This window comes from Brachypodium distachyon, chromosome 1, assembly GCF_000005505.3.
Source record: "Brachypodium distachyon strain Bd21 chromosome 1, Brachypodium_distachyon_v3.0, whole genome shotgun sequence".
NCBI classification, from domain to species: Eukaryota; Viridiplantae; Streptophyta; class Magnoliopsida; order Poales; family Poaceae; genus Brachypodium; species Brachypodium distachyon.
In genome coordinates, this window is record NC_016131.3 from 37,300,510 (window position 1) to 37,372,598 (window position 72,089).

At 49.6% G+C, this 72,089-nt stretch overlaps 1 protein-coding gene across 6 annotated transcripts; it reads right to left on the bottom strand.

Moving 5' to 3' along the window:
* Positions 1-40,486: 40,486 nt before the first annotated feature.
* Positions 40,487-46,046, bottom strand: LOC100844633 (protein POOR HOMOLOGOUS SYNAPSIS 1). 6 transcript variants are annotated; one of them, XR_002962445.1, is made up of 12 exons: positions 45,401-46,044; positions 43,660-43,776; positions 43,438-43,503; positions 42,629-42,732; positions 42,362-42,555; positions 42,226-42,275; positions 42,124-42,151; positions 41,935-42,050; positions 41,812-41,839; positions 41,477-41,609; positions 41,088-41,177; positions 40,487-40,911 (listed from the first exon to the last, which is right to left on the bottom strand). XR_002962445.1 is itself a non-coding variant. In XM_024457830.1 (10 exons), the coding sequence occupies exons 1-10, from the start codon at positions 45,701-45,703 to the stop codon at positions 41,551-41,553; spliced, it is 1,050 nt and encodes a 349-aa protein (XP_024313598.1). In that variant the 5' UTR covers positions 45,704-46,046; the 3' UTR covers positions 41,247-41,550. The 6 variants fall into 6 exon arrangements, 3 of the variants coding, with proteins under 3 accessions (XP_024313598.1, XP_014754909.1, XP_010229839.1); XR_002962446.1 differs by lacking the exon at positions 41,088-41,177; XR_002962447.1 differs by lacking the exons at positions 40,487-40,911; positions 41,088-41,177 and adding an exon at positions 40,918-41,059.
* Between the last annotated feature and the right edge of the window lie 26,043 nt (positions 46,047-72,089).

Consider the following 72,089-nt stretch of genomic DNA (forward strand, 5'->3'; position numbering starts at 1 on the left):
CGGACAATTTTGAGCAACTAGATATTGGGGCTGTAAGGAAAGTCTCACTCATTCCAATTTCTTAAATAAAATGAATGGTTTGAACAAGGTAGGGGCACTTGATGTTTCTACTCAATGTGCTCTAGGTTAATAGGAGCATGGGTGTTTCTAACCCGTGTCCATTAGTTAACGATATTGTAACATTCAATTGTAGTAAGATAAACTATGTTTTGCTACCACGCCATAAAGCCTGAACCCCACTATACCTCAATTGAATATACTTGGTAGGATCTGTTATAACTTCCAGGTGAGCTTGCCAATACATTCAATGTATTGACCACGTAGTGGCTGCAATTAATAATGCAGGTGCATCAGACGAAGAGTGAGGTTCATCGATGTTATTTGGGTAGGATCTGTTATAACTTCCAGGTCATGCAAGTTTGTAAGTACAATTTAAGTTCTGGATGATACGATGTAATAAAGTACTTTTGACCTTTGTATCTTGGTATTACATCTTGAACTGTGTGTGCTAGTGAGTCGATCCAGGGACTAGCACAAGTAAGCACAGAGATCGAACCCTAGTAAGGGGGCGGTCGCTCCAGATGGTATCAGAGCAATGTGTTGCCTGTAGGAACGTGACCCTAGTTTGGATTAGGATAAGACAGACCAAGACCAAACCTTAGGATTATTTCTTATCCCTATCTGATATATAAATATATATACATATAATTTATTCCTTATCCCTATTCATCTAAATCTTTGCATTTATATCTTACATATGCATGACATATTTGTTGTTTTATTCCACATATACACCAAATACTATGCTTTATACCACATATGCATGTTTTATTATCTTATACCACAAATGCATATTTATTTCTATTACACCATACACCACCATAATCATGTTGCCATGTTACCCACATGATATTATGCATCCAATTTTATATTGTCATTTCCACCCTAATATTGATGTTTATTACTTCATTCCCACTTTACTACCTTTACCTTATTTTAGTTTTCCTTCATACATCCGACCATGTGATCATGTCACTGATACTCCCTTATCCACCTTCTTTATTTTCTATAGATGGGAAGCCCAACACCGTTCGGCAATGTACCGTTGTTCACCCGAGTCTACTACCCCTCCACGGATGACGACCAGTTGTTCAGTGCCCCTTTGGCGGCACTGTGTGCGTCTCTTGACCTGCCACCACCCAGGTTCAGAGGCTGCGTCGAGCCCGCCGTGCTAGAAGGATGGCAGCCCCAATGGGAGATTGAGGCGAAGATCCGCGGGCGTGTGATCGTGCCTGCCACACAGGATATCACCTTCATCGCCCACTACCCCACCTTCGAGCAAGGCCTTCAGTTTGCCATGCAGTGCGCTTTCGCACAGGTGTGCCGGGACTATCGGCACGAGTTCCCCGAGGACTCCCCCTTCCTCCTCTTCAGAAGGCAAAACCATGCATGCTCGGCAATGGCTACGACCAATGACGAAGATGCCACCCCAGTGACGACCCACTTCGAGAACATGGAGATTAACACCGTGGACTTGGAGTCTTGCCTCGAGCACGAGATGACCAGGGCCGACCTAACCAAGGAGCAGATTGGAAATCTGTTGGGAGAGAAGACTCAGTGGCAGGAGGACAAGGCATTGTTGCAGAACACTGCCGCCAATATGGAAGGGATCATCAATCAGTTGCTGTATGAGAGGGACCAAGCTCGTTTCTATCGCGAGAAATTCAAGACGTTCCTCGAGGCCACCACCCCGGCCGAACCCATAGATCCAAGAGAGTAGGCCCGCTACTACAGCGAGTGGTTTAAGGCTTTCATGGTAGCCGAAGCCGCAGCCGCCGCAGAGCCAGCCCTCGCTACCGCACCGGCACCAGACCAGGCCCCACCTCCACCACAGGATTAGGAGGAGGTGCCGACTGAGGAGGAGGAGCCTCAGGAGGTCCACGAGATGGACACCCCTGCCACCAACACCCGCTCCAAGAGGAAGAGGGTGAATGGAGCCGCGACATCAGCCCCACCTCCCTAGTCTCGATGCCTGCCAGACTTTGTCATTTCCTTTCGTTATCAGCTCTGCGAGTTAGTCATTGACCATATAACCTATGTGTATGGCAATGTAGATCGATTGCATTTTACGTACTTTATGGGCAGTACCCCATCATGAACAAGTGTGTTTGGCTATAGTTCCCAAAACCTTTTATGATTGATTGAGTATATGTTTGAGATATGCTTGAGTTATGTTTTGTTTGGGGGTTTAGTTATCCTTAGCTCTACTCTGTCTATTATTCCTCATCTATGCTACCCTAAACAGATGCCTCTGAGACGCCAGAACCCCGCCAACAACGCCGAGGCTAACAACGCCGAAGCAGAGGGAAATGCTGCAACCATGCAGCAATTGTTGGCTGCCCAGACCCAGTTCTTCCAGCTGATCACTCAGCAAATGGCCAACAACAACGCCAATCACCAACAGAACCCCAACAACAACCAGCAACACCACCCTCCACAGGTGGATATGCTAACCAGGTTTTTGCGCTTGCGCCCACCCACCTTCTCCAGCTCACCCGAGCCAATCATGGCAGACGACTGGCTCCGCTCTGTTAACAAGAACTTGGTGACAATCAACTGCACCGAGGAAGAGAAGGTGAGATTTGCAGCCCATCTGCTTGAAGAACCAGCAGCATCCTGGTGGGAGAACTACCAGATCACCACCCCCATTGAACATGTCACCTGCGATATGTTCCAAGAAGCCTTCCGCACCGCCCACATCTCAGCGGGGGTGCTTAATTTGAAGAAGAAAGAGTTTCTGCGGCTCAGACAGGGAAGCCGCACAGTGGTCGAGTTCATCGACCAGTTCAACAGCCTTGCCCGCTATGCGTCGGACGAGGTGAACACGGATGTCAAGCGCTGAGAGAGCTTCTTGGATGCGCTGAATGATGAACTCTCTGTGCAACTGGCTGTTGCTTACACTCCCACCTACCAATCGCTCATTGATTAGGCGATTGTACTGAAGAACAAGCTCCACCAGATGGAGAACCGCAAGAGGAGACTCCACCAAGGAGGCTCTCACGCGGGGCCACATCAGAAGCCGCGCATCACTCAGGACGGCAGTGGCAGTTCGTCTGTGCACAGGGCCGGGGCCCACAACGACAGACGTAATGGAGGGTATGGCCATCAGAACCGCCATACCGGAAACAATAACAGTAGCAGCAAGCACCAGCAGCACTAGCACCAGTAGCAGCAACAGCAGCATCGCCCGAGGCACCACAACGGAAATGGTAACCACAATGGAGGTGGAAACCAAAATGGAAATGGAAAGGGCCTCACCAACGGCAATGGAGCCGGACAGAACCGCAACCCTGGTAGGGACATGAGCCAGGTGGTGTGCTTCAAGTGCCACAAGATGGGGCACTACTCCAACGACTGCCCGGAGAGGTTGACAGGGAATGTGGTTAAACCAAACCCCTTCCAGAAGGGCAATGTGAACCACATCGACGTGGAAGAGATCACCAAGGAGCAAGGTATAGTCATCGGTACCTTTAGCATTAATACATTTAAATCTTTAGTATTGTTTGATACCGGTGCATCCCATTCATTCATTTCAAGAGGATTTGTGCATCAAAATGGTTTGCCGGTTAGCACACTAGCCAACCCCATGAAAGTAAACTCACCGGGGGGAGAATTGATAGCCACCTATGAGTGTCGTGGACTAAGTTTGGAAATAGGGAAACACACCTTCCCCACGAACCTAATAATAATAGGGTCCAAGGGTTTGGATGTCATCCTAGGAATGGATTGGCTGGCCAAGTATGAGGGACTCATAGATTGTGTCAGAAGAACCATCATCCTCACCACCCCAGAGAATAAGAGAATCCGCTTCAAGTCTGTTTTTGAACTTAAGAGATCTAAGGTCAATTCTCTTAAGGGGGTTAGCCTGGACGAGGTTCCAGTAGTGAATGAGTATCCGGACGTTTTCCCGGAGGAGTTGCCAGGTATGCCACCAGACCGTGATGTCGAGTTTCTCATCGAGTTGATGCCTGGAAGTGGACCCATAGCCAAGAGACCGTACAAGATGGCTGTGGATGAGTTGAAAGAATTGAAGAAGCAGCTAGCTGAATAGTTAGCGAAAGGTTTCATCCGCCCCAGTTCATCACCATGGGGAGCACCTGTCCTGTTTGTGGAGAAGAAGGACAAGAGCCAATGGATGTGCATCGATTATTGGTCACTAAATGAGGTGACGATAAAGAATAAATAACCCTTGCCTATCATCAACGATCTTTTCGACCAGTTGGAAGGAACCTGTGTGTTCTCAAAGATTGATCTGCGATCAGGGTATTTTCAGCTGAAAATCCGAGAGATGGATATACCCAAGACGACATTCACCACTAGGTATGGACTGTATGAGTGTACCGTGATGCCATTCGGTTTGACCAACGCACCAGCATACTTTATGAACATGATGAACAAGGTGTTCATGGAATTCTTGGACAAGTTTGTCGTGGTGTTCATCGATGACATTTTGATTTACTCTAAGAGCAAGGAAGAGCATGAGCAGCATCTGCGCATGGTTTTGGAGAAGCTGAGAGTGCACAAGTTGTACGCCAAGTTCAGCAAGTGTGACTTTTGGTTGTCAGAAGTCAGTTTCCTCGGACACATCGTGTCAGGAGCAGGAGTAGCTGTCGACCCAGCGAAGGTGACCGCTGTTACTGAATGGGAGTCACCCAAGAATGTGGGAGATATCCGCAGTTTCTTAGGACTCGCTGGATATTATCAGAGATTCATTGAGAACTTCTCCAAGATTGCGAAACCCATGACGGAGCTACTAAAGAAAGAGAAGAAGTTTGCCTGGAACGAGAAATGTGAAGAGAGTTTCCACGAGTTAAAGAAGAGATTGGTGTCCGCACCTATTCTAGTGCTACCAAACCTGCAAGAGGACTTTCAAGTTTATTGCGACGCTTCACGTCAAGGTTTGGGAAGAGTATTGATGCAGAATGGGAAAGTTGTAGCATACGCTTCGCGGCAACTGAAGAGCCACGAAGGGAACTACCCCTAGTGCACGCTTTGAAGACTTGGAGACACTATCCGATGGGAAAACATTGTGAGTTGTTCACGGATCATAAGAGCCTGAAGTATATATTCACCTAGAAGGAGTTGAATCTCAGACAGCGGAGATGGTTAGAACTGATAAAGGATTATGACCTGAGTCTGCAATACAATCCTGGCAAGGCCAATGTCGTAGCCGATGCATTGAGCCCAAATGGACTGACAGCTGGAGAGTTACCGCCAGAGTTGTGCAAACAGTTCAAGGACTTGAGACTTGAGATAGTGCCTGAAGGACATCTGGCCACTTTGGAAGTACAACCCACATTGATGGACAGGATTAGAAAAGCACAGAAGGGCGATTCGGAAATAAATGTGATAAAAGAGAATAAACGTATGGGGAAAGCAGAAGATTTTTGTGAGGATGACCAAGGAACCATATGGTTCGGTAAACGCATTTGTGTACCGCAGGATCCGGAAATCAGAAAGCTGATTTTACAAGAAGCCCATGATTCACCGTACTCAATCCACCCTGGGAACACAAAAATGTACATGGACTTAAAGGAAACATTTTGGTGGTCCGGATTGAAGCGAGACATCGCCGAGTTCATTGCCTTGTGTGATGTGTGCAGCGGAGTCAAGGCAGAACACCAGAAGCCAACAGGATTGCTAAGACCACTGCAAATACCGGAATGGAAATGGGATAAAGTAGGCATGGATTTTATCACCGGTTTACCAAGGACCAGATCAGGATATGATCCATTTGGGTAGTGGTTGATCGTTTGACCAAGGTTGCCCACTTCATACCGGTAAAGCCCCCTTACACCAGCGCACAGTTAGCGAAACGCTACATTTCTAGAATAGTGTGTTTACACGGAGTACCCAAGGAAATAGTTTCAGACAGAGGTACCCAATTTACCTCAAGATTTTGGGGACAACTGCACGAGTCACTAGGAACGAGACTAGAGTTCAGCACAGCTTTTCATTCGCAGACGGATGGACAGACCGAGAGAGTTAATCAGATCCTCGAGGATATGGTGAGAGCATGCGCTCTAGATTATGGATCTAGTTGGGATGATAACCTGCCATATGCAGAATTCTCATACAACAACAGCTTCCAAGCCAGCATAGGAATGTCACCATTTGAAGCTTTGTATGGAAGGAAATGCAGAACACCATTGCTATGGGATGGTGTAGGAGATCGTAGCCTATTCGGCCCGAACATGATAAAGGATGCCGAAGAAAAGGTTAGACTCATCCGACACCGACTGAAGGTAGCTCAGTCAAGATAGAAAAGCTACACGGATACAAAACGTTGGGAAGTTACCTATGAGACTGAAGATAGAGCGTATCTCAGAGTTTCGCCGACACGCGGGGTGAAGAGATTTGGTATAAAAGGAAAGTTAGCACCCCGATTTATTGGACCTTTCAAGATCTTGTCGCGACAAGGAGAGGTAGCCTACAAGTTGGATTTACCGGAAGCACTGTCCAATGTCCACAATGTCCTCCATGTATCACAACTGAAGAAGTGCCACCCCGAGATGACTGACACACCACTGAGGGATACGATACCCCTAGAAGAAGTTCAACTGCAGAGTGACCTCACCTATGAGGAGAAACCGGTCAGGATCTTGGATACAGCTGAGAGACAGACCTGATCCAAGACTATCAAGTTCTGCAAAGTTCAGTGGGACCATCATACAGAAGAAGGAGCCACTTGGGAACGCGAAGATGATCTTCGAGAAGACCACCCACACCTCTTTGCTAGCCACACCGAATCTCGAGGACAAGATTCATCTTAAGGGGTTTAGGTCTGTAACATCCCAAACTTTCAAACTTTTACATGTGCATTGCATCCATGAGCATCATGCCACAATTGCATATTTGAATTCAGTTTTGAATCTCAAAAGGCTTAAAAGACTTTGTTTCAATTTAAACCCTAGGGTTTACACCCATTTGAACTTTGGATCTACAAACCAATAGGGTTTATTTATGAAAGGGGTTTATTATTGCATATATAAGCTATCCCATAATTTTTGGATAATTATTTGGAGTTGAAAAACTATTTTATTTAAATAGTTATATAGCCCTAAAGGCATTTATAGGGCAAACGTATTTTTGTGTATTTTATTTTGAGGGGAAACTCATCCCAAAAGTTGTATCATAATAGAACATGATTCTACAAATTTTCTGGAATTTATTTGGACCAATTTGGAGTTCAAAATCAAAAGATATCAAAGAAATAAGAAAAACAGAAAAAGAAAAGGCCAAAGGAAAAAAAAAGGGGAGATATCAATTTGTATTTGAATAGTTTTCTCGGAGAGCGAACGTTGTGATTGTGACGAGTGTTTGAACTCCAACTGTTACCAAGGCAAGTTCACTTTGATCATATCCTAATATTACTGTTTAATTTTAAAATACTTATGCATTAGAGTTGTGTATAGAAATGCATTGATAGGACTATTACTCGTACTTATGCTAGCTATGATTGACCTATTAGCTATAGGGTTACTTTTGACATGAATCCTCCACCAATTGCCATCGTGATTAGTATTGCTTAGCCATGCTATGTTAGTAAACGTGGGAGGGAATCTCAATCACTGTGAAATGATGATGTGGAGTGATTTTGGAAACTTGGCAAAACAACCCTAATGAACCATCCTGGTTGGACTGCTTTGAGTATTCGAGATGTTATGCGATGTTAGGTCCATTTCTTTGGGTCCCTCTGAGTCGAGTCTCCGTGGATTCGGAGATGGATCATCCATGGATGTCTCTTTCGTGGATTCGGGGAGCGCCTGCGTTGCAAGTGTGGAATGCCACCTGGGGTATCAGAGACTGGACTAGTTTCCTGTTTAGTAGCTTCCAGTACAACCACATGGTAATATGGGCTCTGCCTGGATGGAGTAAGAAATGTTTACCCAGATCCGAGGGATTGTACTGAGGTAGTTGTGTAGGTGGGAGCGCGGGTCCCTCAGATGGTCTGGGTGAACATGTTCTGAAAATTCTTGAAGTCGATGCCGTTGTTACTCCACCCGGAGGACAGCAAGGGATTAACACGTCGAATTCTTGTGGGGAATGTGTACAACCTCTCGAGAGTGTCAAACTAAATACTTAGCCGTGTCCCCGGTTACGGACAATTTTGAGCAACTAGATATTGGGGCTGTAAGGAAAGTCTCACTCATTCCAATTTCTTAAATAAAATGAATGGTTTGAACAGGGTAGGGCACTTGATGTTTCTACTCAATGTGCTCTAGGTTAATAGGAGCATGAGTGTTTCTACCCCATGTCCGTTAGTTAACGATATTGTAACATTCAATTGTAGTAAGATAAACTATGTTTTGCTACCACGCCATAAAACCTGAACCCCACTATACCTCAATTGAATATATTTGGTAGGATCTGTTATAACTTTCAGGTGAGCTTGCCAATACATTCAATGTATTGACCACGTAGTGGCTGCAATTAATAATGCAGGTGCATCAGACGAAGAGTGAGGTTCATCGATGTTATTTGGGTCATGTGCTTACATTCCAACATGCTCTCTCCTGTGGGAGTAGATGAGGCCCATTTACTCTACCTTTCCGCTGCAGCTTTATGATACAATGTTATCATGGTTTTGAAACAATATTTGTTTATGCTGGTCTAAGAGGTCATGCAAGTTTGTAAATACAATTTAAGTTCTGGATGATACGATGTAATAAAGTACTTTTGACCTTTGTATCTTTGTATTACATCTTGAACTGTGTGTGCTAGTGAGTCGATCCAGGGACTAGCACAAGTAAGCACAGAGATCGAACCCTAGTAAGGGGGCGGTCGCTTCAACCGGCAACAATGGGGGAGGCGACGGGTGGAGAAAGACGTCGACGTAGCCGGCTGTATAGAGGTTTTGAGGCCAAACTTTCTACATGCGAATTGGAGAGGAGAGGCAAAGGCTGGAAGTGACGCACGTGAAATCCTTTTATATTGGCCGAGGAGGGAGATCGGGCGTGGATGTCGACGGGCAGCATTCGGGGCGCCTCTTTTGGAAACTGCGATTATGAGAGGAAACTTCAAATTGATTGCCTGAATCGGTTCCTGGGATGGTGAGGATTGATGAGGTGGTTTCCTTTTGAAGAGAGACGCGCGGGAAGGAAAGAAATCGAAGGAAGAAAACATGGAAGGAGGGATTTCCTTACGTGCAGAGGAGGAAGAAGAGCACGAGTTCCTGCTCATTCGGCTGGGGCGTTCGGTGGAGATGGGCCGGCCCAGTTTGGGTCGGTCCATTCTCTTTTTTTTTTCCTTTTTTTCCATTTTCTGTTTTTATTAATAACTTTTAATTCCTAACTCCAAATAAGTTCAAATAAACTCCAGGAAATTTGTAAATTCAAATCCTCCAAAGTGTGAGCTTTTGGGACTTGAATCCTTTCAAAATAAAATAAGTAAAAATACTTTTTCTTATATATGTCATTAGGGCTTTATAGGTAATAAATAAAATAGGTTTTGAAATCTATTATGAAACTTTGTTTCATAATTTTGTTTAAACTCCAATAAAATATCGGGTTGGCATACTTTGCACTAAAACCCTTTCTTAGCTAAATACCCTATTGGGTTGAACTCCAAATAAAATCTTATAATAATTATACGGTTCAATAAATTCCCAAATAGCTTTATAACACCAAATCACTCACTTTGAAATCATAGCATATGTTTCCAACTATATATAATTTGGGAAGTCACGTTATCCCACTCTCAACGACGGAACAAATGTTTGAATAATATTTGCACACGAGGATGTCGCCTTATCCTCTTCTCGAATATTCGATAACTTGTTCTCGAAAATAAAATGAACATGACAAAATAAAAATCGAGAAAACATAGGTGAATAATTAAATATGTTTTCCAACCATATACTTGGGAAAGTCATATTATTCCCTTTCTTTAACATTTGAATAAATGTCGGAAATTATTTCTAATTGATTCAAATATTCCAACGATGCTCTCAAATGGTCATGGCATCCAAATTGGAAACTTAGTGTGCTAATAAATTCTTCAAAAAGAAAATAAGATTTAGTAGATGCGAATAACAGTTCGGATAAAATCATAATATGCAAACGGTTCCAACTGAAATACTTTGAACTTATATAAATGTCCCAACCATGTTGTATAATTTGGATAGTCATATTAATCCACTTTTTTGTTGAATATTCAAACATGGTGTGGAAAAATTTGAATAAGTTCTAAAAATTTCAAATCCTTCAGAAATTCACAAGCAAAATATTTCCAAAGCCAATATTTTATTTAAAATAATTATTTTATTTAACATTCCAAAATGGGAAAATTCTGGGATGCTACAGGTGTGCCTCCCTAAGAATATCTTCTTTTACTTGGCATTTCTGTGGCACACAAAGACGACCGCGAAAACGAACGGCTCCCAAGGATCCAAGGTAAAATTTTCCACCTTACCTTCCTGAATGCGCTTCTTAACCTGTTGCAATAATCGATCATGCTGTTGCGCTTCTAAGACACACACTCAGGAATTGCTGACTACAAAATGAGGCATGACTCTGAGGTTGCAACCCTTGCATAGCAATATGAAATACACATCCTCTCAAAATCTTCTATCAAAGAATTTACTGTTGGAGGAACTGGCTTGCGACTAAGAGCATCCGCAACCATAATCTTTGATCAACTCCAACCATCTCCTTTCTCTCAAATTCAGGTCCTTCTGAGTGAGATATACTTGAGACTCTTATGATCTGTAAATATGTCACATGTGGTGCCATAAAGATAATGCCTCCAATTCTTAAGTGCAGAGACAACTGATGCAAGCTCTAAATCATGTGTGGGGTAAGTTTGCTCATGCTGCCTCAACTGTCTCGAGGCATAGGAAATAATCTTCCCATTCTCCATAAGCACGCAACCCAATCCTATAGTGAAGCATCAGAATATACTGTAAAACGCTCACCAAACTTCGGAAGTGCAAGAATAGGCGCAAAAACCAAGCGCTCCTTCAATATACAAAAACTGTGCTAACAAGCCTCGGTCCACTGAAACTTAATTCCTTTGTGCGTAAGCATCGTCATAGGCTTCGCAATGATAGAGAAATCCTTCACGAAACGCCTGTAATAACCAGCCGTGCCCAAGAAACTTCTCACCCCTTTGATATTAGATGGCCTCTCCGAGTCAACAATGGTGGAAACCTTGCTAGGATCCACATATATACCCTCTCGATTAATCACATGGCCTAGGAAACCAACTTCTGAGAGCTAAAACTCACACTTCTTCAACTTAGCATAGAACCTGTTCTTCCGTAGCGTCTCGAGTATCGTACTCAGATGACGTGCATGCTTTTCATCAGTCTTCGAGAAAACAAGGATATCATCAATGAATACCACCACAAAATCATCATATCGGTGCAGCATGCTATTCATTGCTTCCATAAAATAAGCCGGGGAGTTAGTTAATCCAAAATACATAACCTTGAACTCATAGTGTCCATACTTCGTGGAGAAGGCTGTCATCTCAATATCTTGCTCTCACACCCTAATCTGGTTATAGCCTGACTGCAGATCAATCTTTGAGAAGACCCTTGCTCCCTTCAGTTGATCAAACAAATCCTCGAGGCAATGGGTACTTATCCTTGATAGTTACTGCATTAAGGGCGCAATAATCCACACACATACGCCAGCTCTTGTCCTTCTTCAAAGTGAACAAAACAGGAGCTCCCCATGGCGACACACTACGCCGAATCAAGCCCTTCGATAACAGGTCATCTAACTGCTTCTTCAACTCAGCTTGAAAAGGTAGAGATAAACGATAGGGGGCTATTGAAACTGGGCGAGTACCAGGAACAAGATCAATAAGGAATTCCATGTCACGCTCTGGTGGCATGCCTGGTAGCTCAGCAGGAAAAACGTCTGGATAATTCTTAACCACATGAATATTTTCAATATGCAAGTCCTTACTTGGCTTCTCTATCAATGCCCAAAGGATTTTGGTCTTGACAACTCTTTGACCTGGGAACAAAGTAGCCAAAACCGATAGAGAACGCGGGGGTGCACTTCCCTGAAATATTATCTTTCTACCTGACGGGGCCTCCAAACTGATAGTCTTCCAGAAACAAGATATAACTGCTCGATACAGATATAGCCAATCCATTTCAAGAATAATATCAAAAGTTGGTAAAGGAATTACCATTAAATTTGCCACAAAAATCCTCATCCTCTATGGAGATAACACAACCGGGGCAAACCACTGAACTGGTGATCAACCCACCAGGAGAACTAACTCGAACGGATTGGGATATCTCTTGACTAGACAGGTGATCTCTTTTAACAAAATCAAGCGATACAAAAGAAAAGGTAGCACCAGAATCAAAGAGAATGACAGCATCAAAAATCCACTGGTAGTATACCTGTAACCACATCTGAACGGCTCAGAGAAGAAGCTGTCAGCATGGTATAAATCCCAGCCTGTGCCGAAGAAGAACCCTCCAGATATCTGCTGCGGTGCTGGAGCCATAGGTGGTGCTGGTAGCTGAAGTGGTGCGTGTGGTGTAGGCAGAGGAGCTGCAGGCTAGTAGTAACCTGGCGGCGGAGGAGGATACTGCTGATACTGAGGGTAATGAGGTGGAAACTGCTGATACTGTGACAAGTAATGATGAGGAGGAGCTGTCATCATAGTTTATTGGTGGTTTCATCCCAATGACCTCTCGGTACCTCGAATTCAGCCCTTCGAAGAACGCTTAGCCTTCGCTGGCTCATTCTTATCAACTGATGGAACAAAGCGAACGATCTTACTAAACTATGTCTCATACTCATCCACGGTCAGGTTCTGATATGGGTGGGGGTGGCCTGATCTTTCGATGAGATGGATAACTCTCGATTTGGGTAGGAAGTGACGTTGACGATCTGACTACGGCCTAGAAGGCAGCACCTTAGCAATCGATACACCAACTCCAGAGGGTTATTGATCACGCGGGGGCACGATCAACCTGACCACGAAGGTCTTTGTTCCTGCAAGCAATCGAAGAACAAGCAAGAACAAGATAAATAGCGGATGCAATCTGAAATTGCGAATATACTATATCAAACCAATGTCTCAACGAGACGATAAGTTGGAGTCTTGACGACGGTAAAACAGGTGGTCTAACCGACGCACGTGATTACACGAAAGTAGCAAAGATGGCTAAATTTTATCTAATCAAAACCCAAGGCTCCTTAGGAGGGGCTCATGGGGTATATAAAGAAGGAGGGAGAGATATTTTCGTCCACCTTGAGTAAGGAGGCCGAAATCCAACTCTATCTCTAACTTTCCTAACAAACTACAACTCTTTAGGAAACAGAAAAACAGATCCGTCAACTTGTTTTGTCCGTCACGGTCAGCACGAGTCGAATCTTTTGATGGGGCCAGATCCGTTGGAAAGGTCTTGTAATTACCTTTCCAACAAGTACTTGTTTGCTTGATTTGGACTCCAGATGCGGCCTGGGTGATTAAAACAAATTCGGGCCTCCTGGCAGCTCGGACCCGAATCGGATTCAACTTTAATTCGTGATATCTTTCTCTAGCAAGCTCCGAATCATGTGCCGTTTGATTTGTTGGAAAGTATACTTGAAATCCTTCCCTCTCAGCTGTATGAATGCTTGATTCTTGTTGGCCCTGCCGTTCGCCTCCATCGTATCTCATCTTGACCTTGGACTTGAAAAGCTCGACAAGATGCCTACGTAATAAAACGAGACAAGATAGTAGTAGCTCCGCCTCTTCATAAATATGACAATGAAAACAATTACTACTTGAATTCACCTGATTATAAATCTTGTCAAATATTATAGAATTGAGGGTACCAAAGGTCGTATCCATGGTTAGCATGTCCATATCATCCTCCATTTCTTGAAAGGAAAGCCGTCCTCGGCGTCGTTTGTGCTGTAAAGAGACTGACGAAATAGACAAAGTGTGTGCATGGTATATGTATATGTCATCCATCTTTATACATCTCTTTTCTTGCATAATTAATCTTTTATAACAAAGTCTCATGAGATAATTAGTAAAACAATCATGATGAATAATATTCCAGCAAGAAGATTGACAATATTGTTTGCATTTATAAGCGAAACGATTTCTTGTATTTGGTTTGCACCGCTCACCATTACACCATCCCAACATTGGAGAATAATAATGAATAGTATCCAAATTTGTTACTACAATATGCTGAAATTTAGAGCAAGTCAAAGCACTAATATTGAAACAAGCATGTAAATAACTATTTGGCAAATAATCAACACCTATATTGGAGGTCCTATCAAAATGATTAAGCATGTGCAAAAATTTCTTTTCTCCCAAGAGAGGAAAATTATCACAAGTAATGCAAATCTCATGCACCAAAATGTTATTGTTCACATCATGTTGTCCAATTAAATGAATTGTGTATGCATGAACAGCAAAAGATTTCGAAATTGTTAACTCACACAGTTTATCCATTGCATGCGACAAATACATGGGACTATCAAGTGCAATATAACACAAAGATTTAATAGGTGGATCGTTCTCAATCACTCCATGTGTAATTAAGTCGACACAACCTAAACCAAATTTATCTACATCACATGTTTCTCCCAAAACATTAGTTATTTCCTCACATGATTCATTCTCATCAATATCAAAATTAATATGTGCACTCAAATCATTAGAAGAATTAATTTCAGCAGTAGGTGCACTCAAATCAGCATGTAAATCAACAATTTCACATGGTGCAGAAAATTCAACGGGTATCTCATTTATTTCATCACATGTCATATTTTGTTCAGCAACACAATCATCTTTATCATTACCTTGTAGGCTCAACACGTTTCTTGTACACCTTCTCTCCAATTTCCTCTCCGCTTCACGAGCAAGATTAAGCAAACACAATAGAGAGTTGTATTTTCCGTATTCAATTATGTAAGAAATATCAAAGTTAAGCCCACAATAAAACCTATCCATTTTTCTTTGTTCGGTTTCATCTAACCAGATCGCAAGGTAAAAATTTGGAACTCATGGTAGTAATCATCAACAATTTTATCATCTTGTATCAAACGTCGTAATTTGGAACGCAACTCATAAGCATAACTTGGAGGAACATATTTTTCTCTCATGATTTTCTTCATATCAATCCAAGTGTGAGGTATTTTGTTTTCTCTAACTATCTCACACCACCATGATAATGCATCAAAACGAAATTTACTACTAGCAATTTGGACCTTACGACTATCTAGTACATGGAAGCATGTGAATTGTTCAGTTAAAGCTAGCTCCCAATCTATATACGTTTCAGCATCATTTTCCCCCTCAAAGAAAGGTACACACAATTTAATTGTATTAGAAGGATTGTTTTGTACCGTTGCCGTGGCATTATCAACAAGAGACGTCGAGGATGGCCGTGGTGAAAAGCACTCATCGCGGTCACGGGATAGCATCGGTCTAGTTGCCATGCTTCGTGTAAGTCCTATCATGGTTAGTAGAAAACAAGAAACAAATCACAGTAATATGCCGTAATTACCTTTCCAACAAATACTTGTTTGCTTGTTTTGGACTCCGGATGCGGCCTGGGTGATTAAAACAAATCCGGGTCTCCTGGCAGCTCGGACCCGAATCGGATTCAAATTTAATTCGTGATATCTTTCTCTAGCAAGCTCCGAATCATGTGCCGTTTGATTTGTTGGAAAGTACACTTGAAATCCTTCCCTCTCAGCTGGATGAATGCTTGATTCTTGTTGGCCCTCCCGTTCGCTTCCATCGTATCTCATCTTGACCTTGGACATGAAAAGCTCGACAAGATGCCTACGTAATAAAATGAGACAAGATAGTAGTAGCTCCGCCTCTTCATAAATATGACAATGAAAACAATTACTACTTGAATTCACCTGATTATAAATCTTGTCAAATATTATAGAATTGAGGGTACCAAAGGTCGTATCCATGGTTAGCATGTCCATATCAGGTTCCCTTGTTGGATGTTCCTGAGGGCAACCTCCATCTTCTCAGTGAAAGAACTAGGGTAGTACTTAGCAGTGAATTGCTCAACAAAAACATCCCAAGTCGGTGCTCCATGGGCTGGAGTCCAAGCTGCATGGACCCCTTCCCACCAATCATCCGCCAAACCCTTTAGCTAAAAAGTTACAAAGACAACGCTTTCCTGTGGGGTCATCACTGAGGCACCCATGTACTTCTCCATTGTGCGCAACCAACTTGATGCCTCCATGGGTGTCCCTGTTCCACCCGAAGTGTCCAAGCGCATGGCCAACCACTTGCTGAGTGTCATATTTGGAGCAGGGGCATCATGATCACTAGATTGGCTCACAGATGCTTCTGCATCTCCGTGACTTCTACCAGTAGGCTGATTCGCATGGCTACCGCCGCCCCCATTGTTTCCACGACCTCCACCACGACCACGACGCCTCGGTGGCATCGCTCTGAGCAAAACCACAAAATCAAGAACAAGTTTAATCAAGAAACTGCATAAACATGAAAAATGAGGATGGTAATAAAAATGGAATGCATAATCCAATAACTCATCCTATTGTGCACCGGTGTGTCAAACTTTTAAGTTGTTAAATCCTAGTTCAATTTTTTTTCCAAGTAACCTACTCAAGAATCTAAAGCCTAGGATGTGATACCAACTGTAACACCCTGGACATCGACCCTATCCGGAATATTACTACACTATGCAAATAAAGCTAACTCCTAGGAAAAACTGGAATTTTTGGCAGAGTCTCCTTTGTTTATAAGGACATCCACGACAGGCAATTTATAATATCTCTCAAATATATCCAGCAACTAAAAAGTCATGCACACCGTTCATAATAATTAAGTTAACTCCAAGGAAACTAAATAGGAAGTCTCCAACAACTAACGTCTCCAACCAACAAAGGTATAAGAAAGGGGTTCTCAACATTGACTTTATCTAGCATTAATATTGAAACTATGACTCTGATGGATAACGTGTGTTGTGTGCCATCCAGATTTAGTGATGCTACTCCCGCCCATGCATGCCATTATTCAGAGTACCTGGAAAACCAAATAAAACAACAAGAGAGCAAGAGTGAGTAATCGTTACTCAGCAAAGGACAATATGGAGCCATAATAACAGCATACGTTACATGAAAGCACACTCCAAATAAAAACTATACAACTCTTTTATAATCTTTGGACTTTTTGGTTGGAGCATTCTGGAATATTCACAGTTAACTTTCTCACCGTCCGCACCGAAATAGTTAAACACGTGAATTACTCACCGACCTAGCTCAAGCTCACCGAAATAGTTACATATAACTTAACTCACCGACCGCACCGGAATAGTTACCTGTAACTTACTCACCGCCCTGGCTTAAAACAAAACCTTCCGATAGCACAAATCCCAAAGAAATCAAATGGCAATTCAGTTAACCAATCAACGTTGGCACACAATTTCACAAGAGGCTCGTCATGTAGATTAATTCGGTGGCAAGGAACCAGCACAGCTCGTACCTGGCAGCAGTTCCCGATGTAGACGATGGCAAGCAGTGAGGACTGCGACCACGGCGACTCCAGCAGCAGGGCAGTCACAAGACAGCAGCAGAGGTGAGCTCATGGCGGTGGCGGCGGCAAACTAACCCTAGGCGCTGGCGGCTGGGTTGGGGAAAAGAAATGCTCGGCCTTGGGCAGTAAAATAGGGGATTAAATCAAGGGTCCCCAATCCTTCTCTAACTCAGGTTCCACACCGCACGCTGGTTTTCTTTTTTTTTTTGTATTTTTTCTTTAATTCCAAAATTCACTTAAAGGTTGAAAATCAAGGTTGCTCCAGCTAAATGCACTGCGTCCGTTGTCTCGTCCTTTCTTCACTGTTCAGCGGGCCCCGCCTGCATGCCTGAGCGCGGGCCGCTAGGGAGCCCCTTCCCGGCTAGCACACCCGGCCAGTTGTCGGGGAGGCGTTCCTTCCACTTCCCGCGACCAGAGTCCCCGGGTACCCGCCGAAGCGGGCGCTTCTCCTGCTCCGGTCCTTGGCTTTGTCCTCACCAACGACCGTCTCCTTGGGGGGGAGCTTCCTGGGCCTATCATTCCCGGGAGGCCAACCTGGCGGGGCTTTGTCACTAGCGACCCACGCGTCCCGTATCAGTGGGACCCCGCGGGCCCCTGGTACGACAGTAGCCCCCGGGCGTGGGCCGGCAGCCTTAAGGCCCCGGTGAGTGCTATCCTTGGTCTGTTGTTGGGCTACGCCCTATCCAACGTGTGGGTCCCGAGGGGAGTACCCCGACACCCGGCCTTGTGGGCCGTATTCATAGTTCCACTCTTCCGAACGAAACTGTCAGGCGCACGATTTCGTGCCTTATCCCCCATAATCATGTCACGCACCCCCATCTTAATTCGCGATTCTTTAGGGCACTTTATTGTCGATCGTGGGGGTGTCCGTTGCAGCCCGCCAACCTCGATAAATACCCGAGGCTAGCGGTGGGCCCTCCCCATTGCTTCCTACTTTTGCCGCCCCCCAAGCTCCTCGCGCCCCAACCCCAGCCAAATCACTCCCCCACTCCCGCCGTTGTCTTCCAAGGGCCAGAACCAACCCAAGGGGAGCACCAGCAAAGGAGAGAAGTGCGAGAAGGCTAGCAAGAAGGAGCTATCGGACCGAGCTCGGAAGGATGAAGAAATGCGGGCCAAGTTCGCCTTCTGCCCCCCCCCCCCCCGGGTACAACGGCGAGGGGGTGGACAAGGTGGTCTTGGCGCTTGCCACCAAGCACAACGAGTACGGGCCAACGCGGGTTCTCCTCGTCGGCGCGGAGCGCGACCCACAGTACTTCCGGATCTTCGGGAGATTCATCCTAGCCGGGCTCGTGCAGCCGCACTCTTTTTTCCCCTCTGCCATCATGGAGACCTACGGCCTCATCATGGCTCAAATTCACCCTACGTCGTTCTTCACATTGGCAGTCTTCCAACATCTTTGTGAAGCATTCGTGGGCGTGATGCCATCGGTGGCTCTGTTTCGCCACTACTACTACCCGAGGACGGAGGCAAAGACTCCCCTGTCCTCGGGCGTAGTGTTCCGGTTCCGCGACAGGCTCAAGTCGGAGTTCATCCGGCTGGGGAAGAAGAAGATCGAGCACAAGTGGAGCCACGACTGGAGCTGGGTGCGCACCGACAAGCTCCAGGAGTTCCACGAGGAGCCCCTTGGGCCCCCAAAGGGCTCTGACGACTGGTCGCTCCGCGACCACAAGGACGAGGAGCTGGCCCCAATCTGCACCAAGATCAGGGCGCTCTGCGAGGCTGGGCTGACGGACATGGATGTGGCGCGCCACTTCATCGGGAGGCGTTTGGCTCCCCTGCAGTAGTGCTCACATCCGGCATGGATGTACACAGGTCCGGGCGACCGAACCCGGCTGCAGTGCATAGAGCTCTTGCCGGAAGAGGTGCAGTTCTGGGTGAAGGGCATCACCGGCGAGGACGAAGCCTTCCGGTTGCCGCCGCTCGGAGCGCACCCGCTCCACGCCGGGATCTTGAACCCGGGATCTCCCACTCTGCGATGAGTGGGGGATCGTGGAGGACCCCTCGTCGCAGCCCTCCCCCCACCCCACCCACCCCCCCCCCCCCCGCAGCCCAGGCCCCCCAAGGGCAAGGAGCTGGCTGCCGATTCGGGGAAGGGGGACCAAGACCTGGGCTCCGCCAGGCCAGAGGACTCGGATGCCGACGACTCCTCGCTGGGCATCAGAGGAGACTCCGATGACGACGACGACGGGCGCTCCCCCGGAAGTTAGCGGGGTCGTGCCGGAGGAGGACGACGAGAAAGACGACATCCCCCTGGTGAGGCGATCTGCGGCGGAGCGGGCGAGCAGGTAGGAGGCCAGCCCGTAGCCTCAGGAGCCTCACGCCGGTGCGGGGACTAGGGCCTCCGGTGGCAGCCTCAAGAGCCTCACGCCAGTCCCCCCCGCACGTAGCGGCCCCCCGGCGAGGAGCATCCTGGAGTTTGGCGTTGTTCTAAACACTGGGTTTTACGAATTTTACATATTTTGTTAGATTACTTTTACACTTCCCAGGTCTTCGAGGAAGAGGGGGCAGGCTAGCACTTCGCCGGCAGCCCCGACCAAGAAGCCCCGCCCGGCGTCGGGCGGCGGTGACCAGGACGCCGCTGATGCGGCAGTAACTGCGGCGACAGCTGCAACTGGGGACACAAAGGTCCTCGATTCGAGCTCGCAGGGCACCGGCCCGGCGGTAGGTATGTGCAAACTCCAAGATTTCTTTCACTTACCCGCGCCATCTCCTAGACTGACGCAGGTGCTCTTCGTGCCGTTGCCGGGATGCTCCGACTGCGCCTGCGCCCTCTGAGGTGCGGGTAATCGACCTCACCGGCGAGGTCGAGGACGATGCTCCGATGGACGTTGCCTCCGCCGGAGCCCTTCAACAATCTGCCCCGGCGCCTGCCGGAGCCATGACTGCTGTCGCAGGCGACGCCACGCAGACGTCACCACCTACGTCAACTGACATGCGGCAGCCTCCGCCAGCCGAAGCAAGTAGCGGCACCCTAGAGAAGCCCCTGAGCCCCCAGCCCGCTCCTCTGGACGGGCAAGGAGCGACGGGGCTCGGCCCAGCTGGAGGCACGTCGTCGTCGAATCCTGACGCACCCTCGGGATCACAGACAGTTGCGGCAGGGTCCTCCTCCTCTGCGGGAGCCACCTTCAGCCTAGGAGAAGGAGAGCTCGCCGGGCGGTCATGGGGTCGGATTACTTTCTACCCCAGCATGTTCTAGCAAGGGCACCAAGTGATCGACAACATCCAACAGCAGCAGCGGATGTTCGTCGATTTCTTCAACGAGGCGCAGCTGCACCATGCCCGCGTGGTGGCGGAACGGGGCGCAGCGCGACGGGAGGCGGAGGAGCAGCGCACTGAGCAGCAACGGATCCGGGGGGAGCTCAAGCAGGCGCAGCAGGCTAGGGCGGTGACCGCCGTGCATGGGGTGCCGGAGGCTAAAGTCCTCTGGCAACTATGGGACCTCCAGCAAGAGCAACAGCGGGAGCTCGAGCTGGTGAAGGCCACGCACGCCAAGAGTGAGGAGGAGCACCAGGCGGCTCTGGACTCGTTCCAGGGGAGTCTCCAAGAGAAGACGGACTTACTGTCCAACTACTCCCTAGAGATCCAGCACCTCCGCCGTGAGGTAGGGAGCTGGAGACGGCGGCTGCAACAGCAGCTGAAGCCTCGGCGCGCCGGGAGAAGGAGCTGCAGGACCAGGCTCGTCGACGAGGACAACACCAAGAAGGCGTCCGAGATCGGCAGGCTGAAGTCCGAGTGCCGCGAGCACAAGCGGCAGGCCCAGGAGGCTCGGGGCACGTGCACCTAGCTACGGGCCTGCAGGACGAGGGAGGTAGCCAGGCTTAAAAAGCTAGCGGACTCGGCGGTGGACGCGCTACAAGGGTTCGACGTCCCGGTGACCTCCTTCGACGGGACGAACATGGGCAGCTTCACCTCCTTCTTCACAGACTTCGTTGGCCAGTGGAACGGCCTGCAGAACTGCGTCACGGCTTTCGGGGACCGGCAGGTCGGCCTCGCAGTTGAGCAGGTCGCCGGGAGGAACCTTACCCGGGTCCACTCCGCACATCCCGACTTCCCGTTCGAGTTGGTCTTCGACGCCTGGTCAGACGAGGAAGAGGCAAAGACCCACCGGGAAGCGGTGCAGGGCGTGGTGAACAAGATGGTGGCGCGGATGCCTGGCAAGGTTGACGAAGCCGAAGCTGTTGACGAGGAGACCGCCAGAGAAGCCCCCGGCGTCGAGGATGCACCTGACGCCGACGCAGCCACCCGGGAGCACCTCCTGCATAATTATCTGCTCGTTTTTTGTTTTTATTTTCCTGCAAGTGGCACAAGGCGCCTTAGAACTTCTTTGTGTTAGCCTTTTCTTGTCATTCTGAATGCTATTTGTGAACTCGTTTGCTGAAGCTTTACTATATCCAATGCTATTTTACTTGCTTTTACATCTAAGACTAGCTTGCCAAGAGGGGCTCTGTCCTTCCCGTGTTTTAACCTTGCGTATCCGGGGACTCACCAACTATGTGCTTGGCCAGACTAGGGACCCGGGACGGACCCGCCGTGCCAACCTAGGGCCAAACGGCAGTGGCAACTCACTCCGCCTGCGGGTTAACTACCAAAGCGCGCACGCCTCCGGGACGGACCCACGAGCCACTGAAGCGACCGCCCCCGTACACGGGTTCGCTCTCTGTGCTTTAGTGCTAGTCCCTTGATCGACTCACTAGCACACACAGTTTCAAGATGTAATATCATAGAACAAAGGTCTCAATAATACAAGAAATCATCCAGAATTTAGAAGGTACTTACAACTCGCATAACCTCACGGGTTAGCTAGAAATAAAACAACTGTTTAGCAGCGGAAAACGAAAGATACAAGGGCACATCAACACCACGGTGAGAGCGTGTTGGAATGTAGGCCCGTAACCCAAACAAGCAGAACGTACATCTTACTCGTCGTCGGAGCTTCCTGCATCATTAAACGATGCAGCCACTAGGGTCAATACATTGAATGTATTGGCAAGATTCACTAGGAGTTATATCAGAGCCTACCAAGTATATGAATAATGTGGCAAAGTGGGGTTCAAGGCTATTTGCATAAAAGCTTAGTTATTGAATCCTATCTTTTAATCACATAGAATTTTATCACTATTGGACACGAGGTAGACACACCCATGCTCCTATTATCCTAGAACACATTGAAGTGGATTCATCAAGTGCTCCTACCCTGTTCAACCATTCATTTTATTTAAGAAATTGGAATGAGTGAGACTTTCCTTACAGCTCCACATCTAGTTGCTCAAATTGTCCATTGCCGGGGACACGGCTAAGTACTTAGTTTTGACGCTCTCGAGAGTTTGTACACATTCCCCACAAGAAACCGACGTGTTAATCCCTTGATGTCCTCAGGGTAGAGTAGCAACGGCATCGATTACGAGATTTTCAGAGGTAATTCTCTAAACCATGAGAGAATCATGCTCCCCCTACACGGCTACCTCAGTACAATTCCTCTTGTCTCGCCAGAGCCCATATAGCATTGTGGTTGTACTGGAAGCTTCTAAATAGGAAACTAGTCCAGTCTCGGTTACCGCAGGTGGCATTCCACATTTGCAACATAGGCGCTCTCCGAATCCACAGGAGAGACGTCCATGGACGATCCATTCCTGAATCCACAGGAACTCGACTCAGAGGGACCCATAGAAATGGACCTGACGCCGCTAATTCTCAAAATCTTCAAAGCAGCCCACCCGGTACAGTTCATTGGATTAATTGTTTTGCCTTACATCTAACAAAACATTTCATATCGCCAAAGGCATAACAATATCATAATGTAGTTATTTCCCCCACGATACTACCATAGCCTAGCATTCAACTACAATCGATGGCAATTTTGGTAGCAAGGTAATGGCGAGGGTAAACTATACTACCTGGGATTTATAGCTAGCATAGAGGTACAAGTAATATTCCTAATGCATCTAATAAAACATCTAGTGCATAATAAAAATATTTAGGAGAATGATCAAAGTGAACTTGCCTTCTCCAAGGTTGTGGTAGTTCTCGCACTCTTCGCAACAACAAGGATTACACTCCACACAATCTAAAATAAAAGAAACACGCACACAATAAACATAACATTCAATGCAAAAATCATGCCATGATGCATATGCTATGTTAATGCACACTTGGTTACTTTTAATGCAACAAGTTTTGTTTATGTTTTGAAAAGTTTTTCAAAAGGTTTGGGCAACTTACACATTAACAAAGAGGTAATTAATATGCATGAAACAAGGATAGGGTTTAAATTAAAATTTTGTGTGGTTTTTGCAACATAGAGCAAGATTTAAACTTGCATGCCATTATTATTCACAAAATAATTTCTTTTGTGGTCCTAATGGACAGAGAACAAGTTTTAATAATTTTATAGCATCCTAACTTGCTCAAAACTATTTTGAAACAATTCATTTGAAATTTAAACCATAAACCACTATTCTGTAAATTGCTTCTGACTAAGTTGTTCAAAACTGAAATTAGACAGTACCAAAATATTCTACAAGTTGTGACGATTCCAGAAAGGTGCGGAACACAATTTTTGGACAAACGGTTTGAAAGATATGATGTTTTGAATTTGTAGGGTCTTTTCTGCAAAAGTGCATTATCTATTTTGGCCGAAAATAAATCTAAAATTTCTCTGGCACGTGGCAGAACCTGGTTGGCCGGTTTCTAGGGTTTCTTGGCCGGCGCGCGGGTGGCCAGACGGCGGCGCGGGGCGGCGGGCGACAGACGGCCCACGGGCGCGACGGCGCGGCGGCGCGCGGGTGCGGCGCAGGGGGGTCGCGCAGGCGGGGGCGGAGGGCACGGGCGTGGGCTCGCGGGGGCGGCGTGGGCGGCAGCGTCTCCGGACGGCATACGAGCGGCGGCCGGCGCTGGGGAAGACGGGCGGCGCGGCGACCGGCGACGCGGAACGGCGTCCAAACTTGAAACTGAACGCGTCACCGTGTGCGCGCGGGAGAGAGGAGAAAGGGGAGGGGTTCGGCGCGGGCGGAGGCTCACCGGAACGACGGCGAAACGCGAAGAACGGCGACGTCCGTGAAGAACTTCGGCAAGAAATTAACTCCTAACCGGTGCGAAATTGGACGTGGGGTTTGGGGGAAGTGGAAGAGGAGTTCGGGGGCTTCGATATGACGCGTGGGGTTTCGGATTCGGAGGCTCGTGCGCGGAGGAATCGGGATGGAAACGTGGGCGACTCGGACAGTGCATGGCCGGTTTTCTCGGGAGGCAGTTGGAGGAAGAAGATAACGCGCGGGTCCCACCGGTCAGTGGCCGCGGGCGGCTTGGGCTGGCTGAGCCGGTCGGTCCGGTTCGGCCTGTTCGGTCCGGTTTTTCCTTTTCTTTTATCTATTTTCTGTTGTTGAACCTCAAAGATGATTCGAAGCCGCAAATTACTCCAAACAAAATGCAACAAAATTTGTAAAATCATATTTTCATATGATCTAACTTTTGGAACAAGAATTTTCTCAAAATAAAATATTTAAAAATACATTAGCCGATAAAATGGCTTTCAGGGCCCTTAGGCTATCAAAATAAATTATTTTTCAAAATAGTTTCAAAAGCCAACTTATGGGATAGCTTTATATATGCATTAAATCCCTTTTTAAACCAATCTCCTCATGGGTTAAAATGCAAATACTCAAAAGCCAGATCAAAGCCCAAATTCAAATAAAAACATTTTTGCAAAAGGGTTTTCTGGGCAAATTTTAGGGTTTTCAAATGTGGTTAAATGCAAGGGTGACATGATGCTCATGATATGCAATGCATATGAAGGGTTTTGAAAATTGGGATGTTACAGACCTAACCCCCTTAAGATGAATCTCGTCCTCGAGATTCCTGTTGGTTAGCAAAAAGGTGTGGGTGGTCTTCTCAAAGATCATATTCGCGTTCCCACGTAGCTTCTTCTTATGTGTGGTGATTCCATTGGATCTTGCAGAATTTGATGGTCTTCGAACGGGTATGTCTTTCGGCTATTTCCAAGATCCTGGTTGGTTTCTCTTCATACGTGAGGTCGCTTTGAATTTCGACTTCGTCAAGTGAAACTGTATCCCTTAGTGGCGTATCGGCCATTTCCGGGTGACATTTCTTCAACTGCGACACGTGGAACACATCGTGGACGCTTGTCAACACTTCTGGTAACTCCAACTTGTAAGCTACCTCTCCTTGGCACGCTAAAACCTTGTAGGGTTTCTTGGCCGGCGCGCGGGTGGCGGGACGGCGGCGGCGCGGGCAGCAGACGGCGGCGCGGGCGACGCGGCGGCGGGCGGCAGACGGCCCGCGGGCGCGGCGGCGCGCAGTGGGGCTGAGGCGGCTCGCGGGCGGGGCAGTGCGCGGGCGCGGCGGAGCGGTGCGGAGGCGGCTCACGGGGGCGGCGCAAGGGGGTCGCGCGGGCGGGGGCAGAGTGCACGGGCGCGCGCTCGCGGGGGCGGCGCAGGCGGGGGCGGCGGCAGCTCCAGACGGCGCGCGCGGTGGGAGAGAGGAGAAAGGGGAGGGGTTCGGCGCGGGCGGAGGCTCACCGGAACGACGGCGAAACGTGAAGAACGGCGACGTCCGTGAAGAACTTCGGTGAGAAATTAACTCCTAACCGGTGCAAAATTGGACGTGCGGTTTGGGGGAAGTGGAAGAGGAGTTTGGGGGCTTCGATATGACGCGTGGGGTTTCGGATTTGGGGGCTCGTGCGCGGAGGAATCGGGATGGAAGCGTGGGCGACTCGGACTGTGCGTGGCCGGTTTTCTCGGGAGGCAGTGGGAGGAAGAAGATGACGCGTGGGTCCCACCGGTCAGTGGCCGTGGGCGGCTCGGGCGGGCCGAGCCGGTCGGTCCGGTCCGGTTCGGTCCGGTTCGGCCTGTTTGGTCCGGTTTTTCCTTTTCTTTTATCTATTTTCTGTTTTCAGCCTCAAAAACGATTCAAAGCTCCAAATCACTCCAAACAAAATGCAACAAAATTTGTAAAATCATATTTTCATATGATCTAACTTTTGGAACAATAATTTTCTCAAAATAAAATATTTAAAAATACATTTACCTATAAAATGGCTTTTAGGGCCCTTAGGCTATCAAAATAAATTATTTTTCAAAATAGTTTCGAAAGCCAACTTATGGGATAGCTTTATATATGCATTAAATCCCTTTTTAAACCAATACCCTCATGGGTTAAAATGCAAATACTCAAAAGCCAGATCAAAGCCCAAATTCAAATAAAAGCATTTTTGCAATAGGGTTTTCTGGTCAAATTTTAGGGTTTTCAAGTGTGGTTAAATGCAAGGGTGACATGATGCTCATAATATGCAATGCATATTAAGGGTTTTGAAAATTGGGATGTTACAGACACGTGTGGGGGGCGTTCTCCCCCCGCAAGCGTCCTTCCTAGGCTCCGACTACACGGGGACTGAGCTTGCCTCGGCAAACTAGTGTTACTAAAGGAAGAAACAAGGACTCAAAACAAAGTAATTAGCTTTCCATTCTCTTTGCTCTTGGGGCATCTTGTTGAGAGCCGTGGCAAGGACGTGCTGGCAGTGCACCCTCAAGCGGCACACGCGGAGGCATGCGCCCCCATCGCGTCTTCGCGACGCCTCTCGCTTCTTGCATCGCCATTTCTAGTGTCCTTCCACAAGAGATGTGGCAGGGCCACGATGATGGGAACACACTCAGCGACAAGCACAGAGGGATGCACCACCATCGCCTCTCTGCGACATCTCTTGCTTTCTTGCCCGTTGCTGGTGTTGCGCTTGCTCCGGTCTTTAAATAGCCAAAGCGCTGCCCTTGCCTCCACACGCACGAGACCACCGGTTGACGTGTGGAGGCACTGGCCCTGTCTTAGTTTGCTGCATCAAGCCTCGAAGTAATTGTCATATACGTACAACTTACTCGCAAGACGACGACACCCGTGACCTCCCCACGAGCATCACAGTGTGCCTTCGTCCCCATCTTTATCTTGCATGTCAGATTCTTACAGTGCCCAAGGTGCATAGCAAAAAAAATTCGAAATGCACGAAAAACAGCACAAACTAGATAACCTCCTGCCTCCCAGCCCCCGGGCACAGAAGAGTCGACCTCAGACTTGGGAGTGAGCATTCTCATACTTCCACGGTGCCTTGCTGGCACGTAGCATGTTGCGGACGGGTCCGACAACTGCTAGGCCTCGTTCCGGGGCGTCCCGGCAACGAGCTTGGTTTTCGGGGTTCCGGGAGCCCCCTGCTCACAGCCAAGGATGAGGAGGCAATTCTATACACCTAGAGCAGGAGACAGAAGCACACATTAATAGTAAAGCACAATAATCACTGAAACAACACTTATCTTTATTCAACTTCGTGCTAGCGGATTACAATCGGGCCTTGCCTGGCTACACTAGCTTAAAGAGGCACGCTGCCACAGCGTCACCCATGGGTAAGGCACCATCATTTCACGGGTAGAACTTGCGTAGGTGCTCAATGTAGAACTATTTGGCACCGGCAAACCTTCTTCGGTTTCCAGCCGGACGCCCCCGGTCTGGTCACCTGCATTACCAGGAAAGGGCCTTCCTAGATTGGAGTCAACTTGTTCCCGGCCTTCGTTCCTTGTATCAGGCGCAAGATGAGGTCTCCAACCTCGAGACCCCGGGACCGGACTCTCCTATTGTGATAACGACGGAGTCCCTGCTGGTAGCCTGCAGCTCGCACAGCAGCCCGACATCGAATCTCCTCGATGCAGGTAAGGTCATCAATCCTCTCCACGTGTTGGCTCTTCTCGCCGTACGCGCGTACCCGAGGTGACCCATGCTTGAGCTCGAGGAGCGGCACAACTTCTGTCCCGTAGACGAGGACAAACGGAGTTTGACCCGTCGCCCGACTTGGTGTGGTCCGTAACGACCATAGCACAGGTTAGAGTTCTTCAACTCAGTGTTTTCCGTGGCCCTTGAGCTTGTCAAAGGTTTTCGTCTTGAGCCCCCGCGGCACCTCTGCATTGGCTCGCTCCACTTGCCCGTTGCTCCTCGGATGAGCAATGGAGGCAAAGTGAATCTTAGTGCCCATGTCCTCGTAGTAAGCTTGGAACACCGCACTAGTGAATTGTGTGCCATTATCGGTGATGATGCCCTTAGGCACACCAAACCAGCACACAATGCCCTTGAAGAACTTGATGGCCGCCTGCGCCGTGACGGCTCGGACAGGCTCCACCTCGATCCACTTCGAGAACTTGTCGATGGCCACAAGCAAGTACTCGTAGCCGCCAACTGCTCTTGGCAACTTCCCGACCATGTCCAGCCCCCAGACCGAGAACGGCCACGAGGACGGGATCGAGGACGGGATGACTTGCAGGGCTTGCGCTGGCTGGTTGCTCTTCTTGGCGTGAAACGGGCACGCTTCATAGGTCTTGACTAATTGTTCGGCGTCGGCTAATGTTGTTGGCAGTTAGAAGCCGTGCCGGAATGCTTTCCTAGCTAACGCCCTGGAGGCCACATGGTCACATGGTGCGAGCATATGCCTCGATGTATATCCTCCAGCAACGTGCGCCCTTCTTCCTTGGGCACGCAAAGGAGCATAACTCCGTTAGGACGCGTCCGGTAGAGTTCCCCGTCCACCAGAACGTACATTTTGGCTTGCCAGGCTACTCGCTCCGCGGCAACGTCTTCTTTCGGGAGGGTCCCGTTCCTGAGGTAGCGAATGATATCCGCCCCCAGGGTGGCGGTTCCCGGCTCGCGCATGCCACAAGCTTGGTGGCATGGTGCCCTGCAGCGGCGGGGTCTCCTTGAGTTGTCGGAGGGGCTTCCCCGGCAACCGTCTTGGGATCGACAGAGGGCTTTGACTGCCTCCGTACGAACACCCAAGGATGCACCTTGCTGCGTTCCGCTGCCCACTTGGACAATTCATCTGCAACAAAGTTGTCCTTGCGCTTCACGTGCTCAAACCGAAGTCCCTTGAACTCAGACTCCAGTTTTTGCACTTACTCCATGTACGCGGCCATTTGGGGGCAGTCGTAGTCCTTGTTGGTTGATCACGAGTTGGGAGTCCCCGCGAACAACCAGGCGCTTGATGTCGAGTGTGATCGCCGCGCATAGCCCGGCCAGCAGCCCCTCGTACTCTGCTGTGTTGTTGGTGGAGTTGGCGAAGTCGGGCTATATCACGAACTTGAGCTGATCTCTAGTGGCCGACTCGATCACCAATCCGGCTCCGGCGCCCTGCAGGCAGAAGGCACCGTCGAAGTACATGACCCTGTACCCTTCGTCCAATATGCCAGAAAGGCTTGCTTCCGGCTCTTCTTCCCCTATGCTTGTCGATGTCCACTCCGTGACGAAGTCGGCGAGAGCGGTGCTCTTGATGCTTTTGGTATTTGCGAAACGTAGCCCAAACTCCACCAGCTTCATTCTCCACTCGGCCACCCTCCCGGTGGCTTCACTGTTGACGAGGGACCGCTCTAGGCAGAACCCTGACACCACCGTGATGCTGTGCGCCTGAAAGTAATGGCGCAGCTTCCGCGAAGCGAGCAGGATCCCAAGCAGAAGCTTCTGGACCTGCGGGTACCGTACCCGGGCATCGCGCAGCACCGTGCTGACGAAGTGCACGGGATGCTGCACTAGTCGCTTACGGGGGGTAGCCTGCGTAGGCTGTCCCTCGGGTCCAGGGGCAGAGGTGGTAGCGTGGGGTTCCTCCGGTTCATCGGGAGCCCCCGGCCCTCCTGTCTCAGCCCCTGGGACTTGTTCTTCCCTCTCGGCAACGAGCATAGAGCTCACTACCTGGTCCGTCGCTGCCAAGTATAGCGGCAATGGCTCACCCGGCTTGGGGGCGACAAGGACTGGCGGTGACTTCAGGTACTGTTTCAAGTCCTGGAACGCCGCTTCTGCCTCGGGGGTCCAATTTATTGGGCCCTTCTTCTTCATCACCTTGAAGAAAGGCAGGGCTCACTCGCCCAGCCTTGAGATGAAAAGCCCGAGCGCCGCAACGCACCCGTTGAGGCGCTGAACGTCTCTAACCTTGCGGGTTGCCTCCATCTTCTCGATCGCCTCAATCTTCTATGGGTTGGCTTCGATTCTCCGGTGAGGCACCAGGAAGCCCAGCAAGTGCCCTGAGTCCACACCAAACATGCATTTATCGGGGTTAAGCTTGAACTTGATCCTGTGGAGGTTGTCGAACGTCTCCTGCAGGTCGCCAACAAGCGAGTCCCTACGCCGTGACTTGACGACGATATCGTCCATGTAGTCCTCGATATTCCAGCCTAGCTGGGGTCCCGGACACTCGCGTAAAGCACGCTGAAATGTCGAGCCTGCGTTCTTAGGCCCGAAAGGCATGCACGTATAAATGTGGCAGCCAACCGGGGTGATAAACGCTGTTTTCTCCTCATCTTCGACTGCCATCTTAATCTGATGGTAGCCGAAGAAGGCATCTAGAAAGCACAAAGACTCACAGCCTGCTACAGAATCTACTATTTGATCGATTCGGGGTACAAGGAAGGGGTCCTTAGGACATGCACGATGGAGATCAGTTAAATCTACACACATGCGCAATTTATTTCCAGCCTTAGGGACTACAACAGGATTTGCTAACCAAGTAGGGTACAACACTTCCCTGATGGCCCCGGCGTTCTTGAGCTTCTCCACTTCTTGTTGGATAAAGTCCTTGTATTCCTGTGCTTGCCGGTGAACCTTCTGCTTGACGGGCCGCGCGTCTGGCCGCACCGCCAGCCGATGTTCGATCACCTCCCTGCGAACTCTGGGAAGGTCTGACGGCTCCCAAGCGAACACGTCAGAGTTCTCCCGGGGGAAGGAGATGAGGGCGCTTTCCTATTTGTCGCCGAGGCTTGCATCGATGGAGACGGTGCGTGCCTCGTTGCCGGCATGCAGGGGCACCTTCTTGACCTTGGTGCCCTCCTCCTTCAGCTTCGCGCCCTTGCTAATGCGCGGGCTGGAGCTGGAGCTGCCCCCGGTGTCCGGACCGGAGAGCCTCTTGCCTTCTTCTGTGCGGCAATCCAACCCCTGATCCCAAGGGACGAATCGGGTGATCGTCCGAGTTGAAGGTGATCGGCACGTGCGACCACCTCAACGGCTGCTGCATCTCCACGCTAGGGAGGAGAGCGCAGACCTCATGCGTAAGCCGCTTCACGGCAGCATGAGACGTGAGAGCGTACGCTCCCCCGTGGATGCAGGCGACGTCGCGGGGCTCCTTGAAGCCGTGCTCGTCGGCGTCGTCACTACAGTCGTCCTCTCGCTGCTCGGCACGAGTTTTGTCGCGTCCCCGGGGAGGCCGGTCCTTGCCGCCGCGGGCTTGATCGCGACCCCTCGCGGGTTCTCCCTTGTCCCCGCCGGCTGCACACCGGCCCGCTCCGTTGCGGGGGTTATTCGGGCAATCTCGGGAGAGGTGCCCGATATCCCCGCAGTTGAAGCAAGCCCCGGCAGCGTGGCGCTCCTCGGGGCGCTACTCGCGCTTCTCCTTGATGGTCAGGAGAGTGTGGCAGTCCTGCGCATCGTGGGTGCCGTTGGTGTGGATGGGGCAGTGCGCGGCCGCCGCTGACTTGCTGCCCGATGCTCCCGCCGACGCCGCCTTCTTGGTGGGCCTCTGGGGAGCCCCCGGTTCCGCGGCAAGCACTTGCTTCCCGCCGCGTTTCCGGGAGCCCTTCTTCTCGGAGCCCTCGGGTGGGTTTGCCGCCGCCTTGGCAGCAAGCTCAGGCGCTAAGCGCCCTTCCTCGGCCATCGTGCACTTGTGTGCGAGAGCGTACAGATCACTTGTGGTTCGGATCCGGTGCGTGTTCAACTTCTCACGCATCTTCAAGCCACGGACGTTGATGGTGTAAGTGTTGATGAGGGCGGCCGCTTCCGCCTCTGGGATGGAGTAGGAGAGGTTAGTGAAGTCCCGCAACGTCTCCCCCGGTTTCTGCACCACCGTATGCAGTTCCACCATGGTTCCGGCCTGGAACGCGTTCACAAACTGCTCGCGCAGGTCAGCCCAGGAGGCAATGGACCCGGCGGGCAGGTTGAGCAACCAAGTCCTCGCTGATCCTTTCAGGACCATCAGGAACCAGTTGGCCCTGACCTTGTCGTCGGCACCGATAGTGTGCATGCCCAACGTGTAGGTCAGGAGGAAGTCCTTGGGATTCACGGTCCCGTCGTACGTCCCGAGCGTTGGCGCTCGGAACTTGCGGGGCCATGTCACCCGGCGCAGCTCGCGAGTGAACGCGGCGCAGCCGTCATCGGTGCCCATGGGAGCGTCTTCCTGCTCCTCTGGACGCTGGCGCTCCACCTCGCGCCGGCACCGGCGCTGCAAGCGCTAACGGAGATCTTCCTGTTGGCGAGCGTTTAGCACGCCCCGCGCGTCACCTGGCATGACTGTTGGGGACGAGTCCGAGTAGCCCTCGGGATCCTCATCTCCTTGCCCTCATGATGGTGGAGGGTGCTCTCCATGCACCGAGACGCGGGGCGCATCTCCGCGTCCCGGGTTCTGTCCCCGTCTCGAACCGGCCGGGCCGCCCTCACCTTGCGGCTGTTGGGCAGCGAGTGCGAGGAGCGCGTCCAGCCCCGCCTCCACCCGTCATGCCCTGGCGTGCCTTGCCGTGGCTCGTAGCGCACCATGTCATGCGCGGCAATGATGGCTTCCGCCAGGGTAGGGGCGGGAGGCCGTCGGTTCTCCGACCAGCTGCCCTCCGACTGGTCGCCCGGTGCCCTCGGATGCGAGGGCCGAGACTCCGTTGGCGTCACACGCGACGCGCTGTGGTCGTGGTGCAGCTGTCGCTGCACGTCCTCAGCCCGCGAGTGGGCTCACTGGCTGGCGCGTGCAACGTTGAGGTCGCTCGCACAGCTAGCTCCGGTGCTAGGTGTAGCGGGCCCCCTCGGTCGGTTGTCCGTCGACGGCCGAGGAGGTGGTGTGGCAGTTGCGGTTGTTGTTGCTGCCGTGGAGGGGACCCCTGGCCCCCTTGACCTTGCGACGCACGTGCGGCGTCCTGGGATCGAGAGCGCATGGCGAGGGTGTCGCACAAGTCGACCCGTGGCTCGTCTGCCTTCTTGGGCGGCATGGCGAGCTAGTCGTGCAAGTTGTCGCCAATGAAGAAGCCGGTGGTGAAGACGATGACACTGGCGGTCACCCAAAGTTCTTTGCACGCCCCCCTACCTAGCACGCCAGATGTCGGAGCACGGGTCTCCGGCACCGGGGATGCCGAGCACCCCCTTTTTGGTTCGGTGGAGGGCGAGGCGATTGCTCCGGCGATCGCCGGCGTGACGAAAGACACAAAGTGTCGACGCGTGAATTTACCCAGGTTCGGGCCACCCGGAGGTGTAACACCCTACGTCTTGCTTAGAGTTGTATTCACGAATATGTGTGTGTCTTACAGGGTGCCCCGAGGGGTTCCCGGGGAGCTGGTTGCTCTCTTCGGAGAGTTTGGTGCCTATAGGAGCGACGCTCCTTGCTACTACTGACTATGACTCCAACTGGGACTAGAACAGAACCGAACCCTTTGACCGGTGGCATTGGTCCTTCTTTTATAGACAAGGGGATACCACAGGTGCCGATGCATGCAGCACGACACGTCTCCTACACGCATGTCACCACCACAAAAATTACACTACTGTTGATCCACGCTGGGCACCATGCAGCGCCCAGGCCACTATACATGTTAGAAAAAATGTGGTATAGGGTAGACGCCCTAGCCATGCTGAGCAAGATTAGCCTTGCCGATGTGACTCCTGTCGGTGAAGTTAAATGCACTGCGTCCGCTGTCTCGTCCTGTCTGCACTGTTCACTGGGCCCTGCCTGCATGGCCGAGCGCGGGCTGTTGGGGAGCCCCTTCCCGGCTAGCGCACCCGGCCAGTTGCCGGGGAGGCGTTCCTTCCACTTTCCAGGACCAGAGTCCCCGGGTACCCGCCAAAGTGGGCGCTTCTCCTGCTCCGGTCCTTCGCTTTGTCCTCACCAACAACCGTCTCCTTGGGGGGGAGCTTCCCGGGCCAATCGTTCCCGGGAGGCCAACCTGGCAGGGCTTTGTCACTGGCGACCCACGCGTCCCGTATCAGTGGGACCCCACGGACCACTGATACGACACCAACTGTGGTCTCCGATTTTCCGTACGGCTTGTGATTTAGAAAGTCAAAATATGGTCAACTTTGTCGGTTCAAGCTTTATAACATATTTAATAATATGTAAACATGTCTCAAAGGAGGGATATGGTGGGGTTATGCAGAAGTAACAATATCTGGAGAGACACTCTAATAACAGCGTCTAATGAGAGGATGAGAAGCGTCTACCAGGTAAAGTGATTAACATATTTACTTCACATCAAACAACACAACCCTCTTTATCACCCCCTCGACACCTGTGAGGAAGCAATCCAAAGGAACTCCTTTAAGCAGTTTTAAGCATATCCATGATTAATCACTAATTACTAGTCAAATTGATAAGATTAAGTTGGTGAAAGTTCTCTTTGATCAAGTAATGACCTCCAAGTTGTCCATAACCGTGGACACGGCTTTCAGAAAGATTTATCCCTGCAGGGTGCACCAATTTACCCGTACACGTTCGTCCAACCCTTGATGCCACTAGATGGAACACACGCAAAAGCATGTGCCGGCAGGATTGAGTGACACGACGTTTCCCAGCTCCACAAATAATCCAGGGGACCACCCAACTGAGTCTAACCTGAAACGAGAGCCCGGCCTAAGCGTCGCACGAACTCAGTTGCGTGGACAGCTGGTGGTAGTTCAGGGCCGCGCAGAATGACCACCCCAACTATGCCGCAATCCTATATGAATGCAAAAGTCACCAAACTCTGTGTGTATGCAAAGGCCAAATGGAAAGCCCGGACTATGTGGCCCCTAGAAGAGCGATGAATCGGGTACTAAATCGAGGGGGAGCCCATATATTCTCCCACGAGCGGTTAGCGCGATTTTTCTTGGATCAGCGAAAACGAGAACTCAGTCCTTAGTCCAGCCCAAATGGAACAAATCACCGATGCCAAAAAGGCACGTCCTCCCATCGTTGCCTTGTTACAGTTTAATATCATACCACAGTTTTAAGATTGTAATTAAAACATAAAGTAGCACGTGGATGTAACAATTGTGGAACCCCAAAGTAAGGACACTAGACTCGCAATCTAAGCATGACATCTAATGACCAAGCAAGTAGGACAACAACAAACATGTGACATGGTATTAGGACAAGTAACAAAATATATGGCAATAAGTAGAGCTGACAAATAAGCTATGCAATCCTATAGGCATCGTGACAAAACTGAGATCGTAACTTAATGCAAGATTAAGGGAGGGGCAATAGGTATAATCAACATGGTCAAGGAAGGCTGCTTGCCTGGAGTACTCAATTGCCCGGAATTGAGCAAGAATCCTGGAAGAACACAAGCGTAGTCGTCGACGTACACCACATAGAAGGAAAATATAAGCATACAAGATACACATGGTAATTGATATGCGCAAACAAAGGATGATGCATGACATAGGGATGATGCATGACATATTAACGGTAAGTGGTTGATACACTAATCACATTAAATGGATTGGAATTCCTAAAGCAATGGAATTCCAATTTCATATGCATTTATTAGATGTTTTATTCGAAACAACAGGTTCAAGTTGTTCAATCATGAATGAGAATTTCATGAACAGGTTAATTGAATCTTTCTGATCAAAATGCATATAAGATTTGCCAATTTTGGAATTAGGAAGCAATTACTATGAATTAAACAAGTTTCAAATGGATTTAAACCAATATTTAACAGATTTGAATTTATCATGCTCAAAATGCAAAACAGATGGCATGAACAGATTCCTCATATTTTTACTGATCAATTTACATATAAATTTTGCATGATTTGGACAAGGTATGCAAAAGATGTGATTTAAACAAGATCAAGGTATATTCTGCAATTTATTTGGAAAAACAAAAGACACAACTTCAAATCCACTCGGGCGCAGATAACCCTTGCGGCTGACAGCGGGCCCGGGAGGCTGACGAGGCGGGGTTCGCCGAGCTGGCTGCCCGTTGTCACTGACCAAGTGGTCCTACATGTCAGTTTCGGCCAAGAGGAAAAAGTTGAGTTTTGGCTTGAGATGGGGGTCGAACTAAGGTCGCCAGATTTGAGAACGGACGAGGGAGGAAGCCAGTTGGGACAGCGAATAGACCTTGCTAACTGTAGGGTGGGCGCGTAATTAACAAGACAAAGGGCGGAGCCTTAAGAACGCCCGACAGCACGGCCATCTTCAGCGGCGCCGGTGACCAACAGAGGCGGCTAAGCGGGGGAAAAGCAGCGGAACGCGGAGAAAATATAGATGGCACGAAGGCCCTCGCAGGTTCCTTATGGGTGCAGCGGCGCGACGACGAACAGCAGCTCGCCGGCTTCAAGCCGGAGCACGCGTACGTGGCTAGAGCACTACAGAGCACCAAAACGGACGGGGAAAGATGCAGGAGAAAGAGGAGGTCACATAGATGAGGAAGGACTACACGATCGGAGTCGAGGAAGCCTCAGATCGCGGGAATTTGGCGGGGAAGCGCCGGCGGCCGTAGAGGAAGAAGAGGAGCTAGCGCTCGCCTTAGTCGAACATGGTCCAATTCCTTGCGTCTGCAGGTAGAGGAAGAAGAGGCAGAGGTCGTGACGCGGTTGGTTCGTCGTCGTTCGGTAACTTTGAATCTCCTCCGTACGATGGGCGATGGACGGCTCGCGATGAAGATGACGAGCGAAGCGGTACGAGCCCGACTTAACACAGTTAACTGAATGTTCTGAAGTTTTAGACACTGAACTTCAGTTCCTGACAATTCCCCCCTGAAGAGACCAGACTTGTCCTCATGGCTGAAAATCTGGGAATATCTTCTGGATGAACGATGAATCCTCCCAAGTTTCTGCCTCAGTTGGCATATTTTGCCACTTGATAAGCCACTGAACAACTGGAATACTGATAGCACCCTGCTGCCGCGGTATAAGCTTGCGCTCCAGAATGGCTTCAGGGGCAATGTGGATACTGCCATCAGAATCAATCAAAGGAAGATGTGGAGTTGGTACAGCATTAGGCCCCAGGTGCTTCTTGAGTTGACTGATGTGAAATCTTGGATGGAGCTGACAACCTTCAGGCAGTAACAGCTTATAGGCAGTATTACCAATCTTCTCTAACACACGAAAAGGGCCATAATATCTTGAATGGAGCTTAAGATGGTGGTGAATGCTGAGAGAAGTATGCCGATATGGTTGGAGCTTCAAGTAGACCATGTCCCCAACTTCCAGAGTTCTTTCACTACGATGTTGATCAGCATATAACTTCATGCGAGCTTGAGCCTTCAGGAGATTATCCTTGATCACTTGAGCAGTAATGGCTCGATTCTCTGCAGTAATAGAAGCCAGATCTGTGTCCTCAATAGGAAGGTATCTCTCAGCGACCATTGGGGGAGGGAATCCATAAACTGCTTGAAATGGTGTCATATTCAAAGATGTATGAAAACTGGTATTATACCACCATTCAAAAGGGTAACTAGGCATGCCACTCCTTAGGCTGGTTAAATGCCATGCATCTCAGATAGGTTTCCAGGCATTGATTCACCCTCTTAGTCTGCCCATCATTTTGTGGATGATAGGAAGTGCTGGAATGCAATTTAACTCCCAAGGCTTTGAACATATCTTGCGAGATGGCTCGTAAAAATCCTATCTCTGTCAGTCACAATAACAGAAGGGAGGCCATGAAGCTTGAAGACATTGTCAGTGAATGCTTTGGCAACCTGCTTGACTGTAATGGGATGTTTCATAGAAATGAAATGGGAATATTTAGTAAAACGGTCAACAACCACCAGGATGAGATTCTTGTTTTCTGACATAGGAAGTCCTTCCATGAAATCCATACCGATGTGAGACCAAGCAAAATCAGCAACAGGAAGTGGTTGTAGTAACCCAGGTGACTGAACGTGCTCCACTTTGTCTCGGTCATGTCCACATGTTCACATGTTCTCGAATCCCGCAGGGTCACACACGAGGAGCTTCGGAATGGTCCGAAGATAATGAATTATATATGGGAAAGTTGTTTGAGGGTTCCGGAAAAGTTCGGAATATTTTCTTGTATCGTATCAGCAATATTCTAGAAGGTTTCGGGGGTCCACCAGTGGGGCCCCCATGGCCAGCCCCTTGGGCAAGCAAAAGAGGGGTTTCCTCCTCCCCTTGCAGCCAGCCACTCCCCTTCTTGGAGGAGGGGGCAAGCCATGGCAGCCCACCTCCCTTGCCCTATATAAAGAGAGGAGGAGGCTTAGGAGAGGGCTGCTCAAGCCCGGCCGGCCACCTCTCCCCTGCTGCCCCTCTTCTCCCAGTTTCCTCTCTCGCGCACAAGCGAAGCCCTGTCCGTACACTACCACCACCGCACCGTCATCCTGCTGGGATCTCATCCACCTCTCCCCTTGCTTGCTGGATCAAGAAGTGGAGACGACATCAAACCGTACGTGTGGACACCTCGGAGGTGCCCCTCCGTTTGGCACGTGAGATTGATCTCAACAAAAGTACGACTACACCAACCACGATCTTGAGATCATAACGCTTTGTGTTCTTAAAGGGTATGAAGTTCACAATCCCCTCGTTACTAGCATCTCGTAGATATGATCTTCGGTTTATTCCGCACTGCCCGTAGGAAATTTTTTGTTTTCCATGAAGTGAACCCAGCATTTCCCTAAAATGAGGACTGCAGCATGTCACATGTAAATCATTACCAAACACACCTCCTGCGTTTGAATAATAATGAAAGCTGCCCACAAAACCATTCTGTGTGAATATGTGATGTAATATATCCTTTTCGGAAAAAAAAGTGATGTAATATATTGGTCTTTGGCCCAAGCATGATAGAGTTATCTTCTACTCCTTCCGTTCTATATTAAGCGACGAAATATTACATGTATTTAGAAACTTTTTGGATATGGATAGATTCATATTTGGACAAATTTGAATCACTTAATATGGGACGGAGGGAGTAGTTTTTCTCTCTTTTGACAACAGAGTTCTCTTTTAGTCTATTTTCTTTTGGCCCGATCATAATATATGGTCCTTTGGCCCAAGCAAATGTGATATGCTCATGTATATTTCCGGAGTAGTTCGACAAGTGGTATAGCTATGGAACGACCGCTTGCAAGCCTGCGGACTGACTGAGTTTCGTACTACTCCGGAGTAGTACGGAACTTAGGCCGCGGGGTAGTATTTATCTATCTGCGAAGAATCTCAAATACGTATTTATCTATCTGCGGACTGATATTACGACCACTTGCAAGCTGCGTATAAATACTAGTACTTCAGCCCGCGGAGTAGTATTTATCTATATGCGTATTTGAGATTTTAAATTTTGGAAAAGGTAGTAAATCTTGAGATTCTCGATAGCAATTGCTGAACACAAGCTTGCTGACCTGTTGCAGTCAGAATGAGAATCCGGTCGAAAGCACTGCTGATCGTATATAAATAGGCATTTGAAGTTCAGCAGGATCGGAGACATAGATAACTGAAGTTCAGCACGACAACATCAGAAACATGGATAACACGGGTTTTGTTTTGCGAGGAGACCCCGTGAGGCTCCTTCCTAATTAAATTGCTGATACATGTCGAAAAATAAATTTGGAGCAAAGCAAAATACCCTCCATGGTTAAACCCAGTTGCTACCGCTTTCGAACTCCTGCGATTTCACTCACGTTTTATGACAGTGCAGCCAGAGTGAAATATCAGTTAAATTAAAAGAGTAAAATACACCACTAGTCCATGAACTTAGCAAAACTGAACACTTTAGTCCACGAACTCAGAAAACACACTTAAACCCTAAACTGGGACTATTGTGTCACTTTAGTCCAAAACGGTTTTTGCACGTGATGGGATGAAAGTGACACAATAGTCCCACTAAAGTGTGCGTTTTCTGAGTTCATGGACTAAAGTGTTCATTTTTGCCGAGTTCATGGACTAATGATGTATTTTACTCAAATATTAAAAATATATTGAAACCAGAATGAGATCTTAGTTCCTAAAATTTCATTTGGATTTCCCTAAAAAATTTCATCCGCAAATTTCAGCAATTTAATTAGAGTCCTCACAATAAGTACCCGTTCCATAGTTCTTTTCCAGGTAAGTTGATCACATGGATCACGTCACTTTGATAACATGCTTTCCGAAGCATGCACCAAGTGAAGCATGCAAGACGACATCCATAATCGCCAGGTGCCCAGGTTGGGAACTAACAAACCAGCTTCTCCATTAACACAGAACCGAGCATTCTCGCTTCTTCTTTTTTCGAAAAGTGCACACGGCCACATAACAGTTCTCGAGCATTCTCGCTGAGACGCTGACCTCCCACATAACAGTTCCCGCCGATAAGTCAAGAAGAAATAGATGCATGCGCATCAGATTCTTGAGGCTACGAGGTTTCAAATAATACCTGTGAAGATGCAACACACAAGGTTAAAAATAACAGTCAGACATGATGTTATTGGATGTCGACCTGTGACCACCAGTAGGCCCATGGATAGGCCTATGACCTATCGTACTTCACTGGTTTTGAGATTGTCCGTGTTAAATTATGCTCCCTGAATAAATATAAAATAAAATGCGTACATCAGCAAACAATCCCGTGCTTTCCTTGTGTTAATGAAATCGATCTGGCATCGTAAGGCCAATGAGTAGTTGCTCACAAGTCCGGAAAATCTGTACGCACACATCATTCATAACAGCATAAGCGGAAAATGCAGTCAATGCACGAAGGCACAATCCAGATGCACAAAGGGACGAACATAGATTAGAGATAAGATACCCTCATTTTAGGATAATATTTTTTGCAAGAACAGTCAAAAGATGCAAAAAGTCTCAAGCGGATCTGGAATAATAGTTTGTTTAAGTGCTACCTTGCTACTTGCCTCATTGCTTGCTAATCCCACAATATTCTCATCTACCATGTAGATATAGAGGATAAGCATACATGTTTTTTTTGGGTATAGGAGCAGTACCTGCAGTGGACACTAGGCGAAACTATGGTCAGAGGCAAGTAAAGGCCTTCGAGCATCACATGAGGTTTCACTACCTAAAGTAACATGTCACCACCCAGTTCATCAATGGCTTTGTCGAGCTTGGACAACATATCTACGGAAAGGAAGGGTACTTAGTCAATAAAAGCATTTGAAACGAGGTTAAATCTACAGGTAACATAAAACATACATGGCATGGGTTTTCAAATTGGCATGTTTCAACAAAGAAAATGCTAATTAAGACATTTATTTAGCAATTACAAAGGCATAAAATTGCTGCTATCTTATGCCCATATGAAGAGGAAAAAATAACATACCATGAAAAGAGTCGTCGGTCCCATATGTCTACAGAAGTAAAAGTACAACTTGACATGTTAGAACATATAATTTTTTCATGGTTTTAAGAACAACCAAATTAGAACATTTTTCAAGACAGGTACCTTCATCCCTGCCAAAAGATCACATGTTTCTTTATTAGCATCAACCTCCTTACCACCAACCTTTCCTTTATCAGCAATAGATTCATTACCAGCAACTGAAACTGCTGAAATCATTCCTGACAGGTCAGGAAAAGATGAGATAAAACCATCAAGAAACATAAGTAACAAATGAAATTAAACTTTATGTACCATCATGACATCCATCCAGTATGTAGGCCTGCATAAAATGCAAATGTTAAAAGAAACTCCTTAGAGGCAGTTTGCAGAATTTATAAATAACCACAGCATTACATTTTCAGGAGCATGGTCAGTTGCAGTCGCCAGACAGGGTTCTTCCCCATCTGATTACAGGTGCGAAAAGTTACTAAAATGGACCAACAAAAATCAAATAAAAGTTACTAAATTCATCCAATCATAATTAGCCAACCTTTCTCATTTTTAATAGAATAACTTGTAAGCACTTCAGAGTAACAATGAGGGAAACCAGAGTAGATTTCGTCGATATTTGTTGCACGGGGAGACCGAAGAACAGGCTGGTCAGGTTCCTCGTGGTAGCTTACTGCAGGGGCATATGTCCCGTGATAAGAAGTTGGCTCCTCAAAGTTTGTCGCCTCATCAAGCCTGTGCATAGAACATGTTATCGAAGGTAGTATTTTTCTCAACCTACAAACTGATATTTTCATTATCTTTTTACCTGTATTGAAGCCCATCGGAAGCAGTATATTCAGACGATGACGAATCTTCACACACATAGTCACTTCTGGATGTTAAGATATCTATGGTGTTTCTTGAGCATTCCTTTTAAAGTCCATGAAACAAATGCACTACTATGATGACATGTTTTGAAAACTACCACATAACAAAATTATTAAGGAAGGCAAGCGAACTTCAGCATTAGAGGGATATTATGTCAGAAACTGAAAAGCATCTAAATGGTTTTACCCAGTGACTAAAATTCTGATACTGATGTTCGCACATAAAGCAGGGATGTATTGTATAGTATTGATGAAGAAACATAAAAATCCCTCAAAAAGTTATTATGCACAACTTAAGAAATGGTGGTTAATACTTAGGAAACAATATTTATAAGGTCGTCGATCTAGAACTGCTAGTATTATCTATTCCAAATCTACAACTGCTTAATAAGTTTCTTTCTTCATGTAGGAAAATCCATGCTCGGCACAAAATAATACATTTCATTTTATACAGTATATGCTGATATGCAAAATGAGCATAAACTGAGAAGGTGACATCACAATCACAAAATATGACAGTCATGGATGCCTCTGATTTTCTATCTTGAGCATAGCAATCCATAATACTGTATTAGCAAGCTGTTAAATAGAAATCCCAATGAAACACAACAACAAGAGAAAGAAGTAACAGTTCTCAGTGACATGTGGGTTGCAGAATTAATCATTTCCAGACACCCACATAACTGCAGAGGGCAACACATGCTTACAGGAACAACATTTGAAGACACAAGGAAGATAAAAGTTGCACCTTCACACTATTCAAGAATGACTCTGCATCACTGAGGTGCGGGAAACGTACAGCAAACTTCTGAATCTGCAGAGAAATCAGCAGTATATAATCTTGCTATTGAAAATGTTCATAGAGGTAATTCTACAGGTAGAAACATCCCATATGAACACAACAATGAAATTGCATGTCATTCAACAAATCAATCACTAGTGTTACATTTGGTAATACAAGTAAACATGCCTGTTTGGATTGATCACAAAAGCTCATGAATACCACCCTGCTCCCTCTAATTGGGCACTGTGTCATGCATGCAACCTGCGGCCATGAAAAGTTGAGGGTGTACACATGGTGCTCCTCCTGTGTCATTGATAAAAGACCTTGACGTTAAGTTGTTAGGACATGGAAGAGAGTGGTGTATATAATAGAACAGAAAACAACAGTGTGTTGAGCAGAGTATTCTCATTTCTATTTTCTTGAACCTCCATAGCTTCCGTCAAACAATTTTGGGTCGAGAGTTGTGCAAAGTCAGGTTATACAATAGCGGCAGAACTTTGTGACAAAATGAGGAGTACTAGGTATCATCACAAATTCACACTAGCACATGTTCAAGCTTTCAATTTTTCTTCGGCTAAAAATGTACCTATGTCTTATGGAATAATCAAATTAGTTAGCCATCAAAATTTCGTTCCAACTTTCAACTTAAGGAATTTCCCATGTTGTCATCAAGGACCCAAATGAAACAAATATCAATCTTGCCCTCACAAAAATCCCAAAAATGAGTAAAGGTATACGGCGTTTTCCTCAAGCCTAGTATTTTATTGAGTAACATGAAAATGAGAACATATTGAATAACTTGAAGAGAACATATTGAGTAACTTGAAAAAGAGAATGCATGGAGGACACAAGAATAACTTCTTTTTAGGGACTAAGGAGGACTATCTAGTAAATTCTGTCATGAACCAAAGGGTTAAAAAATAATTACAATTAGCAACTGTTTGGCGTACATCCATAAATTTATTAAATGCACACAAATAAACTACCTAAAAAACTACCAATGTTGCAACCACACAGTGCAACTTCCTCCACCTCTGAGGATACACTGTTGGTCTTCATCTCACATCACATTTCTGGTCTCTTAAAGTATTACATTCTTTCTAAACCGAACACTAACGTGCAGCACATTTGTATGTTTTAGTGTAAAACCAAAACTAAAACTAAACAGTAAAACCTGATGCCCAACAAATGTATAGCACATAATATGATGATCAAGGAAGCTTACAAGATTGATAAAAAATAATACACGAAATGAAAACATGCAGCAGCATGGCAGGCTACACAAGAATAAAAAAAATGAACATCAATGGTAAAGGAAACCGATGTTAAATCAACAAAATGCAATGCAGCATAATCTTGCAAGCACTGAACTGTTTGGCTAACAATTTGGCACCAAATACTCATCTCCTATTTTGAGTTTTCAACAGTATAAATCATCCAAAGACCAGAGGTGGCTATTGTGATCACCCTATTGACCAATGCCATGGCACCAAAGTGCTAGACTGCAAGCAACCATGGATAACCATACTTACAGTCGAACACAACACATTGTCCACATCGCAAACTCTTGAAACAATGAGTGCTAACACACCCAAGAGGCCAAGACAGCGCAGACAAACAAAGGTAACTTCTTGAGAACCCGCAAAAAAAAAGGTAACTTCTTGAGAGCTATCAATGGTCCCAGAACTACCAAGAACAAATATGCTTGTACAGAGCTCGAGCCCTGCACCCAAACCAACGTTCTCAAACCAAATCAGCTCAGCGCAGATTTGCGCTGGCAAACTAAAAAGCCTAAACCCCCAACAATAACAAGCATTTGTCCAATGCCTCCATCAGAAATGCTTGCCTAGATTAGACAAGGCAAGCAATCAACATGTAGCAACACGAGCGAAAAGAAGAGTGGGGAAGGGGTCAGTTCGGTACGGACGTAGACGACGTCGCCGATGGAAACGGTGAGGACGGGTGCAGCAAAGGAGTGGCTGGGTGGAGCGATGCGGAGCGTCGCGGGGCTGGCAGCCGGGAGCCATGTGCCCTGGTGGCGGAGCTTGCCGCGAGATATATAACGAAGGCCGGGTGGTGGCGGCGTCGCCGGTCCGCGCCGCGGCCTCAGGAAGTAGCGCGCGAATTCCACCTCCCACTTCTCCCTCCTTCGTTTGCCCACCGCGGCCTCACTAGGCGACCTGAGCAGCGTCCTGCTCTTGTCGCTGGCGCCGGCGCCGGCGCCCGCCATGCCGCCAACGATGATGCCGAGAATGTGGTATTTGCGGCTTTCGGTGTGTTGGGGTTTTTACAGCAGAATTTGGTGTCGGACAGTAGAGGTGGATCTATCTAATTTTCCTTTTGAGATGAGCTATCAAGATGTACTACCGGTATCGGACCTCTTTTCTTAGTATGGATGGCAATTGGTACTGGATCCCTGAATATCCGACGGATATAGATCCGACTAGCATACGGGTCTGGTAAGAATTATACCCGCGGGTCTGATGGGTCTGAGTCTCGTAGTGCCGGATCCGGCCCAAGATGCCTGTATACTTGGTTCAAAACTGATATGGACATGCTAACCATGGATACGACCATTAGAATCCTAATTATTGGTGTATCTAATAACAATTATAATCAGGTGAATTCAATTACAAAATGTTTTCAATATGTTACTTGCAAAGAGACGGAGCTACTATCTTGTGTAATCTTATTACGTAGGCATCTTATTGAACTTTACAAGTCCAAAGTGAAGATGAAGTGTGATAGCCTTCAAAGGGAGATTCAAAGTGAAGCCTATCAAGTCTACTTTCCAACAAATCAAACGGCACATGATTCGGAGCTTGCTAGAGAAAGATATCACGAATTAAAGTTGAATCCGATTCGAGTCCGAGCTGTCAGGAGACCCGAATTTGTTTTAATCACCCAGACCGCATCCGAAGTCCAAATCAAGAAAACAAGTACTTGTTGGAAAGGTAATTACAAGACCTTTCCAACGGATCTGGCCCCATCAAGAGATTCGACTCATGCTGACCGTGACAGACAAAACAAGCTGACGGATCTGTTTTTCTGTTTCATAAAGAATTGTAGTTTATTAGGAAAGTTAGAGATAGAGTTGGATTTCGGCCTCCTTACTCAAGGTGGACGAAAATATCTCTCCCTCCTTCTTTATATACCCCATGAGCCCCCCTAAGGAGCCTTGGGTTTTGATTAGATAAAGTTTATCCATCTTTGCTAGTTTCCTATAGTCGCGTGTGTCGGTTAGACCACCTGTTTTACGGTCGTCAAGACTCCAACTTATCGTCTCGTTGAGACATTGGTTTGATATATAGTATACTCGCAATTTTAGATTGCATCCGCTATTTATCTTGTTCTTGCTTGTTCTTTGATTGCTTGCAGGAACAAAGACCTTCGTGGTCAGGTTGATCGTGCCCCCGCGTGATCAATAACCCTGTGGAGTTGGTGTATCGATTGCTAAGGCGCTGCCTTCTAGGCTGTAGTCGGATTGTCAACGTCCCACATCAAAAACATGAAGCCCACGTGTCAATGCATATTGTGAACCACAAATTCGGCCGAGCCCAAGAAATACTAGCTCCTAGATAGGCCACGCTAACTCAACTTCCGTCCCACACCTCCGCCAGTCCACTGGTCCTTGACCGAGACCGACTCCCTCTCCTCTCGTTCTCTTCCCCCACCAGCCCCTCTTCTCGTTCTCTATCTTCCCCACGAGGCCAAGACCGTGACCACCCTGTCATCCCGCGACCAACCGCCGGCGGCCGGCTCCGGACAGCCCGACGCCGTCTCCTCCAACCCCCGCCGACAGGTCCCTTCCCCAAGTCCCCATCCGCCCGCGGCCCGCCATGGGTGCCATGAAGTTTGATGGCATGGAGAACAAGACCGGCAGCGAGCATGAAGATGAGCACTTCCAACCACTCCGACGGTGAGCACGTCGTCGGATCCGGCCGAGCATCGCCCAGAGGCTCTCACCCCGACACAGAGGCTATATCCCATCGCCATGACGTATTTCTGTGATGTTGTTTCTTGTTGTGGCTCTCGGATCGGGTATACTCGCCGGGTACCCGAGACCCGATCGGGCCGGGTCTGGTAAATTCGAGACCCGGTGTCGGGTCCGGGTCTGGTATGGCCCGACCCGACCCGAACCTCCCGGGTGCCATCCATACTCTTGAGGTTGACTCTCCAATTTATGACCCTCCAATCTGTTGGCAGTGTGGTCCGTAGCCGTCAGATCCTAGGGGCAGACGCAGGGGCAAGGGCAACGTTGAACGTGCACACGTCGGAACAAGAATTTGATTTTCACAAACATTTATATGAATCATACAACGCGGCTGACGATGGTGATACAACTGATTTGGATAAATACTTGTCGGAGACAATAAAGCTAAGCAAATCTAGAAGTAGTTCAACGTTGGATAATTTTGATATCCTATCTCAGTGGAAAAGTAGTACTTGTAGATTTCTTGTTCTCCCTCTAATTGCTTGTGATGTCGGCCATATTGCTTCAATGTCTTCTCTTAGAACACCTCTAGATACCGTAAATTTCGATTCGAAAAAACGCATATTCGGTAAGTTGAGTCCATGTGTTTAGGTACCAATTTTGCCCGAAAGAATAGATACCGCATCCGTACAACCGAATATTCTCTTCTGGCTCCTCTCTGGCCCATCTACTGCAGCCAGCCGGCCCACCTCATGGCTGTCTTCTTCCTCGCGCACGATACGAGCATAGAAGCATCTGTCTCGTGAAATTAGCCATCAATTAGCAAGCACAAAATTGAGGTAGCCTAATTCTCGCATCTGCAAGACCCGGTCGAATCAATTAGCAATCAATCCGAACCAATTAGCTATCAATTAAGAATCAATCAGCACCTTCCCAGTCCGTCACATCCATGCATGAATACCGCGCACGATAGAATAGATTAGGAATCAATCGATTGCTTTCTCTGGTGCTCTCTGCGCACGAAGACCCCACACGCCTGGGAAGGGAGTGGCTCGTGCTCGCGGCCAGGGGAGGGGCCGGCGGCGGCTACAGGTGGGGGCGGGGCCAGCGGGCGCAGTGCAGAGGAGGGCACGGGGCAGGGAGGAGGTAGGGTGCGGGAGGCGGCCACAGGAGGAGCCCGCGGGGCCAGGGGAGGCAGAGGTGGGCAACGTGGCGGCAGTGGCGGCCAGAGGTGTGGAAGGACGGGGCGGCGGCCAGAGGCGCGCGTGCGGCGGGCGGAGGTGGGGAAGGAGAAGGAGGCAGCGGTGGTCGACAGAGGGGCAGCGGGTATTGTCGGGGCAGGGCTGTCTTCGGGGGCGGCGAAGGTCACGGAGGGCTCCCAGATTTGCTTGACGAACATTCCCAGCTTAATGACCAGTTGTGAGTCGCATGAGGGCAGGCGTAGTCCTTGGTGACTTGCTTAATGACCAGTTGTGAGTCGCCGCCGACCGCCCGCCGCCGGACCCCGAGGCCGGCCGCCTGCTTTAGCCCGGCGATGAGTTCTTCATACACGGCGGTGTTGTTGGTGGCGCGTCCCTTACTGAAGAGCATCTGTATGACGTACCGAAATTCCTCGCCGGTCAGCGCGACAATGTATAACCAGCACCAGCCCCGTGATAGGAGAAGGAGCTGTCGAAGTACATCACCCACTCCGGGGTCCGCCTCCCCGGAAGGGCTGACAGTTCCTCCGTCTCGACCGCGGTAGAATTGACGAAGCGCAAACCGAACCCGGCCAGTTCAGTTTGCCACTCCGCGAAATGCCCCTTGGCCTCGGGCCCTGGCAGGACACGTTCTAGTGGGAAGCATGTGACGACTGTGATTGGGTGTGCTTCGAAGTAATGGCCGAGCTTCTAGGAGGCCAAGAGGATCCCTAAAAAGAGCTTCTGGAACTCTGGATAACGCTCCCGGGCATCACGCAGGACGGAGCACACAAAATACACCGGGCGCTGAACAAGCCTCTTTTTTGGTACTTGGGCTGTTCCCCGGCCGCGGGTCCTTCCTCCTTCCGCACTGGGGCGGGATTCACAAGGTGAACCTCCCCGGTCCCTGGCACCGTGGCCTCGCCCTCCAGCTGAAGCCTCCCGGTCTTCTTCCCGCTCCACGACGAGGACTGCGCTCACTACGCATGTGGTGGCGGCCACGTACAGCAGCAACGGTTCGTCTCGACGCGGGGTAACCAGGACCGAAGTCGGCGCTACATACCTTTTGAGCTCTTGTAAAGTAGCATCCACTTCCGGAGTCCACTCGATGGATCCGGGTTTCTTGGGCAGCTTGAAGAAGGGCTGGGCTCGTTCCCCAAGCCTAGAGATGAAACGCCCCAGGGCGGTGACGCACCCATTAAGGCGCTGCACATCCTTGAGGCACAGAGGGACTTGGATGGCTTCGATGGCGGCGATCTGCTCGGAGTTGGCTTTGATTCCCTAGTGGGACACCAGGTATTCAAGGAGCTGCCCAGATGGTACGTCGAAAGAGCACTTCTCGGGGTTAAGCTTGAGGTTCATTCGCCGCAGGTTGTCGAAGGTTTCGTCCAAATCCTCGATCAGGGTACGCTTCTCCCCGGTCTGGACCACGATGTTGTCGATGTAGGCCTCCACGTTGCGGCTCATCTGCTCCCCCAGGCATTCGCACATGGCTCGCTGAAAGGTTGCCCCTGCATTCTTGAGGCTGAAAGGCATATAAGCGTAGCAGAAGCAGACCTCCAGGGTGACCAAGGCAGTATTCTCTTCGTCTCCCCGGGCCATGCAGATCTACTGGTATCCTGAGAAGGCGTCAAGGAAGGAGAGCAGATCACAGCCTGCGGTGGAGTCCACAATCTGATCAATCCGAGGAAGAGGGAAGGGGTCCTTGGGGCAAGCCTTGTTGAGGTCAGTGAAGTCGACACACTTCCTCCGCTTCCCGTTGGCTTTCGGGACAATAACTGGGTTGGCCAGCCACGTTGGGTGAAGGATTTCCCAGATAAGCCCTTCCTTTTGCATCTTTTGGACCACTTGGCAGATGAACTCCTATCGGTCTTGGGCTTGATGACGCACACGCTGCTTGACGGGGCGCGTGTTGGGATCCACCTTGAGTTGATGCTCGACGACTTCTCGGAGGACCACGGGAAGGTTTGACGGGGCCCACGTGAAGACTCGGCCTTCTCCCGGAGGAACGCCATGAGCTGGAGCTCCTGCTCCGCGTCAAGGGTGAGACGGGATGGCTCCCATCCGCATGTAGAGGCACTTCCTTGGTAAACTTCTTGTTCTCCCTGAGTTTTTCTTTCAGCGGTGCCCCTTTCGCAGCGGACGCCACGGGGGGCTTCTTTTCTTCCCTCCTCGTTCCCGATGGAGGGGCTTTTTCCATGGCGAACCCAGCCGCAGGCTCGTTCTCTTCCCCCACCGTCTGTGGTCGAGGGCACACTTCCGCGAGGGGAGGCATGACTCCGTCGTGTCCTTCCACGATCATCTCCACCTTCGCGGGGGGGGGGGGGGTACTTTGACCCACTATGTTCTTCCCCGACCTCGCTGGGCGCGGGAGCATCACAATCAATCGCCTCCCAAGATGCGGGCTCTTTCTCTTACCCGGCCGTCTCAAGTTGATGGCTTGCCTTCGTGGGGGGAGACGCGGACCCACTGTGTTCTTCCTCGGCCTTGCTGGGCGCAGGGCATCACAATCCATCGCCTCCCTGGCAGGTCGGCCATCTTCCCTTGCCACGCTAGGCAGAGGGGCCCAGTCACCTACACGCGGCTCCGCATCAGTCCTCCCAGGAATGATGGCCTTCCGAAGGCCTCCGCCTCCGTAGACTTTTCCACTTCACGTCCGAGAGACTAGTGCTAAGCAAAGGATCGCCTCGGACGCTTCGAACCCGGAGGGTGATGACCCCGGCGGGCCCCGGCATTTTCAGGACGTTGTAGGCGACGTGCGACACGGCTCTGAATTTGGGCAATGCTGGGCGCCCAAGGATGCCGTTGTAGGGCAGAGGGATGTCTGCCACTGTCGGAGCCTGAAACTCCGGCACCGGGGATCTTGGACACCCCCTTTTTTGTTCGGTGGAGGGCGAAGGGGATCGCTCCGGCGATCGCTAGCGTGATGAAAGACATGAAGTGTGGACACGTGAGTTTACCCAGGTTCAGGCCACCTGGAGGTGTAACACCCTACGTCCTGCTTTGTGTTGTATTCATGAGTTTGAGTGCGTACAGGTTGCCGGGGGGTTCCCAGGCTTTGCTACTTGTCCCTCTTAGGGTTAGGCTACTTGGATGAATACTGAGCTAAACTCTAATGGATTCGTACCCTTTGACTGGTTGCATTGGTTCTCCTTTTATAGTCAAGGGGATGCCACAAGTGCTGATGAATGCAACGTGACACGTTCACTACACGTGTGTCATTGCCACAAAACTTACTCTACTATTGATCCTCGTCGGGCTCCATGCAGCGCCCACGCCACTGTACGTGGTAAATAAAATGAATCGTAGGGTAGCCGCTCTAGACCTGCCGATGTGACTCCTGTTGGTGCATTAAATGCACCGTCTCCTCTGTCTTTGATACAGAACTGCACCTGACAATGGGCATCTGACAACATTCCCGTGTCGCACAGACTGCGAAACACACCCGAAGCCACATGCATAACGTGAAGGTAAGTGACGAAGGGGTGACTTCGACAATGTCCATATTGATGGACTTGTATCTAGGAAAGATTTCGAGTGTGTGTGTTGGCGAACTAGTCGGCTAATAAGGACACAGGGAACACGATTTACCCAGGTTCAGGGCCCTCGATGAGGTAATACCCCTACGTCCTGCTTGTTTGATCTGTATTTGAAGAGTCGATTACAATGGGGTGCCGCAGATTATAGATGCACAGATTCGATCTGGCGAGTGTGTCTAGGCGACTTCTATCTAAGCTGGGTCTCCTCTTGGCTCCCCCTGCTGGTCCTTTATATATGCAGGAACACAGGTGTAAGGTAGAGTCCAAGTCGGTTACAATGAAGAAATATACTCTAATTAATCTTCCTTATCTTGAGTCGCAAGATTTGGTAAGTAGACTACTGGAGTCGTAGTAGGCTTCCTTGTGGGCCCCCACCTGGGCCGTAACAGGTATACTCGAGTCGGGTACGTGGTTAGTCATAACCACGTCAGTAGCCCCCAAGTGACTAGTTGAGTCGAAGACTTGAGTAGGGATTTTCCCCATGAAGAATGAACTCATTTTGCTGTTGAGCCAGTTGCATAGTGCTGCAACCTTGGTATTTCATTGAGTTGAACTTCGAATGAGAAGCGTTTCGACCCAGAGAATGTCCGAGCCGATGTTTTAGTGTTCGACTGTTAAGTAACAGTTTCACCATATGATTTTGATACCAGGTCAAATCAATATGCAATGAGAAGGGGTCATAGGGACATATGCTTAATGTGTCCAGATATTCGAGAAGTCGAGTCCAGTTAATCACTCTAGGGCGAATACGACACTAGCTGTCTTTAGTATTCGAGTCCCCGGGCTCGAACCTGTCAAGTGGCGAAATTCGACTTAGTCTACTGGGATCTTATAGAGTCGAACTCCAATTTTTAAGTACTCAACTCATTCATCAAGATTGTGTACACTGGAAATATGCAGCTGGTACGTTTCCAGGCCCTATAGGAAGCCTATGGGTCTTATCTTCATGTAATGAACATGACTGTAGGGAGTGACCCTTAAGTGAGAATTATTACTGAAGGGATGCAGTCGATGCATATCCGGGCCTAATTTTTAGGGCTTACCTTCATACAATGAGTATGGATTCGACTGGAATAACGTAGCGGGTACAATTCCAGGCCCGATAGAAAACTTTTGGGTCTTATCTTCATGCAATGATCATGGGTTTGCTGAAATAACGCAGCTGGTGTGATTTCAGCCTCGATGGAATGATCCATGAGACTTATCTTCATCCAATGAGCACGGGTTAACTAGAGCGACGCAGCTGGTGCGGCTCCAGGCTCTGCGGATAAAATCCACGAGGCTTATTATTATGCGAATGAGCACAAACAACTGAGGTGACGCAGCTGGTGCGACTCAATTGTGTCGATTGTATGAAATCGACTATTTTATGTTAGGATCGTTGTCCTGATTTTACTAATGTAAGTAAAAGGTAAACAATAGCTGACTGTATGAAGTCTTTAACCAATACAAACCAACAGTTGGCTATTTAGCGACTCGAATGAGAGTCCTTGTATTCAAAATCGAGACTCAAGGTGAGTCTCAACATTTTTATGATAAACTCCGTCATCCTGTATGAAAGATAGTTTCGAGTCATGATATTAGAGTCAGACTTCGTCATAGATGACGTACCTGTTGAAGGTGAAAAGCCGTTTGGTCAGCCGATGTGACTGGGTGCACAGGCTAGCCTGACAGCTAGGCGCACTGTTTGGCGTGCGTCAGTGGGACAACGATCACACTTCGCGCAGTAAATAAGGCATAATGATTTCATCGATTCTTGCACTCGGAATGTAGGTGGCCGTTTCTGTTTTCACCGCTTCGTATCCCGATCGATGTGGGACACGTGGCCAAGATAAGGATCTTGCGGCCCGAATTCTTCACCAGGGTTCGGCTTATATAAAGAGGAGGGTGGAAAGGTGATAGCCTCGAGGGTGTCCTGATCTTTCGATGAGATACCTAATTATCGATTTGGTAGGAGGTGACGTTGACGATCCGACTACAACCTAGGAGGCAGCGCCTTAGCGATCGATACACCAACTCCAGAAGGTTATTGATCCCGCGGGGGCACGATCAATCTGACCACGAAGGTCTTTGTTCCTGCAAGCAATCGAAGAACAAGCAAGAACAAGATGAAAAAAACAATCTGAAATTGCGAATAGGAGATATGAAGGTTCACGAATCTGAATACTCAATATAGTTGGAGTCTTGATGACGGTAAAACAGGTGGTCTAACCGACACACGCGATTACACGAAAGTAGCAAAGGCTAAACTTTATCTAATCAAAACCCAAGGCTCCATGGGGGGGCTCATGGGGTATAAATAGGAGGGGAACTAGGTGGTTTTCGGACAGCCCCTTGAGGGACTCCGAAACGGCCTAGGAATCCTCCTAAAACACAACGAAAACATCTAAAAATTGGCTGGACCCTATTATATGGCCTTAGGCCCAATAAAGCAAGGTTATAACCCTCATCTTTGGCCCACAGATACCCATTGGAGGGAGAATCCTCCACTTGGCCGAAATCCCATTGATGAAGAGGATGCGGCCTTCTTCTCATCTCTCGTTATGGCGGTTTCAATGTTCTGAAATCATCACTTGAGCTAGCTCCCGCCACCTTGCTGCCACCTCCATGGTTTGCTGTCCAACGCTGATCCTTGAGGTGCAAGTTAGGTCCTTCATTCCTAAAACACATAAAAGAACCCATCTTAGGCAGCAGCATATTCTCATTAATATTAAATGAAGTACCGAGCAACGAAAGTACCTGATAATTTAGTTGTCGTGCACGAGCTCTAGTAATTGGTCCGTGTATCTCCGGTACTTGAGGTGTATGTGCTGTAGGGGCTGTGGTTGTATCATTAGTTGGGATGTCCTCATCATCCTCCCCTTCTTGAATCGAAGTCGTCCTCGATGGTAGTTCATCTTCTTCTCCCAAATAAGGCTTCAAATCTGCAATATTAAACGTGGGACTAACCCCAAAATCTGCAGATAGCTCAAGTTTATATGCATTATCATTAATTTTTGCTAACACCTTAAAGGGACCATCAGCTCGTGGCATTAACTTAGACTTGCGCAAATCAGGGAAACGATCTTTGCGCAAATGCAACCAAACAAGATCTCCAGGTTCAAACACAATTTGTTTTCTGCCCCTATCTCCCGCAAGTTTATACTTAGAATTCATGCGCTCAATGTTCTCTTTAGTCGTCTCATGCATTTTTATTATAAGTTCAGCACGTTCCTTAGCATCAAAGTTAACTTTTTCAGAAGTTGGCAAAGGTAACAAATCAATTGGTGCACGAGGCATAAAACCATAAACAATTTCAAAAGGGCACAATTTTGTGGTTGAATGCAGTGAACGATTATAAGTAAATTCAATATGAGATAAACATTCTTCCCACATTTTCAAGTTCTTCTTTAAAACAGCCCTAAGCATAGTAGATAATGTTCTATTAACAACTTCAGTTTGTCCATCTGTTTGGGGATGACATGTAGTACTAAAAAGCAGTTTAGTCCCCAACTTAGCCCATAAACATCTCCAAAAGTGGCTAAGAAATTTTGTGTCACGATCTGAAACTATAGTATTGGGCACATCATGCAAGCGAACAATTTCACGAAAGAATAAATCAGCAACATTTGTAGCATCATCGCTCTTATGACAAGGTATAAAATATGCCATCTTAGAAAATCTATCAACAACAACAAATATGCTATCCCTCCCCTTGTTAGTTCGAGGCAATCCCAAAACAAAATCCATTGATATATCTTCCCAAGGAACATTAGGAACAGGGAGAGGCATATATAAACCATGAGGATTGAGTCGTGACTTAGCTTTTTGACATGTAGTGCAGCGAGCGATAAATCTCTCAACATCCCGTCTCATCCGAGGCCAAAAGAAATGATCAGCGAGCACATCTTCGGTCTTCTTCACGCCGAAGTGACCCATCAACCCTCCTCCATGTGCCTCCTGTAACAACAAAAGACGAACGGAGCTATCTGGGATGCATAGCTTGTTAGCACGGAACACAAATCCATCATTAATGACGAACTTGTTCCATGTTCTGCCCTCTTTACAATGCTGCAAAACATTCTTAAAATCTGCATCATGTTCATATTGTTCTTTTATAGTCTCCAATCCAAATATCCGAAAATCAAGCTGAGATAACAAGGTATAACGACGTGATAACGCATCATCAATAACATTATCTTTACCCTTCTTATGTTTAATAACATAGGGAAAAGACTCAATAAATTCAACCCATTTAGCATGACAACGGTTCAGCTTTGCTTGACTACGAATATGCTTCAAAGATTCATGATCAGAATGTGTAACAAATTCTTTGGGCCATAAATAATGTTGACATGTTTCTAAAGTCCGAACGAGAGCATATAATTCCTTATCATAAGTAGAATAATTCAGACTAGGCCCACTCAATTTTTCACTAAAGTATGCAACAGGTTTTCCGTCTTGTAACAACACACCTCCTAAACCGATTCCACTAGCATCACACTCCAACTCAAAAGTCTTATTAAAATCAGGAAGTTGGAGTAAAGGAGCATGTGTCAACTTATCTTTCAATATGAGAAAAGCTTCTTCTTGTGCAGCGCCCCATACATATGGAACGTCCTTCTTTGTGAGCTCAATAAGCGGTGCAGCAAGGGTGCTGAAATCCTTTACAAAATGGCGATAAAACCCAGCGAGTCCAAGAAATCTCCTCACTTGGGTGACCGTTGTTGGAGTTGGCCAGCTTTGAATAGCGTCGATCTTGGCCTTATCACCTTCTATGCCCTGTGGAGTGACAACATAGCCAAGAAACGAAACTCGATCGGTGCAAAAGGTGCACTTCTCAAGGTTACCAAACAAACGTGCATCTCTCAAAGCATCAAAAACAGCACGTAAATGATTCAAGTGGTCTTCTAAAGAGCTGCTGTAAATCAATATATCATCAAAATAAACCACCACAAATCGTCCTATGAAAGCACGTAAAACTTCGTTCATTAACCGCATGAAAGTGCTAGGTGCGTTAGTAAGACCGAAAGGCATGACTAACCACTCATATAGTCCAAACTTAGTTTTAAATGCTGTTTTCCATTCATCGCCTAATTTCATTCGAATTTGGTGGTAACCACTACGTAAATCAACTTTAGAGAACACGGTAGAGCCACTTAATTCATCTAACATATCATCAAGTCTAGGAATTGGGTGACGATAGCGAATAGTAATGTTATTAATAGCTCTACAATCTACACACATACGCCAAGAACCATCTTTCTTTGGTACCAAAATAACAGGAACAGCACAAGGACTAAGGGATTCACGAATATAACCTTTGTCGAGCAATTCTTGAACTTGTCGTTGAATCTCCTTCGTCTCCTCTAGATTGGTACGGTAGGGCACACGGTTGGGCAGCGAAGCACCAGGAATTAAATCAATTTGATGTTCAATCCCTCGAATAGGTGGTAATCCTGGTGGTACGTCTTGTGGAAAGATGTCGGTATACTCCTGCAAAACGTGAGTAACAGCAGGGGCAAAGAGGGAGGCATATCCTCAAATGAAAACAAAGCCTCTTTGCAAATGAATGCATACCAAACAGAATTATTCATATCTAACTCAGAAATATCGGATTTACTTGCAAGCAAGCATGCACCTTTCAATTTAATTTCATTAACATGTTTCGGTTCAGATTTGCTAGTAGACGCTTGGTGCTTAAATTCTTTAGCGACATTATGGTTCTCACTCTTATTCTTCTCTTTGCTCTTTGCTCTACTAGCTCTAGCAAGATCATCTTTCACAATTTGTTCAGGAGTCATAGGTTTCAAACCAATTTTCTTACCAGCATGCATAAAAGAATAATGATTAGTTCTACCATGATGAACAGAATCTGTATCATATTGCCATGGACGACCGAGTAACATAGAACATGCTTGCATAGGTACCACATCACAATCCACAAAATCAGAATATGTACCAATAGTAAAGTGTGCACGGACTGTTCTAGTTACCTTGAGCTTACCGCTGTTGTTAAACCATTGAATGTAGTAAGGGTGGGGGTGCGGCCTGGTGGTAAGAACAAGTTTTTCCACCATCTCCGTGCTGGCCAAATTATTGCAACTTCCCCCATCTATGATGATACGAACAGCGCGCTCCTTGATGACCCCTTTTGTTTGGAACAAGTTATGCCGCTGATTTTGTTCGGCGTGGCTCATTTGGACGCTCAAGGTGCGTTGTGCAATCAAACTCAAGTACTGATCAGCGGCTTCAACTCCCATTAACTCCTCGTCATGGTGGGCAGCGGGGTCTTCTTGCTCTTCCTCGGCAATGAGAGCATAGGTAGTTTCGTCAAAATCACTGGCTGAATCATATACTCCGTCTTCACGTATGATCATAACGCGTTTGGTTGGACAGTCCCGCTGAAAATGCCCGTATCCTTTGCACCTACGACATTGGTTATCTCCGGTCCGTCCGGTGGAAGCAACGGACGCTGCTGAACTTTGTGCAGAGGCAGCGGGTGTATTTCTTGTTGCTGCTGGTCCAACCTTTGCGGATGTAGGTGTAGAGGTACTTTGCTTGTTGGTGGAAGTAGTCGGAACAGCCGGACATGTAGGGGGTGCAACTGGGCGTGTGGAAGGGGCAGCGGGGCTGCGTGCTGCCCATGAGGAAGTACGACCTGCAGAAAAGTTAGTCCGCGCGTTCGCGTGTCATCCCTGCACTTCCCTTTCAGCTTTGCAAGCAATGTGAAACAATCGATTGATAGAATTATACTCCTTATAATCAACAATGTCAGCAATTTCACGATTTAAACCACCAAAGAATCTAGACATAGCAGCTTCCTCATTCTCAACTAAACCACAACGTAACATGTTCTTTTGCATTTCTTGATAATAATCTTGGACAGAATTACTACCTTGCCTTAATTGTTGTAGTTTCTTTAACAAGTCACGCGAATAGTATGAAGGAACATATCTAACACGCATAATTCTTTTCAAATCATCCCATGTTGGTGGTATAGCGTTAGGATGTGCAATACAATACTCATGCCACCAAACAGAAGCAAAATCAGTAAACTCACTAGTAGCAGCCCTAACCCTCTTATTAGCAGGAAAATCATGGCAAGTAAATTTTTGACTCAATTCTAATTCCCATGTAAGGTAAGCATCAGGGTCATATTTTCCATCAAAAGGAGGAACCTTAAGCTTAATAGAATGCAGCAAGTCATGTTCCTCTCTGTGAGGTCGTGTCGGTCCCATACCTCGGCGGTTGAAACGAGTTCGGCGATGATCACGGTCGTTGTGATGGTTTACGGCCCCGTCGTGTTCCGTATCCGCGGAGTAGTCGTCGTCGTTCTACTCAACCTCGCTTGCGAAGGTACCGTTATTAGCGGTCCGCTGGTTGTGTGTATTGTTTCCTCCCGGTGTAGCGATGGTCGTTGCAGCAATTGCCGAGTTGGTATGCAAAAGATACGTCCGTTTTACTGAACACGGGTCAAACCCACCCGAAACTAAAATTCTACTCGGACTCGGGTCCGAAACTGACTCGAACTCTTTCTCTTTTTTTTTCGTTTTTTTTTCTTTCTTTCTTCCTTTTTTTTTCTTTCCCTTCTTTTTTTTTCACAACTTTCCGAACAACTTGATCTCTAAACAAAATTCGATCTATTATGAAACACTTTCCAAAAGCACTCTTGATTGGACTCGGACTCGAACTCGCGGCTGAAAACTATAACTTCCTGACTCGATGTAGGACTCGAAGAGGGACTCGGTGTAGGACTGGAAGACGGACTCGGTGTAGGACTTGAAGAGGGACTCGGTGTAGGACTCGAAGAGGGACTCGGTGTAGGACTCGAAGAGGGACTCGGTGGAAGATATGGTGGCGGCGGAAGATTATGGCGGTGGTGTGGCAGGAAGTTTGGCGGCGGAAGATTGATGAAGGAAACCTGCGTCACACGAAGAACAAGAAAACCAAAAGCAAGTTCGATCTAGTAGAAAAAATCTGAAAAACGATCAAATCTAATCCAGCAACTCGACACGATTAATGCAGCAAAGATTCAACAATGCAAATACTAATGTGAAAATTGCAAGGCTCAGATTGGTTCTAGGACAAGGTAACTATTTCTAATTTTTGTTTGGCTTTTTCTGGACGATAGGTAAAAACAGATCTAAACTACGGATAAACTGGAAAACTCTCACCGAGCAACCTTAAGCTCTGATACCACGTGATAGCCTCGAGGGTGTCCCGATCTTTCGATGAGATACCTAATTATCGATTTGGTAGGAGGTGACGTTGACGATCCGACTACAACCTAGGAGGCAGCGCCTTAGCGATCGATACACCAACTCCAGAAGGTTATTGATCCCGCGGGGGCACGATCAACCTGACCACGAAGGTCTTTGTTCCTGCAAGCAATCGAAGAACAAGCAAGAACAAGATGAAAAAAGCAATCTGAAATTGCGAATAGGAGATATGAAGGTTCACGAATCTGAATACTCAATATAGTTGGAGTCTTGATGACGGTAAAACAGGTGGTCTAACCGACACACGCGATTACACGAAAGTAGCAAAGGCTAAACTTTATCTAATCAAAACCCAAGGCTCCATGGGGGGGCTCATGGGGTATAAATAGGAGGGGAACTAGGTGGTTTTCGGACAGCCCCTTGAGGGACTCCGAAACGGCCTAGGAATCCTCCTAAAACACAACGAAAACATCTAAAAATTGGCTGGACCCTATTATATGGCCTTAGGCCCAATAAAGTAAGGTTATAACCCTCATCTTTGGCCCACAGATACCCATTGGAGGGAGAATCCTCCACTTAGCCGAAATCCCATTGATGAAGAGGATGCGGCCTTCTTCTCATCTCTCGTTATGGCGGTTTCAATGTTCTGAAATCATCACTTGAGCTAGCTCCCGCCACCTTGCTGCCACCTCCATGGTTTGCTGTCCAACGCTGATCCTTGAGGTGCAAGCTAGGTCCTTCATTCCTAAAACACATAAAAGAACCCATCTTAGGCAGCAGCATATTCTCATTAATATTAAATGAAGTACCGAGCAACGAAAGTACCTGATAATTTAGTTGTCGTGCACGAGCTCTAGTAATTGGTCCGTGTATCTCCGGTACTTGAGGTGTATGTGCTGTAGGGGCTGTGGTTGTATCATTAGTTGGGATGTCCTCATCAAAAGGGAATGTCTTCTTACCCTTCTTCTTCCTCGCGACCCAATCTCAAGCGCTCAAGCTCTCTACCTCCATAGCCAAAGACTCATTACGAGTTTCACCAGCAACCAAGAAGCTCACACCATCCAGAGATGGGCAGGACCAAGGCTTCGAGTTCGAAGACCGACGCCGGCAAGGGAGATGCTGGCAAATGGAGCCATCCCCTGGCCGGGCGTGTCTGACCAGCGCACCAAGATCCTGGAACTACAGGATGAAGGCTTGCTGCCGGGAGGCCCTGGCGGGGTTCGCGTCCCGGCAAAGGAGGAATACCCGCGACCTCTGCTAGGTGAGCGGGTTATCTTCATCGACTACGTGTTGCGGGGGCTTTCTTTTCCCCTTCATGCCTTTTTCCGTGCCATGCTGTTAGCTTATGGGCTGCAGCTACACGATCTCCCCCCAACTCTTATTTGCAACCTCATCTCCTCCTCCTTCATCTAAGAAGACCAAGACAGGCGGACCACCGCCTGTCCGACGATTTGGCCTATTTGGCCGAATCACCCAGACCAAGTATGTGGTCTTTCGGGTAGTAGTTCTTAAATAATGCAGTTTGATTTCTGAACTAGGAAATTTCTTTTGTCAGTTTCGTGGTCTCGGGTGACCAACCAACAACCCAGGCTATTGAGCCCACAGGGTCAGACCCGAAGGCTTCGGGTCCCTCAATCGTCATTGAGACGATTGAGCCTCAGGTAGCAATGCTTGAGGCACCTTCTCTAGGAGTGGCTAACATCAACTCCAAGGGTTGCCCCACTCATCGACTTGCTTGGAGAGCAGCGGGAGCCGAAAGGGCTCCCTCAGCTTCAGCTTGCCATGTAGGTTTCGAACTCTTTTGTTAAAAAATTTTGTTCTCCCGGTGGGAGTATGAGTCAGATGCTGACGCCATCATGGTCGCAGCCAATCGTCCGCTCCATAATGGAGTTTGTTGATCGTTTTGAGGAGGCAGTGGCTGAGTGAGATCAGCTTCGCCAAGAATTGGAGCGGAGCCAACAGGAGCTGAGATCTGCTCAAGGTAATACCTCCGACTCAATCTTTATTTGAGTCGAAAAACTATTGTATCTTATTGTTTGTCGTGTAGACCTCCTTTCTCGGGCTAACTCCCTCAAAGATGCCGCCGAGCTTCAGTTGAAGAATTTGGAGAAAAAGCTTGCTGATCTGGCCAAGGAGTCAGCAGAAAAGTTAGAGGCTGAAAAAAAACCTCGCCTAGGAAGCTTTGGACACCATTCTTGCCAAGGAGGCCGAGATGAAGAAGACGCGAGCCGTCCGACTCAGCGGAGTCGTCGGCCCCTTGCAGGTAAAAACGTCGCAATTGATTCCATTCCTTTGAATGCTTTGCTAATGCTTTGGCTCTTTTGCAGACCTGCTTTCCTTCTCTGGTCTTTTGACCTTGAGTTAGGATTCACTCGACAAGGTGATTGACACTGTGGCAAGCGTCAGCTCGGAAGCGGTGATTGGTCTCTGGCAAGCTTCTAGGGTGCTCGCCGGTTTGTTTGGGAAGATGTTTCCTGACGAGCCGGTGCTGGAGTCCCTTGGGAAACTCATAGAGTTTTTCAGTGCTGACCCGGATCTCTTGGACGAGTTCAGCCGGGTCTAGACCAACTCCGGTGCGGAATCGACATTCGTGTTGGCATCGGCGAGGACGTGCTGCGGAAGGTGGCTTCAGGTCCTCCGTTGTTACCCAGCAGGGAGGAGATGGCCTTGATGCCTTACTTCCAGCTTGGGGAAGAACTGGCGACCATGGCCACTGAGGGGGAAGCAGCTCCACAGTCGTCGACTCATGCGCCAAGTCAGGAGGTGGGGCAAGGTTGAAGTTTAGACTTCTTAGGCTTTCTCCTTTTCTCTTTGTAATTTCTCTTTTTTCGTACGGTCCTTGCTCGAGTGTGAGCGTTATTAATAAAGAAACGCCTTTGTTCCTTTGTACTGATATGAGTCTGTCATGGGGATGACCCCGGGTAGGGTCATGACGACACGTATTAGCCGGGATAGCGAGGCAAAGCCGACGTAAGCAAGTACGCCGGCATTGTTAGGCCGACTTTATAACCAGTCGGCATACCAAAAGCATGCCGGCATCTCTATCTTGTCTTATGTGATTGTAGGATAAGTACGAACTATCTAATCTCAGCTAGGGCCGGGATACACCAACGGTCCTATCTTGGTCGCATGGCGCAAAGTAAAGCAGCGCTCCCTTTATGACGGAAAAGCAGTCGTTGCTCACGTCACTGTGCCGGACGACTGCACAGTGACGTGCCGTTGAAGGACAGGTGAAGGCCAGGGTGTGGCTATAGTGCGCGCCATCTGGCTGTACGTAAAGCACAAAGCAACCTTGTCCCCTCCCGGACAATCCGGAGGGGACCATGGGCGTACCCGGGAGTAGCTAGGGTTTGCTTTCTGCCCACATGTCAGTGTCACATCTTTAGCCTATAAATAGAGACTCCACCCCTCCTGTGAGAGGGGTTCCTCTCTTAGACATTAGGAGTTCTCCTTCTTCTTCTTCCTCCTCTGGACATAGCTCAAGGAGTACCATTGTAGCCCCTTGTATCTCGGCTAATACAAACAAGTCAGGAGTAGGAGCTTTACCTCATCTAGAGGGCTCCGAACCTGGGTAAACACCGTGTGTTCTTACTTCCGTGCGTGGTTTACACCGTGCCATCCCTCCTCCGGATCCTCCTTCGTCCATCGGCCCCATCTTAAGCCATCCCATGACATCTGCCGTGACACCACCACGACAGTTGGCGCCCACCGTGGGGCCAGCAGCAGCGTTGGCCGGAGTCTTCATCCGGACGGGAAGCTTTCTGGTCATCGGAGAGCGCGTCGTCTCCGGTTTGGTCCAGAGATTCGGCTCTCTAGGCTTCATCGACAACAACACAGGTTGCTTCAACAATGCGCCACAGGCCGCTTCATCAACTTCGGTATGCATGAGGTCTATGTCGCCACTGACACTCCTTGTAGGTATCCCGTGCAGGTGGTGGTGGCCGAGGATCCTCCTGCCATCTAAATGGTTCGCGGTCGGCATGTCAACTGCGCCGCTAGCCGTGTGGAGGTCATGATGACGGCTCAAGGCGGTGATGCTGGCAAGGGCGCTACAGAAAGTGCCGGACTCCCGAGCAAGTCCGGCAGAACGGCGCGACCCCTAATGGAGAAGCCGGAGAACATCGCTGCTCAGGCCGGCACATCCGCTGCGCCGGCAAAGCCAACTCCGCTCCAGGCCGCCATTGAGAGGCCGATGTTGCCTGTGGCTCCAAACACTAACTCGGCCCAGTTGCAGGCTGAGCTAGAGTTGGAACGCCAGAACCTGCTGTAGGAAGCTGTCGACGTGGCTCATGCTCGGCAGGAGCTCGAGATTTCACTTCATGAGTATAACAAAGCTCATGGTCTCAATTCTACTGCAGTGCACAACCCTAGCCGAGTTGGGAAAGTGCGTAACCAAGGCAGAAATTTGAATGCCGAGAGAGATAGGGATGGCAGAGCCATGCCTGTTGTGTCAGCAAGCTATGTGTCGGCACTAAAACCGAAATATAGCACCCCTATTCAGAACCTCAGGGCAACCGAGGCTGCAGCAGAAGAGTTGACGAATCTCACGGGAGAGGCACTCCGACTGCAGCAGTTGCGTGTGAAGGAGTTGCTTCACACAGCTAACGAGCAAAACGAGGCGTACATGAGGTTGCACGGCAAGCCTGGTGCATCTCAGATCATTCATTTGGCCGCAGGTGCTGGCGGCCGGGCTGACAAGCAAGCGTCTTCACCTGGTGGCAGACGGGATAAGAGTGTCAACTCCGGCCGAGACAAGCGGCTAGAGCATTATGACCTGCCGAGTGTCGCTCTTGTGGATCTCGATGTAGGCCACTTTGACCATCATCAACTCGCCTGACCATTTGCTTTCCAGCTGCGTCCGGCGCCCAATACTGCTGCAGGTCAGCAGGGTGCCAGGCACAACCCCCTATATCGAGGTGAACACCGCCGGCGAGACCGTTACAATGACGGATACTCGGCTATGGGAGATGAAGACTATCTCACGCGAGAGTGCGACAATGTCGGCCCACTTGGAGCCCGAGTGGGAAACCGGCAAGTGTCGCTGCTAGATGCCCGACATCGGCTCGACAGAATCTATCTGTCAGAACTTCTGGAAGAGCAAGGCCCTCCGGGACCGCGTTGTTTTGCTCACCGGATCATGAGAGAGACACCAACCCAGGGTTTCCAGATACCCAGGGGCATGAGAACATATGACGGCAGCACAAAGCCGGAAGACTGGTTGGAGGATTATGTCACTGCAGTGCATGTGGTAGGTGGCAATCGCAGATGAGCAGTACGTTATGTACCCCAAATGCTGGTAGGGCCAGCCAGGATCTGGTTGAATAATCTGCTGGAGGGCAGCATCAATTGCTGGATAGATTTTGAGGAAGCTTTTGTCAGCAACTTCACCAGCACCTACAAGAGGCCTAACCGCCCTCAGCAACTATCCATGTGCAAGCAAAGGGACAACGAGACTGATCGAGACTACCTGACAAGATGGAATAACCTCCACAACACCTGTGAAGGGATAGCGGAGTCGCAGCCCGTAGCATGGTTTGCCCAAGGATGCCGACATGGCAGCATGTTATGGCAGAAACTGCTGAGGGAAATGCCGGCCACTTTGTCTGAGATGATCAAGATTGTGGACATGTATGCACCGGGTGACCCAACTCAGCCATCGCTGATGCCGGCAAAGCAACACAAAGAGCAGCCGACATACAATCCTGCCGGAGTATTCCGGAGAAATGATCATCAAGATCATCGGAACAAAAGAAGGGACGATAGGCTGGATTACTGGTATGTGTCGTCGCTCGGTGCTCCGACACCGGGGGCGTGTGGCCACGTCCCCCTTTTAGGTTCGGTAGGGGCGTCTGGGGCAGAGACCCCCCTACGTCCTGCCTGTCTGAGCTGATATTGATTACGGGTCAAATGTTTACAGGTTACAGGGCAAGCTCCCGGGCTTTCTCTCAGTGGCTAGGCGCTCCTCACCGCTCTCTGCTGGCTGCCCACTGGAGCCAGTAAGCATCTATCGAGCGAGCTTCGTCCGAACCAACTAACTGACCAACTTCCCCAACCGTCTGACCCGTCAACCCTCTCACCCCCTTGGCCGTTGGCATGGGTCCTCCTTTTATACACAAGGGGGTGCCACATGTGCCACGGTGCATGGGCTACAGGGAGGCACGCAACTCTCCCTGGTGAGCTGGTGGCATGCATGGGTGCCACCTCTGCCGCTAGGGGCCTAAGACCCTAGGGTAGGATTGGACAACCACTGTTCCTTGGATCGGACGGGTAACTACCCGTCGGTCGGCTCGTTTACTGAGCCACGCGCCTTACTCCTTGCCCTGGTGGGACCGCACGTTCCGCGCCCGTCACGCGCCCGTGTGGCGCTGTCCAGTGGGCCCCATGACCCGAGGCGGGGGCACGCGTCCGGGAACCCCCAGTCCCCGCAAGTCGGCCCGGGAAGCACCCGGGACCAGCGCACCCGGGAACCTCCTCCCGGGAAGCAGCTTCCCGGGAGCTGCCTAAGCGGGAATATTCCCAAAAGCCCCGCGAGCCCCTTGCAGGCTGGTAGCTTGCCGGGAAGCTCGTTGGCGCTCCCCGGGATGAGACCTTCCTGGGAACCCGGGGGAGGGGGCCACGCGTCGCGCAGCAGTGGTACCCCGGGTGCCACTGGTGCAACAGTAGCCCCCGGGCGTGGGCCGGCATCACCTGTTCCCTGAAGGGTCTCTTCCTAGTCGGTTGCCGGGCTACGCCCTTAACCGACGCGTGGGCCCCCGATCAGTTGCGGGCCCGCGTCCCTTCGCTGCCGCGTGTATGGCGCCGCCAAAAGCGGAGTAGTGGGCGCGAGATTTCCGCCCTAACTCTCCCCCCTAAATAGGGTAGTTAAGGTCACTCCGCGCATTGCTCCCGCGCACCCGTAGGGTACGGAACCGGCCGTTAACAAATGACCGGGCGTCATAAAGCTTCCACTGTTGGCAACGGGGAGCAACACTTCGCCCTTTTGCCTCCATCCTCTTCCGCATCTCCAATCCCTGCGCTCTTGCCAGCCTCCGACCTCGCCCCCCATGGCGCCCCCCACCACCAGGAAGGGGAAGGAGGTCCAGTCTTCGAAGAAGCCCGCGACCAGCAAGACCGAGGCGGCACTCAAAGCGGCCGCCGCCAAGGACCAGAAGAGGCGGGAGATGCGCGCAAAAGTAGCCTTATTCCGCCCCGGCTACAACGGCGAGGCGCTGGGGAAGCTCCGGCACGCCGTCGCCTCCAACTTCAACGAGCACGGGGAGACGCGGATCTTCCCGGCGGGCGTTGAACACCAGGATAACGACTTCCGGGTGTTTGCACGCTTCCTCCTCTGCGGCATGGTGCCGCCCTTCTCTCTATTCCTCCACGCGCTGATGGCGTCTTATCAGGTGCGGGTGGCGCAGCTCCACCCCACCTCGCTCTTCCTCCTCGCCACCTTTCAGTTCCTCTGCGAGGCGTTCGTGGGGGTGATGCCATCGGTGGGGCTCTTCCGCCATTACTTTTACCCGCGCATCGACAACGCGAAGGCGATGTCGTCGGGGGTGGTTTTCCGCGCCCGCGACCAGATGAAGTCGGAGTTCATCGTCCGGTCGGCGAAGAAGATCGAAAAAGAGTGGCGGGGCGACTGGTGGTGGGTCCGAGTGGAGGACCCCCAGGAGTTCATCCAGCCGCCGACGGAGCTGCCGGTGCCCCAGATCGGCTGGCAGGATAGGTACCACCGCGACGCCGACCTCCTCCCCATCGTGGAGAAGATCAAGGCGTTGCGGCTAGCGGGGCTCACAGATGCCGACGTGGCGCGCACCTTCGTCCATGGGCGCATAGCCCCGCTGCAGCTGCGTTCCCGGCCCGCGTGGATGTACACGGGCTCCGGGGACAGGACACGCCTCCAGGCGGACGGCATGGACTTGGAGTCCCTCAAGACGTGGGTGAAGGGGATCTCCGGCGAGGTCTTCCAGTCAATAGAGTTCCCGCTGTGGGTCTCCGCTCTCCATGCCGGCGTCAAGGCGCTCAGCGACATCGTCGGCGCCTTCCCGCCCTGCAACGAGTGGGGGCTGATGGACGACACCCCCACCCGCGTCCCGCACGCTCCCCCGCAAGCACCTCGCGGGAAGTAGGTGCTCGAGGAGAGCGAGGGCGGGTCCGAGCCCAGCTGGCCCTCCCTTCGGTCGCTGGATGACGAGGCAGGCGAGGTGGCTGCGTCCCAGGAAGTCATCGCCGTGGAGCACGACGATGAGGAAAGCAGCGACAACGCGCCCCTGATCCTGAGAAGGTCGAGGGCGTTCGCGGCGGCCGCAGCCACTTCCTCAATAGCGACGTCCGCCCCGGCAGCGGTCCCCAACCTGGCGGCGGCCGCCGCTCCTAGGGCGCCCGTTGGTACCACGACGGCATCCGCGGCAACAGGGGCCGCGAGTGCCCGGCGGCGGCCCCTGTCTTGCCGGCGGCCGCCAGCTCCGCGGTGGGAACCGGCCCCGGGGTGCTCGCCGGTACCCCGGCAACGTCAGCACCTGCGGGGGCCATCGGCGCCCCGGCGACGGCCTTCGCTTCGGTAGCGGGGGCCTCCGTGAGCTTGGCGCCCGGCGTCGCGGCGGCATCGCCATCGACACCTGGAGCTCTCCGGTTCACGACGACACCGCGGGCGCCCACAGTGCCGCCCGCTCGGGGGGTCTTCTGGGGCTTCGCGCTCCGGCGCAACCCTCCGAAGTCCTCCTTGCCGGCGGGCGCCCGCAAGAGGGCGAGGAGTGATTCCCCGCCTGGCTCGCCAAGCAAGAGGACGTGCGCGGACGCTGGCGGCGCCGCCGACCCCGCTGCCTCGGGGGCCAGCGTCGGCGCGGGCGCGCCCCTTGGCGACCCAGCCCAAGCGGAGAGAGAGCCGACACCAGGTATGTCTTCGTCGATTCTCTGCAACTGCAATTCCTGCTATCCAAATTCACAAACATACCTTTTCTTTCTGCAGCGAGCGGCAGCTCGCCCGCGGCAAGACCATTGGACGCTCCCGCTGGCGCAGGCGAGGTAGTGGAGGCTGCACCGGCAAAGCCCGACGGCCGCACAAGGTAACCGCCCCGGTCGCCCTTATTCGCCTTCGATAGCACCAACCATCGCCGACCCTCATGCTTTTCCACGAGTGCAGGCACAAGTGTGCCCGTGCCCGGAACAAGCGTGGTCGTGGTCGTGGTCGACCCCGACTCGGTCGTCGGGACCGCGGGGGCGGAGGTGGAGTCAGAAACGGCTCCCGTGTCTGCCCCCGCCGAGACGGACACAGCGGCAGCAGTGGGGACCGCCGCCGCCGCGACGGCACATGGCGACGCACCCGAAGCCGCGGACGTGGCCGGCTCGGGCTCACCCGCCGTCCAGCAGGGGACGACCCCTGCCGGAAGCAGGGAGCCTTCTCCAACCCCGGTGTCCCGGAGCCTGGGCGCGGGGGAAGTTGTCGGGGAAGGACGGCAAGACCCGCGGGAACAAGTGGGCGACCCCGCACCCAGCTCCACTTCGGCAGCTGGGGCTTCATCATCCTCTGGGGCCCTCCCCGGCACCGACCTCGGCACCCTCGTCGGGGTCGCTTGGAATCCTCTTACCTGGGATCCGAGCATCTTCGAGCGGGGGCACCGGTTTCTGGACGCCGTCCGGGACCAGCAATTCGCCTTCGTCACCTCCTACAACGAGGTGAGGGAGCGCCACACCGCCGCCAAGAATCAACTCGGCGAGGTGCGGGAGGCCGTCGAGAGAGAGCGGTGCGAACTCTCCCGGCTGCGCGAGGAGGCGCGCCTCGCCGAAGAGGAGGCGCGGCTGGCCTGGCAAGCCCTGGAGGTTGCTCGGGAGCCGGTAGTCCCGGATACCGAGCTCCGTCGGCAACTGGAGGTCCAGCGCACGGAGCTCCAAGGTAGGCTCGACGCAATGGCGGCAACCCTAGAAGCTTCCCGGAAGGAACATGCCGGGGTGCTCACGACGGCCCAGGCGCGGCTGGACGAGAAGAGCGAGCTGATCGCCAACTACCGCGGCGAAATTGAAGGCCTCCGCGTCCTGCTGGAGGTGCAGGTCAAGGCCGCCGAGGGCGCGGCAAGAGCGGCGACTTAGCACGAGGCCGAGCTCAACTCGGTCAAATGCAAAGCGGCCGGGCTTGAGGACGAGTTGGCCGCCGTCCGGGAAGAGCTCGCCAAGGCCGGCGAGGCCAACGCGACCCAGGCCTTAGAGCTTGCGAAGCTGGAGGGCCACGTCAGCAAGGCCAAGAAGGCCGCGCAGGACGCCCGACTCTATCACAGCACGCTGATCGGGCAGCGGCAGCTCGAGACGGAGAAGCTGGCGAAGATCGCCGAGTCGCTGCGCGACCTGCTGCCCAAGTTCGAGCTGCAGGCAGCGGAGGTGGATGGCACAGACGTCACGACGCTGATCCCCTTCTTCTCCGACTTGTTGGGGAAGCTCGGGGCGCTCGACGTCGGGATCGCCAAGTATACTCGTTGCTTCCCCTGTACCTCCTTCTTGTTTGCTTTTCCTGCAAGTATGGCGCTTAGCGCCGTTTGGACAGTGACCTTTTGATTAGTCCATGTAACCACTCGACACGTAGTCAATCAAGCTTGTTAGTTTGCTCAATTTTTGTCCTTTATTCCCGAGGCCGCCTCGCGGGGTGGTTCCCTTAACCTGTGCGTGTCTTGCCTTGTGTTGCGGGGGGGACTCGCGCACGCCTCACCCTTGACCAGACCAGGGACCCGGGACGGACCCGCAGTGCCGACCTGGGGCCAAGCGGAAGCGGGGAGTCACTCCGCTTGCGGGGTAACCACTCCAAGCCGTGTCCTCCCGGGGTGACCCGGGAGCCACACGGGGAGCGCACTCCCCCCGCAAGCATCCCTTCTGACACTCCGGCTACGCGTGGGATCCGGGGCCGCACCCAGCAGGGCAGTGCTCAGTTTCGTTCAGCTCTTAGTGAATTCAGCGTTCATGTTCATATACTTAGCTTTTCGGTTTGGTCCAACGTTCCGCGATGCTCTGCGGTAGAGTGCAAACGGGGCGCTATGATATGGACATGCTAACCATGGATACGACCATTAGAACCCTAATTGTTGGTGTCTCTAATAACTATAATCAGGTGAATTCAATTACAAAATGTTTTCAATATGTTACTTGCAAAGAGGCGGAGCTACTATCTTGTGTAATCTTATTATGTAGGCATCTTATAGAACTTTACAAGTCCAAAGTGAAGATGAAGTGTTATAGCCTGCAAAGGGAGATTCAAAGTGAAGCCTATCAAGTCTACTTTCCAACAAATCAAACGGCACATGATTCGGAGCTTGCTAGAGAAATATATCACGAATTAAAGTTGAATCCGATTCGGGTCCGAGCTGCCAGGAGATCCGAATTTGTTTTAATCACCCAGGCCGCATCCGGAGTCCAAATCAAGCAAACAAGTACTTGTTGGAAAGGTAATTACGAGACCTTTCCAACGGATCTGGCCCCATCAAGAGATTCCACTCGTGCTGACCGTGGCGGACGAAACAAGCTGACGGATCAGTTTTTCTGTTTCCTAAAGAGTTGTAGTTTGTTAGGAAAGTTAGAGATAGAGTTGGATTTCGGACTCCTTATTCAAGGTGGACGAAAATATCTCTCCCTCCTCCTTTATATACCCCATGAGCCCCCCTAAGGAGCCTTGGGTTTTGTTTAGTTAAAAGTTAGCCATCGCTACTACTTCGTGTAATCGCGTGTGTCGGTTAGACCACCTGTTTTACCGCTTTCGGAACCCCAACTTATCGTCTCGTTGAGACATTGGTTTGATATAGTA

Coding starts and splice junctions, on each gene's coding strand:
- LOC100844633 (XM_010231537.3), bottom strand. CDS start 45,703: ATGGCGGGCGCCGGCGCCGGCGCCAGCGACAAGAGCAGGACGCTGCTC. Junction 43,777..45,400: donor CCATCGGCGACGTCGTCTAC/GTCCGTACCGAA, acceptor TCAATGACACAG/GAGGAGCACCATGTGTACAC. Junction 41,610..41,811: donor GACCGACGACTCTTTTCATG/GTATGTTATTTT, acceptor TCCTTTCCGTAG/ATATGTTGTCCAAGCTCGAC.